This window comes from Pelobates fuscus, chromosome 12 (assembly GCF_036172605.1).
Source record: "Pelobates fuscus isolate aPelFus1 chromosome 12, aPelFus1.pri, whole genome shotgun sequence".
Lineage (NCBI taxonomy): Eukaryota > Metazoa > Chordata > Amphibia > Anura > Pelobatidae > Pelobates > Pelobates fuscus.
In genome coordinates this window covers 9,292,283-9,364,371 of record NC_086328.1, presented here as the reverse complement: position 1 = coordinate 9,364,371, position 72,089 = coordinate 9,292,283, and the positions used below count along the sequence as shown (strand labels likewise).

The window sequence follows — 72,089 nt, the reverse complement described above, 5'->3', positions numbered from 1 at the left end:
ATTACAGTCTGCCCCAAAAGCACAGCTGTGGGGGTTTCAGGAAGAGTGGCACAAAGACCTAGGGAGGGACCTGACACCTCAAGAATGGAGTAAAGCCTTCGCAGTGCACAGAGGCTTATCGTATTGTGCCTCACATTTTGAGATCTCGAGGAAGCTACTATACAGGTGGTACCTGTCACCCGATAAAATATCCAAAATGCACAAAACAACAGATATTAAATGCTGGAGATGCCAGGGGTCCTCCGGAGTCACACTCCATATCTGGTGGACATGCCCGCTGATAAAGCCATTCTGGTCGGGGGTGGGAGAGCAAGTCACTAAAAGTACAAGGATGCGGGTGCTACTGTCTGTAGAAACATACCTCCTGCACATCATGCCACATAACCTTTCGAAGCCTATTTGCAAACTGACGTTTCTCATAATGGTAGCGGCAGCAACACTGCTCGCTAGAAACTGGAGATCGGTACTGATCCCATCCGCAGAGGAGCTGACAGATCTGGTTTCCACGAATGTAGACTATGAGAGATTGGCAGCAGTACACGGGCGTATGGAGCACACAAATATTGAGATGCATAACATGTGGCAAACATAAAGAGACAGCATCCCAGCAGCACTGATCTGAAACAAACCACGATCCCACACGCTAAATCATACCAAGAGTCAGCATAGGGACAGGCAGTAGCTAGGAGGGCTGAGCCAAGTGACCAAGTAATAGAGAACCAGAATGGCTTGCGGACACACAGAAGGGCCTGGAGGAACGCTCACTAATAGACAAGAGCGAGACAAACAGGTAGAAAGTAAGACAATATAGGCATACAATGCAACACAGAACGGCCCATACGTTGTAAATATGTTTCTTTATGTGTAAATATGTTAATTCTTCTGTATAAACATTGCTACTGGATCCGAACTGTGCAACACAATTGCCAATCACAGGCGCACATATCGAACATAGTGTAATGAGAGTGGCGAGATGTGAGAGATTTACTAATATGCAATGTTACCCTCCTCCTTTCTTTTATTCTGTACCCTTACAAAATATTTGCAGCTCAGAAAAAATGAAAAAATTAAAAATTAAAAATGGTCAACTTAAAAAAAAAAAAAATTACAGTCTGCCAATAGAGTAAGCAAAATCAAGGTGCCAAATGAGTGGATGCTAAGTACACATTGTCAGCATCCAGAATCATTCTGAATAACAAAAAACTTGTAATCTCTTAGGGGCGCTTTGTATACAGATACTAACACGATGGCCATTCTACACAATCATCGCAGGGAAGATGCGCTGCTATAGGATATGTTGTAATATTAACCCCAAACTTCTGAAATAAAAGGGAATCATGACATCTCACACATGTCATGTGTCCTTAAGGGGTTAAAGGCTGATGTTACAAACTGAAATTAATAAGCATAGGAAATAGAGATACCGTTCGTTCTGAGAGGGAGCAAGACAGATATACTGAAAGACATACAGTGGTAATCAAAATTATTCAACCCACATGGAATATCAGATTTATTGTCAAAATGTACAGACTTTCAGCTGTTTCGCAATGAACAAATCAAACAAAGCAATTGAAATAGCTCAACACAATGAATGCTTCAAGCGGTTTCCCCAAATGTAACTAAAAATCCAACTTATAATGACTCCTCCAGTCTCAATATTATTCAACCCCTTCATGGCAAGCATCTTTAGTACTTAGTAGCACCCTTTTGCTGTTATGATCTGCTGCAAACAGGCCAGACAACAGCTTCTGGCAGCGTTCCGGAATATTCAGTAATATTATTGGGTTTGCGTGGTGCACCTGCCTTCTTCAAATCCCACCAGAGACTTTCTATGGGGGTTTAAGTCAGGTGACTGTGATGGCCACAGTAGAATTTCCCAGGACTTCTTAATTATAATGGCACCCTTTTTTTGTATTTAGGGATCAGTGAACCAAATCCATAAGACACTGAGCATTAAGTCACCGTGCCACTTGAGAAATTAATGGCTTGCGAACGGGCAGTCAAGAGAGTGTATAGAATGAAAATAGTCAGTGCAGATCCATAACCTACAAACATAATAGGTACGCCTAGGGTCAATGAACTGTACACACCAATGACAGCCTAAATAACACTTAGATGCTGTGAGCTCAACTATATTTCACTCTTTTATCCTTATCACAATAATTAATGTATTCTCTGCTATTAATGACATTCACAACAAGAAGAAACACATTTTTTACTTCAAACAATAAAATCCTCATTGTTTTTGCATCCGTCACAGTCCACAGGAAGGAATCTGGGGAGAATATCCAGCAGTATAAATGTGAGTATGGGGATGTCTGCAGCGTTAATGATACTGGGTAATGGTGCATTGTTGCCACGGTGGCACGTTAAACTGCATATTATGGCCCTTTAGCCCATGAATGAGGAATGCTAGTGTAATATATTTGGAATAAATCAGGGGTTTCCACGCACAGGGATGGTTGATTTATGACAACTGCTGTACCATATCCTTTTATTGTCCATATCCTTTTAAATAACTCATTAACCCTTCCAGTTTGAGGCCAGGAGTATTTATAATGTTACGGTTTTCCCTCCTTACTGTGATAGGGTTAATCCCGATGAAGAACAAGATGCTAAGATTTAAATGCCATTATTTAATACAATCTAGATGCAGTAACAGGGAGACTTGTTACACTGTAACACAGAATCACAGCGTCCCAGTGAAACTGGGAAACGATCCAGATAAAAAGGATATAAAAACCTTGTATGATGAGTTAGCAGCAGAAGTTACTGCTAATAGATCAACACTCAGCATTCAGAACAGTATAAAATAAATGATCTATAAAACCACAGCTCACTCCATGAGCGGTCCATATAAAATATATTAATATAATACCCGCTCTCGTTACTTTATTGATTCCCCTGGGGGTAGAATTGGGGATCGATGTAATAAAACATGAAGGAGCAGGGCCCATAACGCAGCAGAATGGGATTTCCGTATTAAGCCGACGACCCTCAAGGCATTTTCCTCACCCAGAATGCAGTGGAGATAGGAGAGGGAATAAACTAAGCGAGCGTGTGAATGTTCTACCTATATCTCACAGAGCACTGTAGGTAACGCACAAACGCCGATTGTAATCTGTGCAAGGTTGTATGGAGTTAAAGCAGGGCTTATAAAATCCAAAGCGCCAACCTAGAAATGATACCCAATGCATAACTTGTAGCAATGACATGTAATCTGCAATAGGATTCAAAACCACCAAATATCTAGCACCTTCGCAAAGACCGTGGATCTGTCAATGGTATTGAATAATGCAAGTTCCACATATAGATTTCATGATTTAACCATCTATAACTAATAGAATGTTACAACACACTAAAATTGGAGAGGGTTGCCTTTGAAAACATCAGATTTGGATGCTGATCTGTTTCCTTTGTTGAAAGATGGCAAATTAACACTGGCTAAGAATCATGGGTAATGTAGCTCTATGGATAGCCACAGCTTACTGGTTTGAAGGAACATTATAGTGTTAGGAGCACAAAGCTGTATCCGTAATGCTACAGTGTCCCTATCAGAGGCGTAACTAGAAACCACGGGGCCCCGGTGCGAAAACAAACCCTGCCCCCCCCCCCCCATACGTCTGCCCTCCCCTTCCCATATGTTGCCCCCCTTAAACATGCAGACAAACAGATACACATGCAGACACACACATATACATACAAACACACACACACACAGAAAGAAACATTCATACAGACACACATACACAAACACACACATATACAAAATGTTTTAGTCACCCTCCTGTTTCCTACCTTTTAGGTGCAGGAAGGTGACTTCCCTAGGGTCCAGTGGCTCAACCTGATGGCTGAGCCTGATGGCTCTCTTTCCTCCCATGCGGCTGCCTGTGAAAGCTGGGAGGAAATGACTGGGGCACTCACTTCCTCCCAGCCTCTGACCTCATCACAGGGGGCCTGGTCGGGCTGTCAAAGCGCAACAGCGCTGACCGGGCCCCCTGAAAATGAATTTCCATCGGGTGGCCCTAAGAGCATGGGCCACCCGATAGGCCCCGTAATGTGCGGCCCCAGCGGTTCTACTGCATGGAGTGGCAGGTCCGGTCGCAACAGCAACCGTGGTAGCTCTGCCACAGGTCCCTATATGCGCCCCCCCCCCGGCATTGAAAAACACTTTAATCATTGACTTGATTCTAGCGCCAAAATCGCTCAGTGCTGGCACCGTCTCTGTCTCCTCAAACAGCATTATGAGGATAAACTTATTGCGCAAGCGATGTGAGCGCTTAAGGCCTTCTCCATAAGAAAGCATTAAATCAGTGCTTTACTATGGGGTTTTGCAAAACACTGGGTGGCGGCAGTTTACGGAGTTAAACTTCATGAAACAGCAGGAATCGCCAATAGTGGCTGTCTGGCAGCCTTAACCCTGCAATATAAACACTGAAGTTTCTCTGAAATGTATTACACTGCAGGGTAAAGAGAATAGGGAGACTGCACCCAGACCATTTCAATAAAATTAAATTGTCTGGGTACCTATAGTGTCCCTTTAGGAAGTACTATTTTAGATAAAGTTAATTAAATGCTGGTTCCTGCTGGTCACAGGATATCACATTGATTTCTGGATAACACTTGCCCAATGATCTATAACAGGAATAGGTAACCTTCGGCCAGTATTACGGCTGTAACCACATTATGGAAGATGTAGTCCACAACAATGGTAGTGTTTTGGCCTCTCTCACAGGATTGGAAATGGAAGGGACATGTATTTCCCTCCTGTACATTTCCTTGTTTACCCAACTACAACCTATACAGTTTAACCTTCTGAATGTTCATTATTTGTCAATTGATAGGTCAAAAAGTAATAACATTAAAAAGTCACAAACATATATAGCAAAGTATTTGATTCCTATCATAGAACATATATTCAATTCCAGTTATGAACAGAACACAAGTGGTGTGAAGTCCAGAGGAGGGGGGAACGTTTATTGCACACAGAATACCGCTGGGCACGTACAGAATGCGAGCGTATATCTGGCTTTTGGTGAAACGTCTCCGTCAGGTGTTGGAAGAGAAATAATTGGATCACCTAGAGAGATGATCAATTCCCTTCGGATTCTGGATATGTATGCTTGCTGTGTCGTGGATTGCACATATGGATAAATCAACTGGAAAAATAATACACAAAGCAAAAACCTAAGCTCTCCTGACTGACTATGTACACACTGCTCAGAATGGAAGAAAGTGATTGAGAAAAAAGTGCTCTGCTGAATATTTCAAGATGATGAACTGCTGTTGTTCTCCCCATCAATCAGAGAATATATAGGATACAGAACAATATAAAAGTACTGAGAGCACTAATAAAGCTCTATAAACTCCAAACATTTAATAGAATATAGGCATCAGTGAGCACATCACGCCCTGGAAAAGATTAGGACCTGTAGTGAAATTGTGTCTGGCAGACCTCCTGCTGTGTCTCCGGTCTCAGAATTCTGTTTCCAACTATCTCCTACTTAGCTGGACTGCTACAATGGATTTCGAAATGTATCTAGATTTCTCTGACTTTGCTAAAAGAAGCATTGATCTAGTGGCCTTGTTAGTGCCCTCTATAAATTCCACAGAAAGGGCACTGTATTGAAAGGAATTATTTAAATTAATTGGAGTCCCTTAAAGCAAAGAGCCAGTTAGTCCTCTTTCGCGAACGTTTGTAGACCTTTTGAGCTTCCATTGCCTGCAGTCAGGCTTTTATTCTCCTGAACTCTGCTGAGGCTGCAAGCAGACTATACATTCACTCTTGTCTGAAGCAGATTGTGTGCAGCCACTGGCACTTGCAATAAACGATAAGGCTTGGAGGAAAACAAACTACTTTGATAGAATTAAGCAGCAATTTTCCAATTGACAGAGGTAGCCAATTAGGCAGTCAACTGGGATTTAAAATAATCAGCCCCAGAGTGGTTTGAATGTAGCGAGGTGTGATACACAGTGCTTTATATATGCATGAGTTTATACCTGTGCCTATCTAAGAACATGTTTACACAACTTGGTGGTTATTTACAAAACAGTTTTAGGACAATGATCTTAGCCGATTCATTTTCTGACTTTGCTATCTCTCCCTTTTGTTCCATGATCACGAGAATTCAATAATTCAGTGTGACGGACCGCCTGCACCCTGACCAGGTACCTCCGCCAATCGATGCTCCTAGTGCTTTCTGAAGGCTCCAAGCACTCCACCAGACACCATAAGCACTGTAGATCCCATGTACCGCCGCAGCTTGGTTGGGGTCTCGCCGTCCTCCACCCACCCTGGACCCAAGACCAGGATCCAGCTCCCAGTGGGTAGACCTCTCCTCCTCCAGAGAGTGTAGCAGGAACAGCTCTTAGAAAAGCTAGTGATGATACTCAGGGGAGTATAGTGATTATAGCAATCCAAATGAGTGTAGTTCTCAGATCCCCCAAAACATGAGCCAAGACTTCAGGAAGGGGTAAGCAGGTCTGTTTAATGGGAGCCACAGTTGGCCTTATATGCAAGTCCCCGTACAAGGGAACACCCAAGTGGACCTTGTGGGGAACAGGATGACAATTGTTACAAGCCAATAATAATTCAATACAGTAGGTGACACTCCCACACATTACACACAATCCCTCCCCTCATCCCTGGAGATAATTGAGTCAAGTCCTGTATGTAACTCAATTATCTCCAGGCAGAAAAACCCAAATTTTTACAAAGTATGAAAAAATACCCCAAAACAATATATCCCAATAAATGTCACATCCCCGATAGCCCGGAACTGGGTGAACAACATATCCAAGAATCACCCAGATCAGAGCAGGGGTTCAGGAAATTCCTGGAAGTCTCTCTTGACCGACCGCACGCATGGTTTCATGCCCAAAATAGTTCCCGAAAATTAGGCTGTGCTGCCGGTCTATTTAAAACAGTCAAAGTACAGTTCAAATTGTCGAACGGAGCCATTCGTGCACAGTCAGTGGGTGTATCTGGTTCAGTAGATTATTTCTACTGAACGGTGCTCCACTCGTGCAGTTCTAGTCAAACCTAGCTGGAACTGGAAGTCCCAGCTGTGTTCGTGTCGTCGAGTGTCCAATTTGAGTTCCATGAGCTCAACGACAAAACACAGCTGAACACGTTCGACTAAACAAGACGACCGCCGCTACGTGTTCAACTATATGAACGGCGACCACCCAGCCGTTTGTCAATTTGGCTGAGGTTAACTACCAGCCTGGGAGGTAAATGGGCTGCACACTCCACTTGGTCAGACTGTTCTGTTGTTCGTTCGGTAAACGAACACCATAGGCACAATTCATTCGGTAGTCCCATGTACTGAACTGTGGAAGGGGTAAGGCACAAACAAAAGCCTCCTGAACCAGTCCTGAACCAAGAGGCTGACAAGCAGGCCCCTCCAAGTGCCAGTGGCGAGGTTACTTTCGCCACATTCAGGAATATCAGTATTATTTTTACTTTTGCGTGATAATATGCCTCACTGGCAATACAAAAGTAATTGTCAAAGCGATTTTCCCCCCTTATTTTGTTGGAGATATTGCTTGCTGTATAATATACACCTGGAGGCTTGACAGTTGTCTTCTTCGTATGGCTGGCACATGACACTTCCCACACAGATCACATCAAGGCTGGAATAGATAGCACATGTATGATCTATCGGAGACCCAAAATACAATACCTGCTGGTGTAGTACTATATGCGGGGTTCTGAAAGGCTGGGTTTCTCCATATTGAACTCTTACAACGAAAATGTGACAGTAGAAAGAATAGACCAGTCTATTATGTCAGTCCGTAATGAAACTGCAGACCATTTAATTGATTTTGTCAGGATAGCCTAACACACACCAAGTATAATGAATGAAATGGCCCATATGAGCTCAGAAATCTCCAACAAAGGGACTAAGGGTTTGGGACGTATGGGATACATGGTTGTAAAAGCACGCTAGCTTGCGACATTAGCAGCAAGAGGTTTAAGGGCCCCACACCCAGACATAAGCCGCTGCCCCGAGACCAAGGGGCCATAGACACCAGCCCGTTGGTACTCTTATAAAAACCCATTAAAACTACCAAAAAGGAAACCTACGGAACCTCGCACCGTAGCTCCCTCCCATCCACTCACTCAACCAGCGTACCCCTTGGGGACATACTTATCTCATGGAAAGCGTCCGCTAATCTGTACTTGTCTGAACTCCTCATACTTTCCCCTACTCTCTCTCTACCTCCTGTTTCTCCTCTTTTATGCCTATCACCCTCTACCCAGCTGAACTGTTAACACCCCAGCTGGGTGTTATCACAAAACCCGGTGACCTCAAACATAGGGCAGCACCCGACGGGCACACAACCCAGTGTCGGCCCAAGATTAACCCCTAGCCTCACCCAAGTGTATAATGAAAAGTAGTCACTTGATATTGGAACTAGGGGAACATAATAATGGAATAATGGAACAGATTAATGGAACAGATTGCTCCGCTTCCCCACGTCACAAGGAGGATACCGATATCCTATATAAAGCACATGTGTGTGGGGTCATTTAGATTAACCCTTTTCACTGATTGAAATATAGCGCAGTGATCCGATTTCATGCCACGGCAGAGATATAGCGCAGACTGCATGAGTGTGTATGTACTTAATACCACTCGCCAAGTAATCACCGTCCTTGTGGGATGGTCTGAAAGCTGTCCGTATGGAAGATTCAATGGAACTGGGAGAGGAATAAACAGGGGTATTTAGTAAAGTGATCATTGTTGGGCATTCAATGTGAATTTCAAATTTAAGGTCACAGTAGCCAAACTGTAACATTTTTCCAAGTTAGCCATGCTTCCAGTTCAACTATTTTAAATTTAAATTATAATTTCACCATGAATTCCCAACAATTGTCTCTTTAGTAAATATATCTGTAAGAGTAGTGAGATTCTATACCAGGTGTAGTGGGTGCACAATGTCGCACCGTAGCTCCCTCCCATCCACTCACTCAAACAGCGCACCCCTTGGGGACATACCTATTTCATGGAAAGCGTCCGCTACTCTGTACTTGTCTTTACTCCTTATACTTTTCCCTACTCTCTCTCTATCTCCTGTTTCTCCTCTTTTATGCCTTTCACCCTCTACCCAGCTGAACGCTGGGTGTTATCACAAAACCCAGTGACCTCAAAAATAGGGCAGCACCCGACGGGCACACAACCCAGTTCCGGCCCAAGATTAACCCCTAGCCTCACCCAAAGTAGTCACTTGATATTGGAACCAGGGGAATAAGTAACGTATCAGGACAGATCTCTATAGATTCACGCTGGGTCTTGACCAATGTGCCAAGTGGACACTCACCACGTCAGGGCGTATGTTAACAGATGAGTCCGACCCAAGTCTAAGGACATGTTCACATCAAGCACCTGCCTTTTCCGTATGTATGCATATAAGTTTGCATATGTCTTTGTATATGTGTAAGTTTAGATATACGTTTATGTATTATCTCCATGTCTTTATGCATACATGATGTGTTAATGTACTTGAAACACCGGAATAAAGAGAAAAAAAAAAAGCTGTAGCTCACTGTATAGCTAATTTCGTCTTTGTTGGGGTTTTCTTACTAGTGGGAAATAGTGGAGATTCCAGTTTGTAGAAAGGTGACTCTGCAACATTTTAATGTCCTGACAAAGCTGGACTTCTATGATTTATTTTTCACATAAGAACCCTGATTTATTTTATTCTTTATTTTTGCAGGTGGTACAAATCACACAATAGAAAACAATGCGACATATACAGTAGTATAAGACAAATGCCAGAATATAAACTATTTCACAATTAAGCACCCATTTATATAATAATGACTAGCTGTGTGCTAGCATGGAATCATGATGATAAAATAACTAGACTAGAAGAAAATCCTAAAACTGATAATAAAACTGAGAACAGATATTCATCTCTCCTGATCGATGGAAGGCACCCCTGACCTATGGGGTAACAGCGGGTAAGATCATCATTAACGTGTACATCACACGGATTATAGCCAGTAAAGGTGACTACATAGAGCCAACATCCTCTTTTACAAGGCTTCCATCAGGTGTCAGGACTACAAAGAAAAGGACGAAGAAAAATCTAAACAAAACTATATCTCACGCTTGCTATAATAGGAAAGAACTGTATGAGCAAAAAAGGCTTGACTAAAATTAACAGAAAAACAAAACAAAAAAAATCAAGCGGGGAATTTCCGTGTGAAAGCTCTCGTGATCAGATCATTAGAAAGAATCCCAGGAACAGTCGCTTGAAGACATGTAACAATGGCTTAAAGCTAAAGATGGTATTGAGCTAAACTAGTTAAGCAAAAAGTAAAAAAGATTAATATAAAGCATCGGTTGCTTCTAATACTTGATGCTGGAGCCACTTACCTGTCTGGGGATGGCGACAGGTTGCTGATAGTCACTTGGTAATTGCAGGGATGATGTTTCAAGGGCTCTTACATCACTGTCAAGCGGTAACTGGTTTCATGAAGAGAAAAAAAAAAAGCTTAAACTCAGAAAATGGTAACACTAAATCCAAATCAATATGAAGAAACTCATATCACAATAGAATGGAATTCTGGATAAGATGTGAAGGACATGCTTAGTATCCACTCGATTTATGTGTCAAGCATTTATGGGCACCAACATTTCAACGTGGGGAATCCATTGTAATCTGGGAGGTTCTGTTTAACACATAGCTGGCAGATAACACGTTAACTAGAAGGATATAGGATGGAGAATACCTTTCCTGTTAATAAAAATATACCATTCTGGTGCTATCCCTTAAATCCCATGTTGTTACAATTAATAGCATTATTTTTTAAAATCCTCATGGCTTACTTTAAAGAATCCACTGTTAATATAGAGAGACTGACAGCGTTATTTACTTAAGTGTGAATTGTTTACATAGTTACATAGCTGAAAAGAGACTTGCGTCCATCAAGTTCAGCCTTCCTCACATTTGTTTTTGCTGTTGATCCAAAAAAGGCAAAAACCCTAGTCTGAAGCGCTTCCAGTTTCGCAACAAACTAGGAAAAAAATCCTTCTTGACCCCAAAATAGCAGTCAGATGTCTCCTTGGATCAAGCAACGATTACCCCACTAATTAGAATTTATATCCCTGTATGTTATGTTTTTGAAAGTATTTATCCAATTGCTGTTTAACCCCTTAAGGACCAAACTTCTGGAATAAAAGGGAATCATGACATGTCACATATGTCATGTGTCCCTAAGGGGTTAAACATCTGGATGGACTCTTATAAAACCACCTCTTCAGGCAGAGAATTTTCTTTGCCTTAGATGAAATCTCCTTTCTTCCAGCCTAAATGTGTGACCTCGTGTCCTATGTAGAGCCCTGTCTATGAATAGATTTCCAGATAATGGTTTATACTGGCCCCAAATATATTTGTATAAAGTTATCATATCCCCTCTGAGGCGCCGTTTTTCCAAACTAAAGAGATTTACATTTTTTAACCTTTCTTCGTAACTAAAATGCTCCATTCCTTTTATCAATTTTGTAGCTCGTCTCTGCACTTTTTCTAGTGCCATGATATCCTTCATTAGAACAGGTGCCCAAAATTGCACCGCATATTCAAGGTGTGGTCTTACCAGCGACTTATAAAGAGGCAAAATTATATTTTCATCCCGAGGATTTATGCCCCTATTTATGACAAAACCTTACTGGCCTTAGCAACTGCAGATTGACATTGCATATTGCTGCCTAATTGTCTATAACAATTCCCAAATCCTTCTCGTGTGTGGTTATCCCTAATTCACTACCATTTAGGGTGTTCGTTGCTTGTGCATTCTTAACCCTGAAGTGCAAAACTTTGCATTTCTCTACATTAAATTTAATCTGCCATTTTAGTGCCCAGTCCCCCAATCTATCTAAATCCCTCTGCAGCAAAGCAATATCCTGCTCACATTGTATTACTTTACAAAGTTTTGTGTCATCTGCAAACACTGAAACATGGCTTTCAATGCCTATTTCAAGATAATTGATAAATATGTTAAATAGAAGCGGTCCCAAAACAGAAACCTGAGGGACACCACTTACCACTTTTGTCCAGTCTGAAAATTTACCATTAATGACAACTCGTTGCACTCTATCCTTAAGCCAATGTTCTACCCAAGATCAAGAATATTCATCTAGACCAATTTCTTTTAGTTTGAAGAAGCTTAGCGATCAACATGAATTTCAAACTGACAAATCTGAGAAATTCTCCAAGTCATGTTTTTCCTTTGATTTAGTTTGCTAAATGTTGCTATAATATTATAATACTAAAATAAGTAATACTATGAGCATCAAGCAAATGTGCAGACAAATAGTGTTTTTATTTTGTGTGTTAACGGTCCATTTCTGAGATCGAGTGTATTGAACTTTTTAGCTTGGTACAATTGACAAATATACTCTCCAACTTAGAGAAGCTATTTGCATAGCTATACTTGTAAATGTTGGTTGCAAATGTATTAATTACATTATATACTTACATAAAGATTGTGCATGCCTCTTCCAAGATGGCGGCCCGAAATGGAGTGCCACTGCCCACCATACTGTGCCACACATGGAAGGAGAGGTATCCTAATTTGGGGGCTGGAAGTTGCACTTCCATTTCAGAGGGGGCAAATGCAATCTTTACATACATGTATTTAACCTGTAACTCTGCCAACATGAATCTAGATTCCTATTTAAGTCAGAATGTTGCCAGCTGAATATGTAAGAATTCGACATTTGTGACAGATGGATGCCAAACATTTAAAACTATAACCTTGAATATAGATAAAAAAAAAAAATTAAAAAAAAAAACAATTTTTTCCTTCACATAATATATTTACAGATGAGAGAATTCTCAACATTCTTCCCGTGAATTACATTTTAAATGAACATAATAATGGAACAGATTGCTCTACGTCACAAGGAGGATACTAATATCCTATATAAAGCACATGTGTGTGGGGTCATTTAGATTAACCCTTGTCACTGATTGAAATATAGCGCAGTGATCCGATTTCATGCCACGGCAGAGATATAGCGCAGACTGCATGAGTGTGTATGTACATAATACCACTCGCCAAGTAATCACCGTCCTTGTGGGATGGTCTGAAAGCTGTCCGTATGGAAGATTCAATGGAACTGGGAGAGGAATAAACAGGGGTATTTATTAAAGTGATAATTGTTGGGGATTCAATGTGAATTTCAAATTTAAGGTCACAGTAGCCAAACTGTAAAACTTTTTCCAAGTTAGCCATGCTTCCAGTTCAACTATTTTAAATTTAAATTATAATTTCACCATGAATTCCCAACAATTGTCTCTTTAGTAAATATCTCTGTAAGAGTAGTGAGATTCTATACCAGGTGTAGTGGGTGCACAATGTCCATTGTTTCTTTGTGTGGCTATTTCTTTCTTCTATTTAGGATTTAACGGCTAATGTTATAACGGTCCAGAGAAGATACTGTTGATGGTCCTACAGCATTGTGTGATCATGGAAACCTTATAAACAATCCTCACATTCTGTAAAAGAAAACAAAATAATTAGACACAACACATCAACATATATTTTTAATGATCAGAGGTCAATAAAACTGTAGCATTGACATGGGTAATAATTTCACCGATACCTCAAGATATAGTTAAAAATGAGGGAAATCTCCACGCATTGTTCCAGGTAGAACATTCAATAAAGACCTCTTGGTAAGATTTCATGTTATTACATGATGTGCATCTCTGCTAAATGTGATTGTATTGCAAACAGCATACAGTTATCTCCAGCAAGGATTGTACGTTTTCTTTTTAACGGTACATAGATGTGTTTGCCTTGGGACCTTTGCAAATCATTTGATCTTAAGAGATGACAAAAAAAAATTGACTTTTGACTTTAAACATGGATCGCCAGCAGCGCGTCTTATTACAAAGCATGTGAGAGGCTGCATCTATTTAATGTATAAATAATAATGAATTTGATAGATTTATCTAATAGATTCCCTTGGCACATTCATTATTAATGGTTTTCTCATTTGCAGAATTTGGAAGCAGCTCAATATTTCTTGAAGCTGAAAAACAAATCTCTTACAGTGTCTGGAACCTGCTGGAAAATCCAGAAGATTTCAATAAAGCTCGTATTATTCTGTATATACTAAAATACATCGATCAATCAATACAGCGGTTCTATCACTCTAACTCTGACTATCTACTGTACTATAGTCTTACCTTTGGGTTATTTGAAATAAAAACTAAACATTGCGATTTTTTCTTTTGTAAATTTAGATTTGCAATTATTATATATTGTAACTAGTTTTATATCCTTTGAGGGAGCTCTATTTACGTTTACCCTGATATCAGGCACCCGAGACACCGTGAGACTCCTCCACCCTCACTCCACAGATGGTCCAAGAGATCTTATGATAGAATGAGATATTGAGCCGTGAGGCAGGATTCCCTGCAGTTCCATTCAATATAAACATTACTAAAGGATAAAACAGCTGAATAAATCAGTGGTTATCCCTCACTAATATAACCAGCTTTTCTTATGAGACGACACATGTGTACTTTTGGTGGGAGGATAGGAAATAAGGATAAAAATTGTTTGGATCACAATTGTGCTGGTCGAGAGAAAAAAAGATGCCAACAAAATATTAACATACGTAACAAACGTGTAATAAAAGGTGTAATAATTTAAAAACTATTTGGGACACTTACTGATGGAGCAAGGTTGTAAGATAAACCTAAATCAAAATGACCAATCCAGAAGACACACTTACTGATGAAGTGGGGAAAACAATCACAATATTTACGGTTGGAATGAAAATATGAAAAACTTTATACTAAAATGCCAGCAGAGAATGGAAATATAAATGACACACATACACACAAACAGAGGGCAAGAGTCCTAGTCTGATATATAAATAATTGGTTACAACCATCAGAACTAAAAGAGAATAAAATCAGGTTGTTCTAATACAAGAAATCGCACCTGTCAGCAACTTATTGCACGCAGGGTGCCTTTGCATGATATGTCAGTCTGCCAGACCCATATGGGCCGTTTTGGGAGATCTCCCTAGCCGGCCAGGAGCACCACTAAGCTCACAAACACACACAATATTGTGAACAACCCACACTTAACCCCACAAACAGCTGTCGACACACACTCATGTGCACAATACCACAAACAGCACACATTCACACAAAAAGTTCCTACAAAGCCCACTACACATAAAATACCCCAAACAACACATATACAACACTACACAAAGCCCATATATACCACTCACGTAAAAGCACTGATATCCCAAACACATGCATAACGCACACAATACATGCAGTCCACACACATACACAATCTCACAAAGCATCTTCCGCCCTACCTATGGAGTTTATTCACTTACCGGCAAATGTCAATGAACTGAAAAGTGATTTTCATAAATTTAATTTAAAATAACCAAGTTAAAAAAATGTGTCCAATTAAGCTTGTTTGCCAACCTGCCTATTCCAGCTGAGTTTTTAAAGTGTAATTGTGAATTCCCATAATTCCCTGTTTGGGGAATTATTATTATTATTATTATTATTCATTTATTATTTATATAGCGCCAACAAATTCCTAGCGCTGTACAATGGATGAACTCAAAACGTGTCAGTGACAAGCTGTAAGGATGTATTCATTACGTATGTAAGCCAGTGCGGTGTGGCAGCAGTGTGGGTGTTCGGGAGATACTACGAGCCCTGATAAGAAGTGACACAAGCACAATCTGACATCTGTTTCCCACTAACCAGGCCCAGCTATCCCTATGGATATAACACGTCCTTCATATTCCAAGAAACCAATTTCTAAGGACACAACTCTACCAGTAACTACAACCCGTCTGATCGATTGTCTCTGCTCCATCTGTGTCCAACTGCTTGCACAAAATTATAATTAAAACAAAAAACAGACATGCAGATAGAACATGGAACCCCACATGTTTGTAAGATACATTTCCCATGATTCTCAGCTGTCCTTTGAACTGAGGCAAGAATATAATTTCCCAATTTTTGATTGATAGCTGTCATATCTGGATTGAAGGGTACGATTTCTACAAAGCTAACAGGAGAGCGGTGCACAGACAATGGTAGCTCTAAACACGTACCCAGCTGTGCATATACATCTTGAATCATTAACATTTGAGGGGGGTGGTGGGGTTTGTAAGCATTTTTAAACAATTTAGTAGATATACCGCCAAATGTATTTTTTTCTGCATGTTCTCCTTCGGTTATATGAGTAGACAGTTTGCAAAAGCTGCAGACCTTGTGTGATAAAAGTGCCAATTTCTATTTAAATCATTCAGCACTCTCAAATACATATAGCACACTATAGATTCAGCAGCATGGTCTGACCCGTGCCGGTAATACTTAATATCAAGGACTGGTTTTAGGATCAGGGCTCCATGGAGAACAAATCAATCTCTAGTTGCAGACCCCATCTTTATTGAGACATTAGAATCTAATCTGAATTCCTACTTTCAAACATTCCCAGAACATGACGCCTCGACTGTGTGGTTAACTCCTAAGCTGTACATCCGAGACCTTCTCATTCAACTAGCATCTTCACTCAAACAAAAGTATTAGTCACAATTGATAGACTGGAAGAGACAACTTCAGGATTAAACAAGACGCAATCAGGTAACACTGCATCCCAAGCTAGCAGGTAATATTGAACATCTCTCAGCTAACATTAATGCCATCAGTCTCTAGCAGGTAGGCTATCAACCCAAAAAACTTAAAGCTGCACACTACGAACACGGAAAAACAGCAGGGAAGATTTTAGCAGCTCAATAAAATTCACGTCTGCCCAATTTAAAATACCCTACATAATTCATTCTTTAAATCAAAAACTAATTAAACCAAGAGAAATTAACAATGTGTTTGCTAACTATGATTACAAACTGTATAATTTGATACGACACATCACCACACTAAGAAGGGGATATCTCAATATTTAGACTCCATATCCCTACCAAACATATCAAGTCATCAACTTCACTGCCTAATTGCACCCATCAAAGCGACTGCAGCACCCATAAATACCACGAGAAAAACACAGCAACATTCACACCTCAATTTAAAAAAACTGGACCAGCACACCAAGGGACTTCAAGATATTGTTTTGGCACAGTACTCCTAGAAGGTTGCCTACCCCCGGTCTATAAGATAAACTTGTTAATAATTACTAACATTACTGTTACTGCCAAACGTAAAGGCTGAGATATTGAAATATAGTCAGCAAACCTATTATAAAATGAACGGCACCAAAACCCGAGCTATTGGGCTTAACAAGATCCAAGAAACAACTGAACGACTGACGGCAGTGTTTCAATTCGATTGGAGGACTGACTAACTTTTTGGGGCATTAAGTTGACAACAGACCTGACAAAACTGTTTAAGCAAAATTACTTAACTGAGCACATAAATTTCCCAGACACCGGAATCATGGGAATACAAATGTAAGTATTGGATGGGTCGCATGGGAGCCATCAAAATGATAATACTTCCCAAACTGCAATACTTTTTAGGAACTTACTGGTGCGAATGGCTTCTAGTATGATGTATCACATCTGCTGGCAATGCGAGTTGGTAAAACCCTTTAAAGCAATGTGTTTGGTTAGGCTGGTAATGGGGGGGAAATACTGAACCATCTGTAGAACTATGCCTTTCCTGATAATCACACTCTTCGCAGGAACCTGGAAACAAACACTTGTCGTACCACTTGAAACCGACATCATGGATCAAGCTACACTCACAGGAGAATATGAATGCGTGATGGTATCCCAGATAGACATTCTCCAAACAATAAAACGTTCCTGCAACATATAGAGACATAAAATGAAACAGAACAAAGCTTATTTAATATCAATTTATCCAGAGATTAGGAAATGTAGTATCAGGTTAGGTAGCAGGTAACACGTGGCGAATTTAAACCGGCAATGAAGGGTTTCCTTCCCATGTAACCACAAAAATTTTCACAAAACGTTTATGTATACTTAGTGTTGCATTATTCTTGCGTTATGCAAAACAACTGGAAACAGTTGGGTTTAAGATACAAAATTAAATTGTTCTAAACTGATGCTTGTATGCATTGAACATAATATTCTGTATGTTCCTCCTGGAAATGATAAAATGCTGTTTTCCAACAATACATGGGTCTATGAGTGAAAATACAATTTCTCAAACCTCTACAAGGCTGAGTATCACATGGGAACGTACCAAATACCCTGGGTTGTGGTTATATTTTGTACTGTTACCTGTACAAAACTACCTGTTACTTCCTGGTTTGGTTAGCTCAGGGGAGATAAACTCAAGAGGCAGCAATTGCCCAGAGCACCTGCCTTGCAAATACTTCTAATTGAGCTTCATTGGGAAGTCTGTCATTGGACAGACACAGAAAGTCTGGGCGGGGTTAGAAGGGGAGGGTTTGCAAAGGCTGCAGACAAGAGTTTTTAGATACATCCCACATTTAAAAATGCAAACTTTAATGCATGCATGTTTTCATTGGGGGGCTATATCTACTAAACTGTGACTTTTGTCCCCTTAAAGCAATGTACCAAACCTCATCCCAAATTAAAGTTCTCCAATGGTCTCCATCCAACCGGATGATGAGTGAGCTATAAGGAAAAAAATATTTAAAACATTTGCAAATCTGGTAGAAACTTATCTCCAAACGTAAGTTCTACTTTGTGTTGACTGGGGGCAGCTAATATAATGCAATCAACACATGCTTGTATTAGTTTAAATTAAACAGATTTTGCACCTTCCACTATGACACTACACTAGTGGGTGAGGTGTATATGAAAGCAGGGCTCTGTGGCGGTTAGACTTTTAGTTTCGGTATTTACTGTAATTGCAATGCTATACTTCTCCGTTATATGATATAGCCAGTCTGAGCTTTATAAAAAGATTTGAAGCTCTGGGATTCTTTTCAGATCATGGCATACAATCAGCCTTCCAAGAATAGCAGATGGGTGTTCGGAAAGCTGGCTGGATAATAAGTATCTTGACATGGAGCTATCATATCAGCCCGTGCTGTCAGGCGGACCCAGATAGAAAAAATATATCTGCAGGTCCACAGGCTGATCCTTTAATCTGGCTGTCTCAAGAGATAATTAATTACTAATTCACTTACTAATTGTAATGAAGCATCACTTTCTACTTAAAGGGAAAGTATCATGAATACAAAATAAACAACAACAGTCATTTCTACACCATTTGAGAAATAAGGGACAACATGTTTGGTATTTTGTCACTGATTATTTTTAACGTCCACACCTTACATAGGATGAATCTTTTATGACATTTGTTTTTGTAAAAAATTTTTTTACAAAAGTAACACTTGAGCATCAGTTCTGATGACCAGAAAATGTGTGGGACAAATACAGAATGTATAATTTAGTTAACCTACCTGCTGTAAGTGAATGTAAGATGCACCTGCCCTAATTAAAGTGCACCTGTCTGGGTTAAGATGACTTAGTATAACTTTAAATTTCATCACATTGTGTTAGCCACATTGCTATAGGTTCTTAAGTCACTTCCCACCCGTCAATCATGTTTTTACATAGCCTCAGATTGCTTTGTTGTTTTTTTTCCCGGGCTGTTTCATTGAAAGAATCATGGGAGTTGTAGTTCAGCAACATCTGGGGGGCCGCAGGTTGGACAGGCCTGTTGTAAAGGCTGCAGCTCTCCCTTTCTGTGGCTGCCCAATTACAGACTTCCCAATGCAGCTCAATGAGAGGTCTTTGCAAGGCAGGTGCTTTGAGCAATTGCTACCTCTTGAGTTTATCTCCACTGAGCTAAACAAACCAGGAAGGAACAGGACCGGTGTTTGACAGCCAGGTGGTGTAAAATGGTTAATTGATAAAAGTGCCAATTTCAGCGAGATAAAGTGATTTAGGTGTTTTGAGAGTCCCTTGAACATGAAGCAAAGTGTGTAGCATAAATTTCCCAAAGCTCTATTACAAAGCCAGCTGGAAGTCATTGATATGCTATTACATTAATGAGCAAAATAGATCACAATATTGGTTTCCTTTATACACAGCATTTACCATAAGTAATTTTTATGTTTTTTAGTTCGGTAATACACGAGGGAGGTCTATTAAAAAATACAGCACGTGGTTTTACAATAGCCAGTCATATGATGGATGTACCCCTATTGTGCCTGTCTCGCATACAAGAAAATAATAGGTTATGTTTGAGAAAAGGCCAGCCAGAATGATATGATCAGTTTCATTGAACTAGTCACCAGCTCACTCACCGGCTGTGCGTCTTGTTTGTACTGGGAAACAAAGAAATCAAAATTGATCGACAACATCAGCAAAAAACATACACGAGGACAGCCTTCCAACATTCAATTGCAAATGACATGCTTTCTGCGGATTAAAATTCCCGTCTTCCCATGGCAAAACATGTCCTCAGTTTACATGTTTTTTGAATGAGAAGTCATTTATTTATACATTAAAGAGATCTACTTTTTATATGAAGTATAACAGGGTGGGAATTCTTGCAATCAATATATATAGCATGAATGCCTAGAAAGATATTGTATACTTTAACTCCCATCACTCCCAGGCAAGGTTCGGTCTAAATAAATGTGGATAATTCCCTAACTCCAAGCAGCTATATTACAATGGTGCCATTGTGAATGTGTTGTAAATGTCGTTTTATGTTGTGTAATGATGCTTTTTGAAATGTGTACCATTATGGTATTATACTAATGATGCTCTGTTTTGGAATGTCAATTTAATGGCACCACTTTTTAACCAGGATTTGGCCGGAGGGACATTTTAGGAAGTAGATGCCTGTGTATTGCTTCTGTGTTTCAATGCATTTCCTGCAGCGAGTACCCGTTAATTGCTACACCCGAGCAAACAGCAGGATTATGGACGCACATATTCCCACAATGCCTAGCACCTGGCTTCCACACTCAGCGCTGTGCGATCACGCGGATGAGCACACTGATCAGGAAACAATGTTCAGGTAAATTTAACATTTAATCTGTACATCTGCTGGTGAATTTCAGGAGCACGGTGCCTAGATTAAATGTTATCCTTTCATATGAATCTCTCATCCACATAATGTGAGACTGACAAGGTCTTGTTCCAGGTAAATTGCAGTGTTAACGACTACTGTCACACCACTTAAATAAGATTACTGAATCATGATTACTCAGGTCAGATCAATACACAGTTTCCTCTAAAACCAAAACATGTACGCGGCGAATGAGCTCTCCGGAGAAGGCTATTGTTGCAGCGCCTCGGGGTTGTAGGTTTGATTCCTATTAGGTCAGTATTTCATGACTATCATTAACCCCTTAAGGACACATTACATGTGTGACATGTCATGATTCCCTTTTATTCCAGAAGTTTGGTCCTTAAGGGGTTAAAGTGCATCCGTCATGACTACCATGACTTGGTGTATACGATATAATCCACAAATTAAAAGCAAACTTATGAACGCAAAAGTTATGCAACTGTAAATTTACTTGACATTCTTGGGCTTTATCAGTAAAGACTACACTCTTGGAGGTCTCGATAGCTACACATTCAGCTAAATCCACTTCAAACAAAGAGCAGGTACCCCATAACGCCTTTAATTATTCTGATCTTCTCAACTTTTAGTATAATTGCACATCTGCTGTGTATATTTGGGTGAGGAGGAAAGTGAGCTTTAGGTTAAGTAAATCTGCTGGAACAGGTTTCAGGTTAGAGATAAGATCTCTGGGACGAATTCCTATTAGCAGAGATAATCGGATCTCTTAATAAAATCTAGCACATAATTAGGTAACAATTAACTCTAGACTGCATGACGCAACTGAACTTTAGCAGGCAAATGTCCTAGTTAAATACGTAGATAAGATTATTATTATTATTATTATTATTATGTAGATGTCATCATTAAATTACAATGTATATAAATATTGTATTTTCAGGGTTCGTCTTATTTATTCTGATACTATTCTGTTCTATTTATGTTCTGGATTGTGTCTAAAACCATTCAACTGTAGAATAAAAAGGAAAGTATTCTTTGTGAATTAAATATTTACCAACTTTGTTCTGTACGTAAGGAATACAAATGAAATCCACAAGGGGAAAAACTAGAGAAGGGGAAAAACTAAAAAGGATTGCTGTAATGTAAAAGAAAACGTGTTCATTTATTTTGTAGCGACTCCTACTCTTTCTACAATCCCTCCCTCCCCTGAAGACAATATATCTCCAGAACCAGTATTTTTTTTTGTTTTTTTTAAAGGGAGCCATAAATACGGTTTGCCTGCTGTTATGTGAAAACGCCAGGTTGTTCAGCAATACATGTATTGATTTTTAAAACTGCACAAATAGCACTTCTAATTGAAGCTCAAACTTTCAATATCACATAGAAAATGCTTTATAATCGCACACATACAGCAGCCATTTCTGACATGGAATTAGAACTTATTCACAGTCCCTCCTTCTCCTATGATACAGAGCTATTTAATCTAATCTGCACCATTTCATTAATACCTTAAAGGGACACTCCAGTGTAATGTGTTGGGCACATCTCTGGCACTCAAAGGGTTAACATTACAAGCCAAGATCAACTTTAACCCCAAATCACAGCTTACACCTTGTTTCCCCAATTCACATGAGCTGTAGTAATTTTTATCAACAACATTTGTGTAATGATTGTTAACTTATCAGCCGAAACACAGTTACTACATGTCGGGGTATTTACTGTGCTCAGTGATCCATCGGTAATCACACCTAACGAACGAGCATTAACCCTTTAATCATCTCTTGTTTTAGCAAGGAACAAAGAATCGGCATGAATTACTGTTCATAAACATATACTGAAACCATTCATGGTACCTACAGTAAATATAAATTTGGTAAATATATATTTCCCATGATCCGAAAAGCTGCGTGTGTTTTTAAACCATTTCACTAGGAAACTGAAATTATTTAAAATGACCTTTTATTTATATATATATATATATATATATATATATATATATATATATATATATATATATATATATTTGTGTACGGCACATTACGAGGACGTTAGGCTATGATAATAAAAGAAGCAGTATTAGTAATAGCAAGTCAGTTGAGGTGTGCCGAAACTGACGTGAGGTTAGGCCTGTAAAAGAGGGCCCACCTAGGAGAAATGATAAATTGAGGGTGCGGTGGGAGGGGCACTTCCGGGTTCGTCGCTGAGAGGTAGCTGGATTGAAGTACGTTATATAGGGCAAGTTTGTGCCTCCCACAATTACAGGCCAAGCCTTCTATATATAAATCAATGATTTGTTCTCATTAGCGAAGATCATTTTGGGATCAGCGCTTCTGTTAATAAAGCAAAATGAGTCTTAAAATGCAGTCTCCATTCGCAGAGCTCTGTCCATTAAAGCAGTCATACATGTTAAATTGCTGCAGTCAGCGTTTCTCCTAACGAGCAGTTTTTTTGTTTTTTTACAGCCCGTACAGCTATTAGAGAATCACAATGTGTTAATGTCTATGCAGTTATTGGTTTATAAAGCTTCACGTTTAAAAAGAAAGTGTCTGAGCCACGAACGTACTGCGTGAAGTAGGTAATACACCCTTCCCAAACATCAAGTGACCATAACTCCAAATATTCCGTAGTCCTTGGGGAATCCAGCATGCGGCCAATTAATGCTTCAGATTCAGGCAGCTTCCCAATTCTGTTTTAGTGGGGGAACTAATAAAAGCTGGTCCACTACGCATATCACAGCTGGCCTCAGAGTCCCTAGCTAGGTCATGATGAGGACTGCCATGCCCATTGTCTTACCACTATTGCACTGATGAATAAATATGGCGTGCTAGATGTTTCTCAACTACATTTCCCATGAGACTCAGCTTCTCCATTTTGATATGATGTCCATAACATCATACTTCAATATGACCCTTTCACATAATTTGGGACTTTTCCTATCATCCTCTCATAACATGGAAACTGCACTTCCTCGTGATAAATAGGTGTGACTCTGTCAAGCCTTGCGTGGCAATACATGGCTGAGAGATTGGGGAAGCTGGGAACTTGTTTGTCCAACACTCGCAGCTTATGATTGCTGGTTAGGTCTTACTTATAATGAACAAATAGTTTCCACAACACCAGTATGTCTGCAGGGGGGCTACAGGTGTCTGGGAGAGAAAAAAAATTTTGTAGAACCACCGCAAACCAATATAAGAGTGCTCTTTAAATTTATAGGTTTTATAAATGTTATATGTGCTCAATATTTTGTATTGTTGATAACAAAAAACATAACTGAAACACACCAAATTAATGCCAGGACTAGTAGCTGGACATCGGGGTAATAAATGGAAAGTCACTTGGCTTGCTCTGGTTACTGCAGATCAGATATTGGGAACACCAGACCGCTATTACGAACCAGACTGAGAAAGGAATTGTCTGGGAATATCTGAACGAAATGTCCAAAGCTGTGCCCCCACTCATCAGCAAAGATGTTCCTCAAGGCGATTAAAATCAGTGAACCAATGAGGAGAAAGAGCAAGGAAAGCACCTTTACAATGTTTAATGCAGGAATGTTTAGGCTGGGGCTCTCCAACTGTAGAGGACCACACTATCCATAATGCCATTGAGCCAAAAGAGAGCATCGTAAGTGCAGAATATTACATATTCTACATGTTCCTATTCAAATACACATTAAGGTGTGTCTGTCTAATGGGTTAAAAAGAACAGATGGTGTTTGCTATTCTGTACCATGAGGACTCTGGAATGTGATGTATAGGGATATTGGGGGTAGGGTCCTTATATGGCGAGAGTCTAAATTAAAAGTTATGACGTAATTTTGCCTATAAAGAACTGAGGACAAAGGGCCACGCTCTCTCTTCCTCCAACGATTTGCTCTCCTCTCCAGGTGTGTCCCTGACGTGCTGATACAAACACGACTACCTAAGATCTCTCACACTCTGTAACGTCTTTAAGATATACCATCTGGTAAGGATATTATTGATTGCTTTTGAAGTAGAATAATGCATATTTTTTATAAAGAACGTCAGATTGCGTATTAATACTTTTTGGTTAATATAGATGTATATTAACCTGGCGGGCCTTTGACCAAAGAAGATATATATAAATAAAAGATTTATTCAATGGAGAAAACACCGCGCAGTTTTTACAGTTAGCAAAGAAGTTTAATCCCCAGAGCACCAACCACTTTCTAACCTGCTTTGATCATTTCTTCCTTACACTCGATTTACGGAGAATTGTAGGCAGAGCAACCTGTAACAGCTGGAATGGTTAACAGTAAGCCATCACTGAGCTGCGACTGAGCAGAAGAACTAGGATTGGTGATAAAGTACGGTAGATGTCGGGAAGTAAAACAACCACAGGAAGTGTTTGTCGGCTGAAATTCTATAAGGATCTCTTCCGAGGATTCACTACCATTCTAAAACAGGTTTTTGTCATTTGCCATCAGTCTCGCAGGTGTGTGAGGTTAACGAGCTTCTGGCAGGGAGAGGAACGCTGCACCGTCACAGCACCCCTCTACTTCTGCTAATATGATGCCTAGTGTCATTACCGGTTCCAGGAGTGCCACGTCGTCACTGCGACCCTGTTCCTGCTTTTTGAGGTTGCAGAGGTGACTCCAAAATCTGAGTCCACCATAATATTTAAATTACATTTCCAGCCCCATGGTCTTTGCCTTGTAGTGGTTTCCTCTTGGTTCCTTGCATAGTGCGTTATATATTCTCTGGTTATGTGATTTCAGCTGGTTTGTTTGACCTTCCTGACCTCTGTACTCCTGATCTGGCTAGTTCTATTCCCTTATTTCTGATATCCTGATCTTCTATTACGTTTACGCTATTTACCTTTCTGTATGTTAAATCCGACAGGATCCCTTGTCAATTTGGCAGGTACTACAATTTGGCAGTTTTCAGGCCTCTTGTTGCATGGTGATGACCTTAGGGTGCATGAGAATATCCATTTTTTTTTGTTGCCAAAAAGCTTGAAAATAAAAGTGAACTGACTTCTCTCAAATAATATTCCACTTAATGGTGAAATTCCCCTGACTTCTGAACAAACTGCTGAGGATGTCATCAAGACGAATTTCACTTCTTCATCATCCGTATGAAATATTTCTTAAGTGTGAGCGTACTCTGTTCTTTGCTAAAATGGGTTAACCCTTACGGTGGTGCCAAACAGAACCCAGATGGATTGAACCAAAAGCCTAAAAACTGCTCCATAATAACAAGCTGCAGTTGTTATGGTAGTGATGTGTTCGATATTGGTTTATTGATACGATGTTCTTTCCAAGCCCTGTCATTATTATATTTATAACGTACACAACACATTAGTATAAATGAACATATCAATCCAAGAAGCGATGATAAAGACTACTCATCATATATAAGTAATTAAGCCTCAATTAACTTTTATATGCATAATTTCCCTCTAACAAATGCTTAATCTTCACTATCCAAGAAGAAATAAAAAATCTTCTCACTAAGTGAAGATGCTTTCTGTCCCCTTCCCACCCAGTAAGAAAAAAAGTGGTGTTTATTCGTAAACTTTAAATTTTGGGGGAAAAAATGAAGAGAGACAATGGCAAATTTTAGGCTAAACCAGTCACTGTAACTATCCCCCATCATGCCTAATTTTTCAGTTCAACTATTTGGACCTCAGAGTGTGCATTTCCCTGTTTAGTAAATAAGCCCCAGAGATTGGTGGTGTGCATAATTCCCCTAAACAGAGGAGGATGCCAGCTGCTCGTTCGGAAAACCTAGGGATGAACTATGGCAGAGCTTTTGTGTGTTTTCACTAATCCGAGCTGTAATTTGTGCCTGTGTTGATGACCTGGGGAAAGTAATCCTGCGACCGTGGCTTTATTTATGAAAGTCTGAATACAGCACACGATTTGCAATGCAGCAGCTGTTTGCGGACAGCAGTGCTATATGTTAGCTGTAGCAAAGCAGGTGGATAGAGCATCGTAAATATAAAAACTGAACTTTACTGCCAGTCCTGAACATCCTGAGGAAGAGGTGAGCAGCACAGAGAACCATGATTTCATCACTGAGCAGCCTCGGGAGACCACCTTACAGCTCCACGTTCATTCACATAAATGATGTCTCTTGGTGAGTGATTCCTTCTAAGTCATGGCACAGGGAGAGGAGACGTTTATGGTGAATATATACCTGTATATATGGGGCTACAGATGATACCACATGGCAAGTGTTCCAGGGCTCTGAGGAGTGGCTGCTGTAACAGGTGGGGATGTCACTGTGTAAAACTACAGATAGAAAAAAGGAGGAAACAAGGACCAGAGTGAAGAGACACAGAGAGGCAGGTGGCATACTGGTTATAGTGATATTATGTATCTACAGATACTGAGCTGATAGGGAGGGCAGAGAGGCGGGTGGCATACTGGTTATAGTGATATTATGTATCTACAGATACTGAGCTGATAGGGAGGGCAGAGAGGCGGGTGGCATACTGGTTATAGTGATATTATGTATCTACAGATACTGAGCTGATAGGGAGGGCAGAGAGGCGGGTGGCATACTGGTTATAGTTATATTATGTATCTACAGATACTGAGCTGATAGGGAGGGCAGAGAGGCGGGTGGCATGCTGGTTATAGTGATATTATGTATCTACAGATACTGAGCTGATAGGGAGGGCAGAGAGGCGGGTGGCATACTGGTTATAGTGATATTATGTATCTACAGATACTGAGCTGATAGGGAGGGCAGAGAGGCGGGTGGCATGCTGGTTATAGTGATATTATGTATCTACAGATACTGAGCTGATAGGGAGGGCAGAGAGGCGGGTGGCATACTGGTTATAGTGATATTATGTATCTACAGATACTGAGCTAATAGGGAGGGCAGAGAGGCGGGTGGCATACTGGTTATAGTGATATTATGTATCTACAGATACTGAGCTGATAGGGAGGGCAGAGAGGCGGGTGGCATACTGGTTATAGTGATATTATGTATCTACAGATACTGAGCTAATAGGGAGGGCAGAGAGGCGGGTGGCATACTGGTTATAGTGATATTATGTATCTACAGATACTGAGCTGATAGGGAGGGCAGAGAGGCGGGTGGCATACTGGTTATAGTGATATTATGTATCTACACATACAGAGCTGATAGGGAGGGCAGAGAGGCGGGTGGCATACTGGTTATAGTGATATTATGTATCTACAGATACAGAGCTGATAGGGAGGGCAGAGAGGCGGGTGGCATACTGGTTATAGTGATATTATGTATCTACAGATACTGAGCTGATAGGGAGGGCAGAGAGGCAGGTGGCATACTGGTTATAGTGATATTATGTATCTACAGATACAGAGCTGATAGGGAGGGCAGAGAGGCGGGTGGCATACTGGTTATAGTGATATTATGTATCTACAGATACAGAGCTGATAGGGAGGGCAGAGAGGCGGGTGGCATACTGGTTATAGTGATATTATGTATCTACAGATACTGAGCTGATAGGGAGGGCAGAGAGGCGGGTGGCATACTGGTTATAGTGATATTATGTATCTACAGATACTGAGCTAATAGGGAGGGCAGAGAGGCGGGTGGCATACTGGTTATAGTGATATTATGTATCTACAGATACTGAGCTGATAGGGAGGGCAGAGAGGCGGGTGGCATACTGGTTATAGTGATATTATGTATCTACAGATACTGAGCTAATAGGGAGGGCAGAGAGGCGGGTGGCATACTGGTTATAGTGATATTATGTATCTACAGATACTGAGCTGATAGGGAGGGCAGAGAGGCGGGTGGCATACTGGTTATAGTGATATTATGTATCTACACATACAGAGCTGATAGGGAGGGCAGAGAGGCGGGTGGCATACTGGTTATAGTGATATTATGTATCTACAGATACAGAGCTGATAGGGAGGGCAGAGAGGCGGGTGGCATACTGGTTATAGTGATATTATGTATCTACAGATACTGAGCTGATAGGGAGGGCAGAGAGGCAGGTGGCATACTGGTTATAGTGATATTATGTATCTACAGATACAGAGCTGATAGGGAGGGCAGAGAGGCGGGTGGCATACTGGTTATAGTGATATTATGTATCTACAGATACAGAGCTGATAGGGAGGGCAGAGAGGCGGGTGGCATACTGGTTATAGTGATATTATGTATCTACAGATACTGAGCTGATAGGGAGGGCAGAGTGACATAGGATCCACAGTCACAGGTGAACTCATCGGATGAGCTAAGCTATCTCTTGGGACTCGATGCTGTGATTAAAGATTGATCTCTGCTAAAGCAAGTCTGTGGGACCATTGCCAGTCACAGGATGTCACCCTTTATATATCTGACTATACTACCTGGGAGGCTTCACATGGCATTTTACTATTCCAGCTGTGGGCATTTCTAAACAGTGGATGGGATTTTGGCAAAGGTTATGGTTAAATTATATTAAATACATACAAACCAAAAAAAGGTACCTCAACAAATACACACAGACAGAGAGACAGACACAGAGACCGAAGAGAGGGAGAGAGAGACACAAACATCATGTCAAGAGACAGAATGAGAGGAAGACAGACACAGAGAGAACCTGACCTGACATACCGTGAAGTGGAAACAAAGAAAGACAAAACAGGAATAGACTGACAGAAAGTGAGAGAGAAAGAGACTGACAGAAAGTGGGAGAGAGAGAGAAAGAGACTGACAGAAAGTGGGAGAGAGAGAGAAAGAGACTGACAAAGTGGGAGAGAGAGAGAAAGAGACTGACAGAAAGTGGGAGAGGGACTGACAGAAAGTGGGAGAGAGAGAGAAAGAGACTGACAGAAAGTGGGAGAGGGACTGACAGAAAGTAGGAGAGAGAGAGAGAGAGAGAGAGAGAGAGAGAGAGAGACAGAAAGTGGGAGAGGGAAAGAGACTGACAGAAAGTGGGAGAGGGAAAGGGACTGACAGAAAGTGGGAGAGGGAAAGAGACTGACAGAAAGTGGGAGAGGGAAAGGGACTGACAGAAAGTGGGAGAGAGAGAGAAAGAGACTGACAGAAAGTGGGAGAGAGAGAGAGAGAGTGTGAGAGAGAGAAAGAGACTGACAGAAAGTGGGAGAGAGAGAGAGAGAGAAACTGACAGAAAGTGGGAGAGAAAGAGACTGACAGGAAGTGAGACCGGGAAAGAGACTGACAGAAAGTGACAGAGAAAGAGACTGACATTATATACACACAATATATATAAATAAACAAACACAAACACATGAAACGTGTTTCTCTCTGCTCACACACAAGCAGGAGCGCAGTGAAGGTGCCGGACTGTTTGTAGAGTGTGAGCGATCAGAGAGTGTCGAGGAGGAGGAGATTACAGAGAGATGTGAGGTGTGGGATTTGCTTGGAGCTGTGACTGGATACGGAGAATGAGATGGGATAGAAGGATTAATGCTGCATCTCGTCCCATGGTCATGGTAAGTAAACTTCCCACCTGACACTGACATCATGTGGACAGTCACAAACAGCTAGCTTTCATACACCTACCCAACTTATACACAACACCATCCTTACAGCATCTTACAGCTGCAGAACACACAGACTGGTTCAACAGAATTTTAAGCACATAACCCCCTTATAGCAGATGACTTGCCGAATCTGTCTGGATATAAAAAAGATGTATCTAACCCATTTCTTATTAACAAATTAAATACGCTGAGACAAAATGTGTCCGAAGAAAGGGATTTTATTATTTAGGAAAATCATTTCTCTTTTCTTCATGTACCGGTGAATATTTGAGTGAAAATTATTTCAGCCAAAGCGTAAAATGTGAGAATGTATCTCTGAATGCAGTATGTGTATGCCTTTGTATCGTTTCATCCATTTCTCACTTGCTCTGTAAAATCCTTAATTGACAGTTTGCTGCTCTGAAGTGACAGATTTTAACCAGCAATGCCTATAATCTCCGGAGGTAGCGAACAAGACTACAGCAACCTGAGCTACACCTCCAGCAGTACCCTTACCCAGCTCTTCCCAATAACTGTCCAATCACAGACACTAAAGGGAGTTAGGTACAAACGGGCTCAGAGGATTTATGACCCGAACGAGCTCTGCACGGTTGACCTGAAACGAGAGGTGATTATTAATGTTGGAGGAATTAAATACCTTATGCCTTGGAGTACTTTGGATGAATTTCCCATGACCAGACTTGGAAAGTTAAGGTTTTGCAATAGCTATGAGGAGATCATCCAGATCTGCGATGACTTTGATGAAGACACCAATGAGTTCTTTTTCGACAGGAATCCGTGTGCTTTTGGCATGATTGTCAGCTTCCTGGCCGCTGGAAAACTCAGGCTCCTGAGAGAGATGTGTGCCTTGTCTTTCCAGGATGAGTTGACGTACTGGGGCATCGAGGAGTCCAATTTAGAGAGATGCTGCTTGAGAAGGCTCATCCAAAAATTGGAAGAACTGGCAGAGATACGAAAAGAAGAGGAAACTCAGAGAAACAGGGAGACAATATGTGTCCTAGAGGACAATACCAAGGTTGGCCATTGTATGAGCAAACTGAGGGATATGGTGGAGAACCCACAGTCAGGGATTCCGGGAAAAGTATTTGCCTGTCTCTCTATTTTATTTGTAGCTACTACTGCTATAAACCTATGTGTTAGCACCATGCCGGACCTCCGGGCAGAAGAAGACAGGGTAAGTCTGATGGTGATACTTACATAATGGTACCATAGCTGTTGTAGTTTACTGGTTGGGCATCACGAGAAACATAGTTCTCAACAGCTATTTGTCAATGTTCAAGCTGTCCCTTGCCTATATCAGTTACATAATAAATTAAAGGGTTTACAAAATGGTCACTGAGGGAGATATATGGCTATTATGTCAAATTTACCTTTTCGTTTGTTAAACATAATTGGAAAAACTTTGAATACTTCAAAGAGAATCAATTTGGCTAAATACCATGTTCCTTTTCTAACCATTTAAAACATCCAATACCTAATTTATATCTTAGTTTTAATTCAGCCTGAACGTATCCCTCTGCAAAATAGGTTTTCAGTCTTCTGTTTAATACCATCTACACAGGAAGGCAATTCAATCAATCTAACACTCTGTAAACCCAATCTACTCAGCTCCTTCCACGCAGCCTTTTGTCTTAACATAGTTTTGAGATGGTTTTAATATACTTGTAATTAACATTATCTGTCAATCAAGTGCCACTTGTGTTCTTAAAATATTTATTTTTTGATTTCCCTCGTGCCAGTCTGATCTCTTATTGGAATAGTAGAGTGGAGACGTCATTTATGATGGAATGAAATTAGAGTATCATCTTACAAGACCACTTCGCTCTCCTTCCGATCTCTTATTATACTTCCCCTAATTTAATTGATACTACAGGTTCCAATCTCTCCATTGTATCTGCAAACATTTTTATCATACCCCCATACATACCAGGAAACTATGTACATATGAAAGAATGATATCATGATATGTATTTCAGGGTGTACACCATATCCACTGCATGCATCCTGTGCAGCACAGAAAAATGAATTGGTTACTTTCTAAACAGTGAATTTGTAGTGAAATTTAAAAATTCAGCCTAAAACAGACAAACGTGTGAGTACAGCCAAGTTACATACTTTTTTGTACTTTTTAATTCAGCAAAATGTATTGTTTTGGAAATAAATCATAGAATCTCAAAAATGCTCTGTACATTCTATGAAAAGACACGTGGGACCTATTTCAAGCCACTAATATGCATAGAAGGGTTTCTACTAATTGTGTATAACAAATACAAAACGCAGATTATACAGTAAAGCGCTATGGGGTGGGGGGTGGGGGGAGTCACAGAAGTGATAAACAGAGCATTTAGACAATCTGAATGATAGTCACTAGTTAGTGAAACATTATACAGATCACATTAACTTCATATAGACATGTTCATTTCTGGTCTTTGAATGTCAAGGAGTGTTAAAAGATTGTTACTGAAAAAATTGTTCTGTCTCTTTACCTCCTCCAATTTATAGATAAACAGCTGATTGTAAGCTCTTTAGCACAGACTCTAAATGATTATCTTAACAGTGAAGGGGGAAGCGGATCTCTTGTGATATTTACAATTATTATTCTGCTAAGTAGAACTGATATAATCATTTATACGTCAATAAGTGTAGTTTGGAAACGATGGGCTATGGGATATGGTGGGATTAACCCTTGCAATGTGGCAATGTTTATCCCGAGCTTCTGAATTAAATTAGAGGTCCTATGAGGAAGGTCAGAGGTCACGCATTTGGCATTTCCAGTGTACTCAGTCCTGGTGTGCCCTTACAATAATGAGCGCATAGGAAAGCAGGTAATAAATAAAATATAAATGAGATCTGAGACTCGCTAGAGGGAAAACAGATGAAGACAGAGTAACTAACTAGAGAGCAGAGAAGTTCATTAACGAGAAGATCTTAGGAGTGCTCCTCCATAATTTGTACTTTGTGAATTAACAATGACCCTGGAACAGAGCCTGCCCCACCTGCACATCCGCGCTCTCTGATAGTGAATAAGGGGTATATTGCACTCCTTCACAGAGCAAACAATACAAATTCCTACCATGGGTGTGGGATGGCTACGGATTAAGCAGTTCTCAATGAAGAGGTATTTGTTGTATAATGTCGCTTGATAGATCTAATACTGCTCTGTATAAACGTCTAGCCAGTGTTATCATGGACCCATAGATCAGATAGCATTCTATACATTAAACTATGGTACTTAATCTACATCATAAACATATATTTATTTTATTGTAAAGTTATTTCTTTAATAGAACACTCCAAGCACCATAAACACTACAACGAGTGCCAGGAGTGTCTTGGCACCTCTCTGGAAAAGTGGTCAAACTGTTTGCAAGCCACCTGACAATCTGGAGTGGTGCTCCATGGATGAGATTCTGGCTCTCCTGAAGATTGTGTCCAGTGACCGACAGACCAGGTAACATTCGCAAACTGTTTGACTACTTAGCCAGGGAGGGGGCTTCTACCACCAAAAACATTAGGGTGCGCTGTAGTGCTTATGGTGCTTGGCATGTTGCTTAAGCCAACATTTGGAGTGATTTGCAGTGTTCTCACTGTCAAAATCCGTTAGTGTAAAAGATAGTTGGGTTTTTAATGCCCTCCAGCCTTGCTGTTGTCAGAGAACAAGGATCAATGTCCTCCTCTTAGCAGTGCTGTATTTACAGTGAGGCTAACAAGGCATTTGACTGGGGTGGCACTTTTAGTGGGGGGGAGGGGAGGGAGTCGCCCCCTAAGCACCCAGGCAGATGCCTTGTTAGCCTTGATTCATGGGGGCCCAAGAGATGGACAGCCAGCTTAGGGCCGCACCGAGGCGGGCAGCGAGGGATCATTGCCCTCTGAGCTCTTCCTGTTCAGCTCCCGCCCAGGAGTAATGCCAAAGACGGAATATGATGTCACTCCGGCTCCCAGCATCACTAAACGGTGCACAAGAGATTTGAGCAGGATGATTACAGCTCCCTCACCACCTCCATTTGCCGCCTGTCCACCCACCCAGCAGCACAGGAGCCAGCCCAGCAGCAGCCAGCCCAGCCAACAACAACAGATCGCGCAAAACAGCCCCACTGGACCCCAAGGAAAGACTTCACTCCAGCACCCCCAAAAGAGGCTGGGTGGATTTAAATTAAAATAAAAAAATAACACCGTGCATCTAACGTGAGCATGGAGTGTCCCTTTAATAATATAAACCCACCCAGTATAACTAACTGTAACCTAACCTACACAGTGCACCTAACGTGTGTGGGAGCCTGGAGTGTCCCTTTAATAATATAAACCCACCCAGTATAACTAACTGTAACCTAACCTACACAGTGCACCTAACATGTGTGGGAGCCTGGAGTGTCCCTTTAATAATATAAACCCACCCAGTATAGCTAACTGTAACCTAACCTACACAGTGCATCTAACGTGTGTGGGAGCCTGGAGTGTCCCTTTAATAATATAAACCCACCCAGTATAACTAACTGTAACCTAACCTACACAGTGCATCTAACGTGTGTGGGAGGCTGGAGTGTCCCTTTAATAATATAAATCCACCCAGTATAACTAACTGTAACCTAACCTACACAGTGCACCTAACGTGTGTGGGAGCCTGGAGTGTCCCTTTAATAATATAAACCCACCCAGTATAACTAACTGTAACCTAACCTACACAGTGCCTCTAACGTGTGTGGGAGCCTGGGGTGTCCCTTTAATAATATAAACCCACCCAGTATAACTAACTGTAACCTAACCTACACAGTGCACCTAACGTGTGTGGGAGCCTGGAGTGTCCCTTTAATAATATAAACCCACCCAGTATAACTAACTGTAACCTAACCTACACAGTGCATCTAACGTGTGTGGGAGCCTGGAGTAACCCTTTAATAATATAAACCCACTTAGTATAACTAACTGTAACCTAACCTACACAGTGCACCTAATGTGCGTGGGAGCCTGGAGTGTCCCTTTAATAATATAAACCCACCCAGTATAACTAACTGTAACCTAACCTACACAGTGCATCTAACGTGTGTGGGAGCCTGGAGTGTCCCTTTAATAATATAAACCCACCCAGTATAACTAACTGTAACCTAACTTACACAGTGGACCTAACGTGTGTGGGAGCCTGGGGTGTCCCTTTAATAATATAAACCCACCCAGTATAACTAACTGTAACCTAACCTACACAGTGCATCTAACGTGTGTGGGAGCCTGGAGTGTCCCTTTATTAATATAAACCCACCCAGTATAACTAACTGTAACCTAACCTACACAGTGCATCTAACGTGTGTGGGAGCCTGGAGTGTCCCTTTATTAATATAAACCCAGACAGTATAACTAACTGTAACCTAACCTACACAGTGCACCTAACGTGTGTGGCAGTCCCTGCACTCCTCCAATTAAATGACAGGATCACGTTTGGGTAAAAATTAAATGATCACGGCGGGATTAAAAGGACAGGATCACGGCGGGGTTAGAAGGACAGGATCACGGCGGGGTTAGAAGGACAGGATCACGGCGGGGTTAGAAGGACAGGATCACGGCGGGGTTAAAAGGACAGGATCACGTCGGGGTTAAAAGGTCATGATCACGGCGGGGTTAAAAGGTCATGATCACGGCGGGGTTAAAAGGTCATGATCATGGCGGGGTTAAAAGGTCATGATCACGGCGGGGTTAAAAGGTCATGATCATGGCGGGGTTAAAAGGTCATGATCACGGCGGGGTTAAAATGGCAGGATCACGTCGGGGTTAAAGTGGCAGGATCACGTCGGGCTTAAAATGGCAGGATCACGGCGCGGTTAAAATGGCAGGATCACGGCGGGGTTAAAATGGCAGGATCACAGCCGGGTTAAAAGTACAGGATCACAGTGGGGTTAAAAGTACAGGATCACTGCAGGGTTAAAATGACAGGATCTCAGCGGGGTTAAAATGACAGGATCACAGTGGGGTTAAAATGGCAGGATCACGGCGGGGTTAAAATGGCAGGATCACGTCGGGGTTAAAAGGTCATGATCACGGCGGGGTTAAAAGGTCATGATCATGGCGGGGTTAAAAGGTCATGATCACGGCGGGGTTAAAATGGCAGGATCACGTCGGGGTTAAAGTGGCAGGATCACGTCGGGCTTAAAATGGCAGGATCACGGCGCGGTTAAAATGGCAGGATCACGGCGGGGTTAAAATGGCAGGATCACAGCCGGGTTAAAAGTACAGGATCACAGTGGGGTTAAAAGTACAGGATCACTGCAGGGTTAAAATGACAGGATCTCAGCGGGGTTAAAATGACAGGATCACAGTGGGGTTAAAATGGCAGGATCACGGCGGGGTTAAAATGGCAGGATCACGGCGGGGTTAAAAGGTCATGATCATGGCGGGGTTAAAAGGTCATGATCACGGCGGGGTTAAAATGGCAGGATCACGTCGGGGTTAAAGTGGCAGGATCACGTCGGGCTTAAAATGGCAGGATCACGGCGCGATTAAAATAGCAGGATCACGGCGGGGTTAAAATGGCAGGATCACGGCGGAGTTAAAATGGCAGGATCACGGCGCGGTTAAAATGGCAGGATCACAGCCGGGTTAAAAGTACAGGATCACAGTGGGGTTAAAAGTACAGGATCACTGCAGGGTTAAAATGACAGGATCTCAGCGGGGTTAAAATGACAGGATCACAGTGGGGTTAAAATGGCAGGATCACGGCGGGGTTAAAATGGCAGGATCACGTCGGGGTTAAAGTGGCAGGATCACGTCGGGCTTAAAATGGCAGGATCACGGCGCGGTTAAAATGGCAGGATCACGGCGGGGTTAAAATGGCAGGATCACAGCCGGGTTAAAAGTACAGGATCACAGTGGGGTTAAAAGTACAGGATCACTGCAGGGTTAAAATGACAGGATCTCAGCGGGGTTAAAATGGCAGGATCACGGCGGGGTTAAAATGGCAGGATCACGGCGGGGTTAAAAGGTCATGATCATGGCGGGGTTAAAAGGTCATGATCACGGCGGGGTTAAAATGGCAGGATCACGTCGGGGTTAAAGTGGCAGGATCACGTCGGGCTTAAAATGGCAGGATCACGGCGCGGTTAAAATGGCAGGATCATGGCGGGGTTAAAATGGCAGGATCACGGCGGGGTTAAAATGGCAGGATCACGGCGCGGTTAAAATGGCAGGATCACAGCCGGGTTAAAAGTACAGGATCACAGTGGGGTTAAAAGTACAGGATCACTGCAGGGTTAAAATGACAGGATCTCAGCGGGGTTAAAATGACAGGATCACAGTGGGGTTAAAATGGCAGGATCACGGCGGGGTTAAAATGGCAGGATCACGGCGGGGTTAAAATGGCAGGATCACAGCGGGGTTAAAATGGCAGGATCACAGCGGGGTTAAAATGAAAGGATCACAGCGGGGTTAAAATGAAAGGATCACAGCGGGGTTAAAAGTACAGGATCACTGCAGGGTTAAAAGTACAGGATCACTGCAGGGTTAAAATGACAGGATCACAGCGGGGTTAAAATGACAGGATCACAGCGGGGTTAAAATGACAGGATCACAGCGGGGTTAAAATGAAAGGATCACAGTGGGGTTAAAATGGCAGAATCACAGCGGGGTTAAAATGGCAGGATCACAGCGGGGTTAAAATGGCAGGATCACAGCGACAGCGGGGTTAAAATGAAAGGATCACAGCGGGGTTAAAATGGCAGGATCACAGCGGGGTTAAAATGAAAGGATCACAGCGGGGTTAAAATGGCAGGATCACAGCGGGGTTAAAAGTACAGGATCACAGTGGGGTTAAAAGTACAGGATCACTGCAGGGTTAAAATGACAGGATCACAGTGGGGTTAAAATGACAGGATCACAGCGGGGTTAAAATGAAAGGATCATAGTGGGGTTAAAATGGCAGGATCACAGCGGGGTTAAAATGAAAGGATCACAGCGGGGTTAAAATGACAGGATCACAGCGGGGTTAAAATGACAGGATCACAGCGGGGTTAAAATGGCAGGATCACAGTGGGGTTAAAATGAAAGGATCACAGCGGGGTTAAAATGTCAGGATCACAACGGGGTTAAAATAAAAGGATCACAGCGGGGTTAAAATGACAGGATCACAGCGGGGTTAAAATGGCAGGATCACAGCGGCGTTAAAATGACAGGATCACAGGGGGCGTGGCTTGACCGCCGAAAGTGATGGCCGCTTAGGCAGAGAGCTCTGCACCCCGACCGGTCCAAAAACCACGCCAGACGCGAAACACCCGCTCACCAACACCTGAAACTGACAGCAGAACAACGCAGAAGGTTAAGGAGATGGCCCAATACAAAAAATCGGGAAACAAACGGAGAGACGGTACTCCATCCGTAGCCGACCTCCTCACAACGCCTAGGCCGCAAGCGCACAAAGATGGCGGCGGCCACGCGAGCGCGGACTCCCCAAGCTCACCGAGCACCAGGGACCTGAATGCCCCGACACAGCAAGCCACAATATCAGATATAATGCGGTCACTGGCAGAAGTGAAAAACTTTTTAGCCGGGGAGATCGAAAGATCGGCAAGAGAAGTCAAGGCCGAAATACAGACTGTGGGGCAACGTACTGAAGCCCTGGAATGGCGGATGGACCAGGTAATAACGGCCCATAACGAGACTGCCACTACCACCAACGCCCTCCTGTCCAGAGTAGCTGAATTAGAGGCAGAAGTTGAAGATGCTTCCAACAGATCGAGAAGGAACAACCTGAGGATAAAAGGCCTGTCTGAAGGTATTAAAGATACAGACATCCAGAAGGTACTTACAGACATGTTTAAAACACAGCTGCCAGCTATCCCTGACCACATGTGGGTGATAGACAGGGCGCACCGGGCACTTAGGGCCAGAGGACCCCCCAATGGCCCACCCAGGGACGTGATTATGAGGTGGCACTTCTTTTCCACCAAAGAGGCCATCATCAAAAGCACCAGACGTCATACGTATACCCTAGACGGCACCACACTCCACTTATACCAAGATATAGCACCAGCAACGCTTGCCAGGCGCAGAGAGTGGAAACCTATAGCTGACCTAGTCAGAGCCAAGGGGCTGAATTTCGCCTGGGGACACCCCTTCAAAATGCTTGTGTTTAACGGGCCTCGCCCTACCGTGCTCCTGCCCTCGGCGGACCCCAGAGCCTTCTTGAGGGACCTAGGAATTGAGATCCCGGCAGACTTTCATCTCCCCCAGAGGGGTATCCAGGCGCTAGGACTGTTACCCAGGGAAGGCGAAGCACTAGACGGCATCGCACCTTAACGCATACTAACGGATACTAACAGACCCCCTTACACCACATCGCCTCCATTGCATATTCAAACGATCGAAACCCCCCCATATGGCTCCCCAACTCAGCACCACAAGTAAAGTTGCTTCACACAGAGTAAATCACCAGAGACTCCCTGAAGACCAACTGCTACCCAAGCAGCCCCACCACGACCTGCAAAGCAAATTTATCACACAGGCCGGAGCCGGATTTTCACATGCTCCACCATTGCTGGTTTATATTGACTTTATCTAAACAAGCAGGGACATAAGAGCAGCAACAGAGATGCCCCCCACCGGTTTTTTTTCTTCCTTATTTCTATTTTTGCTGTAAATACGTGTTTGGAAACCTGAAGAAACGACAACTCGGCCGAAGAAAGTAGTAAGGGAACAATTACAAGAAAGGAAAGAGACAATTTCTTAAGAGCGCCTTTCATCGGTTCTCTCCGACTACCGCCCAAGAAAGAACCATCTAAAGAAGAAGCCGACCGCCATGGGTTGATAACACAGGGCGAAAAGACTTTGCCTATGCCTTCCATGAACTCAGGCAATCAAGGGTGATGTATTGATCGTAAAGCAACACGAGCCTATACCGGCAGTTTCGATAGACGGACTGAGAGCACCACCCGACCATACCCTCCCTGATGAATATGGCCCCTGTCGGAGTGAATTACGGACTATTATATCCACCTCATATACAACGAGACACGCAAGTTTCACCCTGTGTTGTGTATTTATGCATATTTATGTTTACTTCCTTATTAACGGGGAGGGAGCAGCTCAAGCGGTAGGGGCAATAGACCCAGGGAAAAGATTGCCAACCACACACCCCCTCATCCCCACCCCACCCATATTGGAAGCGGTATACCATCAAGACTTAGTGGATAGGGCCACCCAACTTAAGGGAACATAGGAACCGGCAGGGCCGGAGAGTAATCAACACACCACTATGTGGAAGAATCATCCCCTCATTATCTCGGGACACACCAGTACACTTGGGTTAGGGGGTAGCTTGGGTAGTCACAGGGGGGAATCCCATATATACTATACCTTTATGTAAAACACTCAGTGGGGGCGAACAGAGACAGGAAGATTAGGCAGCCCCATAGGATTGATAAGGGGTGGATGCCCTAAATTATGTATTTTCCTTATTTTTCTCGCTCTCGCTCTAAACCTGATTACGTTAAAACTTCTTAAGTTAATATTTGTTGTATATATTGTTGTTTATACATGCTACACGTGACGGGACACATAGACGACCCGACTTTCGTACACAGGTATGACCAGGGAACGGGTGACAAATAACAGCACTATAAGGACCGACACCGGGGTGCTCGGCGACTGATTACCCCCTCCGCGCTAACACTTGGTACCGCGGGGCGGGTAGTCACCCCCCGAGACACCCGGCACTAGTTGATAAGACCGGGGCACTTTCCCGGAGTTTTCTCCGACTACCTCCCCCCCCCCCCCTCCTCAAACTACCTTCCCCTACTCCCCCCCCCCCCCCCCCATCCTTCCACCTATCCACCCCCCATCCCCCTTCCAGCCCGACCCCCGTCCGGGCTCGAGTCTGGTGGGCCCATCGGGCGATTCCCGGGGAACAGCAGGGCTCGAGAGGGGCGCTCGACGGCGGGGCATAGTCTTGCTGCACTAGCGACTCAAGGTAACCTCAAAGGCTCCACAACATGGCGACGTTAAAATTTACCTCCCTTAATGTAAACGGGTTAAACACACCGACCAAAAGACGCTTGCTAATGAGGGAACTGAAAAGACAAAAGACGGACATAGCTTTCGTACAAGAATCCCACCTCCTGCGCTCAGCCCGGATCCAGTTGAAAGACCATATATACACCAGGGTGTATTCCTCCAGGGCCCTAGTAAAAAAGAATGGTGTAGAAATCCTCCTACACAAAAATTGCCCCTTCATAGTACAATCGACAAAAGCGGACACGTCGGGAAGATATCTAATCGTCTCAGGGACGATCCATGCTACCACATACCACCTCATCAACATTTATGCACCCAATCAGCCGGACCCAGGTTTCTGGGAACAAATACAGGCTTTAACCCAGGCCCTGTCATACGGCATCGTAATCCTAGGGGGCGACATGAACGCCACTCACTGCCCAACAGTGGACCGCAGCACCCCTACTGGGGGACAGAGGGCGCAAAGCACGAGGGGACAGGACAAACTCCTAACACAATTCATACAGCAGGCAACACTATTTGACCCCTGGAGGCTGCGGAACCCAGGAGTGAAAGATTACACGTTCTTCTCGGCCGCACACTCCACATACTCTCGCATTGACATGTTCCTGGTGAACCAAACCGGGATCCCGTGGGTGCAAACTGCACATATTAACCTCATCACTTGGTCGGATCATGCCGACGTAGAACTCACCCTCAGGATCCCGGGACCCAAACCGCCATGGAAATGGCGACTTAACAGCACACTCTTAAAAGACCCAGAGACAGAGACGCACCTTAGGGAGGAAATTCTGACTTACTTTAGAGAGAACGATCACCCTGAGCTGACCCAATCCACGATATGGGCCGCACATAAGGCGGTACTGAGAGGCACCCTAATAAAAATAGCTACCCGCAGAAAGAAACAGAGAGCTGAAACCCTCTTCGGGCTCCAAAAGGCGCTGAGGGGGGCAGAGGCCAAACATAAACAAGACCCCACACCTCAGGGACTACATGACCTCAGGGAGCTTCGACATAAAATCAGGTCAATAGCAGTAGAGGATCTGGGGAAAGACTTAGTTCGCAAAAAACGCTTCTACTACGAACGCTCTAATAAGATGGACACCTTGCTAGCTAGGGCGCTGAACCCCAAGCCCACCTACCATACCATTTCGGCCATTAAAAATAAACAGGGTCAAATAACCCAACACCCAGAGGAGATTAATCAGATATTCACAGATTTCTTTGCAAACATCTACAACCACTCACCAACACTCAACAACGACAACGCGGACCATATAAAAGAAGTAGCAGACTACGTAGCTAAGACTAACATACCGAGACTAGCCCCGGAAGCTCTACACACCTTAGGGACCCCAATAGATGAGGAGGAAATTAATAAGGCGATCACAGACCTTAAGGGCAACAAGGCCCCAGGACCAGATGGCTTTGATGGCTCCTACTATAAGATCTTTAGAGACGCATTGACACCCAACCTAGTGAAAATGTATGCAGAATGGATGGAGGGTGGGTGCCCCAATCCAGACATGCTCACGGCTGACATAGCGCTTATACCTAAACCAGGGAGAGACCCAATCGAACCCTCCAACTACAGGCCCATTTCCCTGATTAACTTTGACGTTAAGATCTTCGCGAAGATTTTGGCCACAAGACTTAACCAACTCCTAGGCACGCTAGTCCACCCGGACCAGGTTGGTTTTGTGCCAACAAGACAATTGTATGAAAACACCAGGAGGGGGGCAGACATCATATGGTGGGCGACGAGATCTCGAACGCCTTCTCTGATCCTTTCCCTGGACGCGGAGAAGGCGTTCGATAGAGTGCAATGGCACTACCTATTTGCGCTTCTCGAACAATTACGGATGCCAGAAACCTTCATACAGGGCATTAAAGCCCTCTATGCCCAACCGAGGGCGCAAACCAAGGTACCGGGAGCGACCCCGACCCCGTTCACGACAACCAACGGCACGAGACAGGGCTGCCCCCTCTCCCCCCTACTCTTTGTCCTCTCGCTGGAACCTCTCCTGCAGAGGATAAGAGAGGATGAGAACATCTCGGGCATACAGGTGGGAGGGGAGGAGTTCAAAGTGTCTGCATATGCGGATGACGTCCTGGTCACACTAACCGAACCCGCTCAATCCCTGCCTCGACTGGTGACGATACTGGAAGAGTATGGAAGCGTCTCGGGCTACAAAATTAATCTAGATAAAACGGTAGCCATGCCTATAGAAATGGACAAGGCAGGGACGGACAACATAAAAAACACCTACCCCTTCAAACTCACACGATCAGACTTCAAATACCTTGGTGTAAAACTCACGGCAGACCCTGAGAGGCTATTCAGCGCCAATTACACGCCCACCATCCAGGCGCTCTGTAGGGACCTAGAAAAATGGCACGAAAGGCCCATATCGTGGATTGGTAGGATGCATGCAGTCAAAATGACGCTGCTCCCACGTATTTTGTTCCTATTTCAAGCCCTTCCAACTAAAGTCACCAAACAAAATCTACAAGTACTACAAACACACATAGACAATTTCATATGGGCACAAAAAAGACACAGGATAGCTCGACAGACTCTATATCGACCTAAAGCGAAAGGTGGACTGGGACTCCCGAACCTCTATCACTACTACCTCGCAGCCCAACTGGCCCAGATAGTAGCATGGCATACACCGGAGGGCACACATAGATGGGTCGACCTCGAGACTAAACTAATGCACACTGACCTCCCTCAATTTTGGATATGGGTACCAAAACAGGACCGACCTTCACTGCAAACATCTTGCCCAGCGATCCTCAACTCCGTAAGGATCTGGGACTTAACTGCCACCAAATTCGCCCTGACACACACACCCTCACCGCTGACTCCGTACTTACGGAACAAAGCGTTTGGGCCCGGGCTGAGCGCACGAGACTTCAGGGGGTTAGAAAGCACAGGAATGCAAAGATATAAACATATGTACATAGGGGATTCCTTCAAATCCTTTGAAACCCTGCAAACTACAGCACCCCTAACGACCAAGGACGTCTTCCGCCACATGCAGTTACGTGACTTTGCCAGACTCCCAAACATAAAGAAAGCAGCCCAGACCCCTATGACATTTTACGAACGACTATGCGACGCCGAAACAATCCAAAAAGGGATGATCACCACAATTTATGCTCAGCTCAGTGCCCCAGACAGAGGAACCGCAGACCCAAATTACATACACCAGTGGGAAACTGATTTAGGGGGAACAATAGAAGGAGAGGACTGGGTAGACATATGGGAGGCAACAGCAAAGACGTCCATCTGTGTGCTTCAACAGGAGCAAGCATATAAGATGCTCATGAGGTGGTACACCACACCTGCTCAACTCTATAGAATGGGAAAAACAACGACAGACACATGTTGGAAAGGATGCGGGGGCAAAGGCACCTTCATCCACATGTGGTGGGAATGCCCAGAGGTGACTAAATTCTGGAAAAGTACCCAAACACTACTTCAAGAGGTCCTAGCACGACACATAGATCTAGATCCCTGGGCGATCCTCCTATCCAGACCCTATGACTGCCTTTCTAAACAAGAACAACGACTACTAAATAAACTTACGCTGGCGGCTAGAAGGGCACTGGCACAAAAATGGCTACAGCCCACGGTCCCTACTGACACCGACGTAATAGTCAAAATTAAAGACACTTATCTGATGGACAAACTGACTGCTCAAGTCAGACATACAGAAAAATCATTCCAAAAAATCTGGCAACCATGGGAAATTTACGCCAATGAATAAGTCCAAAACAACCGAGAGCCGCGGGTTGCGGCCCGGCGTGCTTCCGCCTACCGGGCGCCCCAACGGGCACAGTACCTCCACCTCCCATTTCCTCCCCCCCCCCCCCCCCCCCCTCTCACCCGTAACTCCCAACCTACCCTATCCTACCCCCTTCCAGAATGACTGATCAGTACCTCAGAGGGCTTGACATACCAGACAAGTAAGACTACCTCCAATAGGTAGAATAATGCACTACGACGCAAAAGGCGAAAAGTAACTGTGTTAGTATACAAAGCACTACCTAGCAAACACAGAAACTCCACGCCCACCAACAGATTGCCAGACCCAAATATAAATAACTGGTAAACATGTTACGAAATGTAGTACTGAACTTTATTAACCATGTTAATAGACACTTAGTTTTATTTTTTCCTTGTTTCATTTTGATACTTGGGCTTCCAACGCCCGGATTCTGGAAAACCAGCGCCGAGCGGCATAACCCTTTACACTCATGTATAATGACACGATATACATCTTGTTAAAACACTGTATTACATGTACATGAAAGACCCCTGCGAGGGTCATCTACTGTATTTTTTGATGCCGTTGCGGATGCTGGAACAAAAATAAAGAATTTAAAAAAAAAAAATGACAGGATCACAGCGGGGTTAAAATGACAGGATCACAGCGGGGTTAAAATGGCAGGATCACAGTGGGGTTAAAATGAAAGGATCACAGCGGGGTTAAAATAAAAGGATCACAGCGGGGTTAAAATGGCAGGATCACAGCGGCGTTAAAATGACAGGAATACAGCGGGGTTAAAATGGCAGGATCACAGCGGCGTTAAAATGACAGGAACACAGCGGGGTTAAAATGGCAGGATCATAGCGGCGTTAAAATGACAGGAATACAGCGGGGTTAAAATGGCAGGATCATAGCGGCGTTAAAATGACAGGAATACAGCTGGGTTAAAATGGCAGGATCACAGCATCTGCTCATTGATAGGAAGTGGTCTGGGTTACTTGAGTGGTCTTATTAAATCATATATTATTGGTGATTTTCAGTGTTTTATTCATTAGTTCTAATTTAAGAAAAGTGATGGTTCCAATTCAGAATATATAGAAAAATTATATTAAAACCATATGGAGGATATGAGATTCAAAAGAATAAAGTATAATCAGCAATGTAGGAAATCACAAGCCCGAAGTGTCACTAATAGGTCTCTTTACTAAACACAGAATTTTGTCTGGATGGACAAAATTTTGAGGAAGAAAAAAATAATTTGCAACAAACATGGCAATTCTAAGATGTATTAAAGCCAAATCCATTTGATGCCTCGTTTAACATTGATGCTGGCCCTGGGGGTGGGGCCACTAAATTACCTGGGTGAAGGGACCTGGTCACGGGTCCTCCCATTGCCCCCACAGGCATCGGGTAGGGGCTTAACTTATACATTTTTCTTTTGTCAATTCTCTACAATGCACAGTTTGGTGAAGACACAAGATAAACACTGCCAGATCACCTACTCATGGCTTCCAATAAATATCTATAAATGACTGCAGCATAGTACCCGGAATTACTTTTTTAACCTTTTCATTGAGAAATCATTTTAGTGACAGTGCCACTTGATCTAGAGGTAGCAGACCCAGTATTGAAGTTGCAGTCCACCGATTGATACCGATTGTGTCCCACCCACCCCGATGTGGTTCAACCAGCGAGAAAGCCCTCACGTCATTATTCATGAAGATCTATTACCACGGTCACTAAAAGCAATTCTAACCATAATAATGTGATCAATCTTTATAATGAAGTGCATTTAAGGGATACTTTATTACCAATATATATCACTTAGATTCTACACAGGAGTGCTGTATGCAATCTACCCAGCTGCATATTGGCAGTCCTTTCTTAATGAGTGTAATATAGCTCACTATATCGCTGTGGTGTTACCTTGTGAAAGGTCATTGTTCCAGTTTCATTGCAGTAACCATTGTGTAGCCTTGGGAGATCAACCTCGGCTCTCCAGCCGTCACTGGACCTCCATCTATTAATTTATGGCCAGAAGAGAATTAAGGGTAAATATTATGAACCCAATATCAGATGGAAAGTTAAGGACTGGACATAAATAGACTAGACCAGGGGTAGCCATTAAGTAGATCTGCTGAAATTGACCTACAACATATCTGACACTCCCTCACCTTTATGTAAGGGAGTTCTTGATCTAACACCACCAGGGGAATCTCCTTGATATGTCTGCTAATTCCTACAACTTGCAGGTGTATTTCGTTGTATTTGTGGGTTATCTGCTAAACGATGTGATGCTATGATCTTTTTTTCTTTTAATTTAGAGGCATATTCCCATATTTATGTTGTATATATGTTGTTGCGTTAAAGACCTTTCAGGAGGGTCTCAGGGAAGGCTGCCATATCGATCTCCAGCTATAAAACCAAAGTATTGATATTAAAACTATTGACTTACGGTACTTACAAGTGCTGATGGAATTAAATATATACGCATAGGGATACAAGTGTGTGGTCCATATATATGTGTATATATTACTTGTTAAAGATGCACCACAATTATGCCAAATTAATAAAAGAATTCTTGGCTACACTCAAAGCAAGGGTGGGATGCATTGCAGTCATCAAAACAGCATTGTTGCCAAAACTTCAGAACACTTCGAATACAACTGCCAAAAGAGTTTCTACATAGCTTGCAAAAAAACCCCCAAAAAACAGACTTTATATTTTGGCTACATCATTGCTATCTGACGCTCTGGGCGTACCTTCGTTTAATCATAGTGCCTGGGAGACACATGGGATCCACTACCTATACCAGGGGTAGGCAACCTTCGGCTCTACAGATGTTTTGGACTACATCTCCCATAATGCTTTTACAGCCATATTGCTGGCAAAGCATCAAGGGAGATGTAGTCCACAACATCTGTAGAGCCGAAGGTTGCCTACCCCTGACCTATACCAATAACATGACAAGAGCTAATTGAGGACACACCAAGATAGTCTATCCCACTTCCAATTACAGAGTAATATAATATTCCCCTACTTACAACTCAAATCACTCCTGTCTATGACAAAAGCTAGTGACCAACACCAAGTGCCGGGTCTACTCCTCTCAAGCTTTAAACAAATATGTGTACAATTATTACCAAATTAAACTCTCCCTATGCTATACTCTACTGAGCGGAGACACACCCGGGGAGACAAGAGATTCAAGGAAGCTTGGCACAAGGAATTGGAGCAGATCATTGACAAAGCACATTGGGTGTAAACATTTACAGCTCATAGAGGGATAACCTCCTGTGCATCCCACCTAGAGTAATGTACAGATGGCATATGGTCCCAGTCAGTCTACCACATCCGGGGCCAGGTTACCCTAGTAATTGCTGTCAATCAGGGATAGGGACAATTCTCCACATTTGGTGGAAGTGCCCACGCATTCGACAATACTGGAATATGGTAATTGGTGTTATAACGTCAGTGATAAATTCTCCCTGGACTATACTCCAGAGGTGTGCTTGCTGTTTAGGTTTCCAGACAAACGGCCTCAAAATCTCTGCATGGTAGGCTTCGAGGTCCTAACTGAAGCTAACACACTAATAGCCCAATCATGGATATCTACATCCACTCCATCTTATAAGGATCTGATCGATCTGATCTCCTTAAACTGGTCTTATGAGAATATGATGGCATAGCAATCTGGCCCAAGAAAGAGAACTCTGGGTGCGCTGACTCTGAGGGATACATTTGTAACTAACAGTGAGCCAGGTGGTGTTGGAGTTTGGTCTGATAGAGGTTGTATTAACAGGCATCATAACCTAGATGTGGACGTTACTAAGTAGCAACCTGTATGGGTACACATTGAAATCTATAGAGAAGATGTAATATTAATTACTGCTTTGTAAAACTGTTGCTACCTCTCAACCCTCCACCTGTGCCCCTTTTGGCTTGTTGGTTATCCCCACCCCCTGTTCTTTTCTTAAATCCCCCTCTTTTTTTTTCTTCTTTCTTTCAATGTTTACATATTTACAATGTTCACACTTTCCAGAACTACACTAAGCTTGTATTAAAAGGATGTGATGTAACTACAACTGCAATGTACTAATCAAAACTATAGCATGTGATGTAACTTTACCAGGACACGATTGTTAATGCATAACTGACCATGTTTCCCCCCCTTTATATATGCAAAAAAAAAAGCAATAAAAATTGTCAAATTTAAAAAAATTAAATAAAAGGCACGTGGTTTCCAAAGACTATGAGGATAACATGATCACCATATTTTCGGCCATGGTGCTTGGAATGTCCCTTTAAAAGTGAAGATGGCTAAACTGCTGGTAACTCAAGGTGCCTTTCATCTGATGCAGGTCAGACCCCTCTGCAGGCTCTGAAAGATGGGCTTTTGCACCGCAAATCTGCCCATGTTAAAAAACCATATTGTTTCATAATGATGCAACGTCCACATGCCTGGCACCTACTGAAATAGCAATTATGGCACACCCTCGGCAGCTCCTTAGTCGCAGGTTATTATATAAAGTTCTGTTAACAGGCTCTCTATCTCCGCCAAGTACGCTTCTAAAGATAGAAAGGCCATTTTGTGTAGTCTTAGAACAGATCTGTCTCTGATGTAATTATTCATGTATGAGGTTGTAATTCTGCTTCCCCCAGACGTAGCAGTGTGCTAGACGTAGTGGATGTCCTTTTTATATGACATTATTCCCTGTTTAACAGTAGCAATGTCAGATGCCAGCGGTATAAAATTAAATCATTTTTACTACACTATGGTGAGATAAGGACGGCTTCAACAACTTATTTTTTACAACTTGCGAAAAATATGTAAGGGTTTAGAACAGTGCAGAATATATGTCACTGATCGCGTGAACAACATCCTAAGGCTACAGTGGCAATCACCAAACGGAGAAGTTTAAGGATTTGTCATCCCTGACAGATCTGCATGTTCTACATGAGGGAATCCGCACGTTACCAGTGCAGGATGGATTTAATCATTTAAAGAGCTGTAAGACTGACTAGCATGAGGGAATGCACTTGAAAATGTTTGCACTAGATGTGCGACGGTTGTGAATTTTAGGGGCAGACGTGGGTGCGAGCCAGTCCGAGCTCACCTTTGCTCTTAGAGGTGGAATGCCATAGGAATCCACTACTGATATGATATGTATCAGGTAGAAGCTGCTGTAATCTCCTCCCTTTACCAACTTTTGCCAGCAGTTGGTGTATCCTAGATTGTAAGCTTGTTTGAGCAGGACTATCTTCACCTCTTGCATCTGTCGGCACTATTTTGTCTGTCAAATATTTGCTGTAAAGTACTGGAGAAATGGTTAGCGCTATAAAACTGATGATAATAACAAATACGTTGTCTACTATGGCATTCAAATTTCAATTAAACAGTATAAATGAGTTTTCCATACAGGTTCTTCCTATAGGAATGAATGTATAGTGACAGTGCCGTTTTGACATCCCCTGTTTGCCAATGTCTGTGCAGATGGGGTTTGTAATTGCAATCTAAGTATGCAAGCAGACACAGAATATCTAGCCCTGAAGCAGGAATCCAAATATGCTGATAACACTAATACATAAAAGTAATTGAGGGAATATTTTATTATTTTTAAAAGCAAAGTAAAACCATGCAATGTTTTCCTGCAGTGGCAGATGGAATACTGCAAGTCTTCTTATTCCGACCAAGCAGGTGGCAGCTAAATTGTTACCCCTCCCCCCCCCCCCCCCCCCCCCCCCCCACACAAAATGCAAATGTCTCAGGATTATGCATCCCATCCCCAACTCTACAGGGACCAAAATGCTTCTGATTCTCCCAGGGTGAAGGTTCCAGTCTCAGCAGAGAGCGAAGGTGATCCAGTCAGTAAATCCAGTAATCCATCAAAAAAAAAATATTTCTCAAATTAGGATTATAAAAAGCGAACGTGGGCATGTTCTAAGGCTCTCTATTGCAGCGGAGACACACGGAGCAGCAATACAGATGTGGAGCCAGAGGTTCCCTGCACTGATTAACAGCCCTGTGTTTTCAATCTGTGTAAAACAAGTGAACCAGAAGCCTTGCATTAGTTCCCCGTCCTCGCCTAGTGTATTGCATTAGGGTTACATCAGAAAGAGCCAGCCATAATAAACAGCGAGGAGTGTTATCACAGCATGCTCACTGAAGCCTTACTAAGGACTTCCTGTAAGTTCTATCCATTCTTGTGACGGATGCTCTCTTATTCCTGCTAAGTATATTACCACCCAGAGGTGTACTGTCTACAAGATGAAAATAGACAAGGAATGTATATCATGATTCGCGTGGTACACCGTGCCCACAAACATTAATATTAACTGAGGAGTAAGCTGTGATCCTCGGTGCATTCCACTAAAAGCTATGACTGGCACACAGGGATCAGCATATTTTAAAGGGAACTCGTCAGATTTCGAATGCTGCTTTTGTCAAAGTATTCACTGAAAACGGGTTTGGTTTTATCCAATAATGTACAAATAAAATGAAATGTAGAAACCCACACAACTGTATTTACCTTTATCATGGAGCAGAAACCGATACTATCCGGGTTATTTACTAAACTGAGAATTCAGAGGAAATTATAAATTTAAGGCTAAAAACGCGGAATTGGAAAAAGTCATATGTTTCTAGTTCGGCTTTGGTTGAGTTTGAAATTCGCTCTGAATTCCCAAGACTTTCCATATTAGTGAATAGCACTCTAAGCTTCTATTTGCAATGGAATGTGTGCCAGGACTGAACTGGATTTTGAGGTCAACTGATAAATCTTTAACGGACATTTAAAAGGAAACACAGCATCACACGAAAGCAAAAGTTAACACAGGTTATAGGAGATTTTCAAGGTTTTATTCAATGGTGGGTTTTCCAGAGAATCAATTTTGCTTGACCCAGCGCCGAGGTCAAGTTGCCACCGCAGTCCGAGGCTCCTCAGGTGACATCACTTCTTCTTGCCAGAGTAGGAGGGAGGTCAGTGAAGGCAGGCTGAGGGAGGACATGGGCAGTATGTGTGCGTAGGGTTTTATTATATATTTGTTTTTTTGTTTTTGTTTTTTTTACGGAGGGGGGGGGGTTATCAGGCCCTCTACCAGCTGTTCTTAGAACTGCACTCCTTTGGACAGAGACCTCAGATATCCCACCTGCTATCTACTGAATTTCACATACATATTGTGATTTTAAAGCACAAGCAGGTCTATTTACTGAAAGACGATGATTTATAAACCAGAGTTTAGCTTCATAGAGAAGTCAAAATATACCGGACAGTGAATGTATCGATGTTTTTCTATCACGGGCTTCTCCAGGACAATGTTACGTGGCTCACCCTGAGGAATAAGGAGAGCGTCAACCAACAAACAAGAACAATGTACGTAGTAAGTTGTGAGAAGCACTGGGAATGAACAGCATTCTAACTGAGCCCTACCTTTCAGAAACAGACTCCATAAGGTTAAGTTAATTCCAATTACATCTGCTAGTTCTCAAATTGCTTATTCATAAACACAAAACAGTCTCCTTTTACTTTATCTCCCACTCAAAGTTTCCTGCCATCCGCTATTTCTATCTGTACAATAGAGTTCTTCTAATTCCCCTGCATAATTATGGCGAGGGAAGGGGAAATTTAAATGGTCCTGTCACTAAACAGAAGAAGCACGATGATGGGCACAGGGTGAATTTTATTCTAGGTATGTTCTCCTATTGTAGAGAACATACTATTCTGCTTAGACTTTGTTGGCCTTGCCAGGAAGCAATTTTCAGCATGTGTTATATGACGATGTATTTTAAAAGCCAATTTGAAAATACCATTTATAACGGAGTCCGGGGAATAGAGTGCCATGGGCAGTAACAAACACCCTGCTACATTACATCGAGTGGGCAGCTGCAATTGAAGCCACGGAATCATTTGTCACTTTCAGCTTACACAAGCTCAGTCAATGCCAATTTATTTCAGAGAAAATAGTTTTAATGGCACAAAGTTATACGTAACTTGAATTAAAGTTTGCACTGAGCCAGTCTGAAAAAAATGAAGACTCGTGGCAGAATAGTTCTTGTAGGGTACTGCCATAGTGAATATTGAGCTCAAAGAAATGAATGAAATAGGCCTACTTGGCAGTGAGGTGGATAAGAAACACTCAATAATATGGAAAGATTTAGTTGTAGAGGTTAGGCATAAACAGATGATGAAACATTGTAGACAACCTCTATATTCTGTAAACTGCCTAAGCCAGGCTGATTGCAGATACACTGAATATTCAAGCTTATAGTTCTACGCCATTAGCATTATATATAAACTATAGCTCTACAGCTATACAGAGAGAACCAGAGTCTCTGTACGTATCCCGGTACATCCAAATCAGTTTCTATTGACAGATCAGCTGAATCCAGGCAACAGCAGGGATCGTATTAGATACTCTCTAACTGTTAAAATTAATAATATTAATAGACAGTTAACCCAGAAGACAGCATTAGCTTTTAACTAGTTTTCAAATGCATCCTTAGACTCAATGTTATGATTACCTCCCTTAATTAATACGACTTCCTATTGCTCAGGATGAGTTTATGCCAAGGGAACAATTACAAGTCCTATTTCCTCTGGCATAAATTCCAATCATGTCTGATCAGTTTACGTCTAAACAAACTGTTGACATTTCATTTGTTAATTAGAATTATTTCTATTACCATAAATGAATGCCATGACAACTGAACCTTCTTAAAATGTTACTGGAATGATATAAACTCATTAGAGGATCTGGCAGTAACATCTTCCCAACTACGTCCGCACCAGCTTGAATCTTTCTTATACCGCATGCCAAGACAATGGGTCAGGTTGGTGCATTATACATAATAATGTTACTATTATCCACTAAAAGAGCTTTGACATGGATCGGTTGATCTCCTAATACAATCAGCCAGGTACACCTTAAAGGTTTACTTCCTGCACCATGAGCACTTGAGTGATCTGAAGTGGGTATAGTGCATGGAGTCTGTATGTGCAGCTTTCCACTATGGGATGTAGCACATACCGAGTTTAACCCCTTTGCTGCCAGATGTGTAACAGCATCTTCGGCAGCATGACGTTGTATCATCAGCCAGCCTTGAAGAAGAGTTCTAGGGTAGCTAATGTCAATTCTGTGCAAATCTAAATACACATATCCTCATTCATTGGCTGAGAACAGTCATCTGAAACTCTCGGCCAATTAATGAGCGGCAGGATCTACACCCAACATCTGTAGGTCTGAAGAAGTCAAATGTTATAAAACCTGCATCACAGAAGGACCAGGTAAGAGGGCAAAATGTAAAACTGTTTGCCCAATTACTGGTATCCGGCACCTGGGTACATTTACCATCATAACCACCTCAACTGTCTGTAACGTTTTAATTCTTTATTTACACATTATTCAGCATCGCCACTCAACAGCGGTCTTGTCTCTAAATTAGGATGCTGCGTAAATAACTAATAAACCGAATGAAGTATTAAAAACAACCTATTATATGTAAAACATTGATGTAGTCCACAAACATTTGCAATGGCCAAGGTTAGCAATGATTGCACGAGAAGTTATCTTACACTTACTCAGTAATGTATAAAATAGGTAGAACAAACAATAGAAACAAGCAATATAGTGCAATATGTTTTAGAAATTAATCTGTTTCTTTTTTTTTCTTTTTCTTTTTTTATATTTGGCATTGCATAATGAATAGACCATGCTGATACATGTATGTATATGTATGTATTTGATGTTTGATTCCAATTAAGGGTTAAACTCCTCTAGGCTCAGTTACCTACTGTTTGTTCGACCTATTTTGTACTTTCACATGGTTGGGGAACTATAAGTATAGAGTGAGCACTTATATTTGTACCTTTTCTTCACACTTAGCAATGTGTACTACTGGGATCAATACAAATGTTTACACAATATGTTTACTATATCATTACAATGACAGAGAACCAGGAGACAAGGCTTATAGGACATCAAATAACACAGGGCAAATGCGGTAAAGGTTTTAATGAGCATTGCGTATCACTGTTTGCGTTAAGTTAATTAGTGCTGTCAGTTGTGACACAGCAATGTGCCTCAGTCTCGTGTTCTTGTCATTAGAAATTAATACGTATGTATCGCCTTTCTCTCTGGAGCTGTAGATCGCGACTGTGTTTGTGATTTTAGATTTTTTTCTATTCTGTTCTTTGATGTTTGCTTATACGCTAGACCTTATTCCAAAGAAATATCTGAACAATTTCAACTTGTTTTATATTAATTTACATTAAAGACTAAAACAAAGAAACAAAAGACAATGCACTGGGGGCAGATTAGACCAGCACACTCAGACTATTGTTGCCTTAATATTGTGTAGAAGTGTACTATCAGAGCGGCTGCGGGGAGTTTGAGTTGTGGATGACAGGTAAATAGCTATTTTTTTTCTTCTCTCTGTCCTAAAAATAGTTTGACAGAAAAATGGACTTGACATACCCTCACAGCACCATAACCACTAAAAAGACCTGTTGTGGTTATGGTGCCTAGAGTGCCCCTTTACAATACAGCCAAACATACTATACATCCTTGTTCGCAGGACGGGTGGAGTGTTTAACACCCTGTGCATATACACACACATTATTATTTAGTATGAATAAAACCTAAAGAAAATTAAAAAAATGTAAATCATTTTGCACACCAAAAAAAACAACAACAACAACAACAACAAAAAAACGAATATACATTTGTCAGTTTTAGGCCAAATATTACAAGATGTCAATATTGATGTAAAGTTAAAAACTGTGCCTCTAATTTCGGAGATCCCTTCCTTTCTTCTCCCTAAAGAAATTACACAGATGTATTGTTCATATATTGAATTAAAAAAAATACACAATACAGCAGCAGAGCAGGATGTATACCCCTTGAAATGATTCGGAGCAGATAGTCAACTCCCAGCTCATAGGCCACAATTGTTTTTCTTGTATATAGTGCAATATGGTATATATATATTTTATTTTAATTTTTGTTATGCACAATAAAGACCTTCAATGTCTTCATGTATGTTTGAATAGTGTTTTTATTTTTCTAGCTTTGAATTTATGGTGAGGAGACAGCTTCTAGTTAACACTTCCTGCATCCTAGCTTGTTATATCTAACAGGGTTTATTTACTACAGTGAAAACTCACAGGAAGTCAACGTGAATTTCAAATTTAAGGCTAAACTAGTTGAGCTGGAAAAAGTCAGCTATGCTTCCAGTTCAGCTACTTTGGTCTAAAAAGCGAAATTCCAGACAATTTTAGTAAATATCTCTACCAGTGAGATTTGCTAATCAAAGGAAAACTAGGGGGGGGGGAAATCAGCATCACGGTGGAACATCAGCCAAACATGTTACCATTTCATCATTTAATTCCAACTCACCTAAAGCGTGTTCCGATGCTGGAGTTCAATCTCCATTTCATGGGATCAGATAAATATATGTGGCACCGACTCCACGGCTGGATCCTGTTTGATAATTACAATGATATTAACAAATAAATACATGGGGATTTAATAATAAATTAATTGCAGCCTAAAATTACGTATCTTCAGACCCACTTTGTGCACGTTATGCCGTCATTTACTAATTCATTGCTAAAACCTGGAAGATGTACAACTTGTGAGCAGTTGTTTTATGTTTTATGTTTAAAGCTTGCCGTTATTTAACCCCTTAGCTGCCAGGCCATTTCAAACAATTCTTGGAATTGTTTTCCATGAATTTATACAATGATAACAGTGATTTTTGTTAGTTACCTTCACAAATAACGTTGTTTTTCAGCAAATCATGCACTTTAAAAGCAAATAGCTTTAGTTCGCACGATTTATATTTGTTTGTTACGCCCTCACTATAACAAATATCTGGGCACACGTAGATCCAATTGCAGACGTTTAATGAACAGTTGACCAGTGATGCTGTTTTGTATTTGCCATTCCTATGGCCACCGAACTCCAGCTTCCTTCTTTTTATTTTCTTTATGTGGGCAATTTGAGAGTGTGGTTTTATTGCTACCCGGTGCCTAGAATCTCCATGGGATTTCTTTGTTTACACTGTGTACTTACATTTAAGATGGCGGTGATGTCACTGACATTATTTGGGATCTGGTCCATGATGGCTGCCACACACTGGTGGAGGTGTCTTGTTTACGTGAGTACAAAGGATATGCATTTTCCAATTACCGTATATTCATTGTTTTAATGTATTTGCAATGTTTTATTTCATTTATGCTGTCATTCAATATTGGATTAATTGGGTTTTTTTGAGGCTTGAAAAAGGCTCCTGTTTGAGCCAAAACATTAAATCCTCATTTCTATTAAAAGTCTGTAATTGGATCTGTGTGTGCCCAGATATTTGTTATTTCTATTAACTATTGGGGTCTTGTCGTCACCCTAGTTTATGTGGCTTAAAAATCCTCTTATTTTGACGAGTGCTAGTTCTGTTTATTGAGATACCCCCTCACTCTGTGAGTCTGTTACCCCCTCACTCAGACAGTAACCCCCTCACTCAGTTATCCTCTCACTCTGTGAGTCTGTTACCCCCTCACTCAGACAGTAACCCCCTCACTCAGTTATCCTCTCACTCTGTGGGTCTGTTACCCACTCACTCAGACAGTAACCCCCTCACTCAGTTGTCCTCTCACTCTGTGGGTCTGTTACCCCCTCACTCAGACAGTAACCCCCTCACTCAGTTATCCTCTCACTCTGTGGGTCTGTTACCCCCTTACTCAGACAGTAACCCCCTCACTCAGTTATCCTCTCACTCTGTGGGTCTGTTACCCCCTCACCCAGACAGTAACCCCCTCACTCAGTTACCCTCTCACTCTGTGGGTCTGTTACCCCCTCACTCAGACAGTAACCCCCTCACTCAGTTATCCTCTCACTCTGTGGGTCTGTTACCCCCTTACTCAGACAGTAACCCCCTCACTCAGTTACCCTCTCACTCTGTGGGTCTGTTACCCCCTCACTCAGACAGTAACCCCCTCGTTACCCACTCACTCTGTGGGTCTGTTACCCCCTCACTCAGACAGTAACCCCCTCACTCGGTTATCCTCTCACTCTGTGGGTCTGTTACCCCCTCACTCAGACAGTAACCCCTCACTCAGTTATCCTCTCACTCTGTGGGTCTGTTACCCCCTCACTCAGACAGTAAACCCCTCACTCAGTTATCCTCTCACTCTGTGGGTCTGTCACCCCCTTACTCAGACAGTAACCCCCTCACTCAGTTACCCTCTCACTCTGTGGGTCTGTTACCCCCTCACCCAGACAGTAACCCCCTCACTCAGTTACCCTCTCACTCTGTGGGTCTGTCACCCCCTCACTCAGACAGTAACCCCCTCACTCAGTTACCCTCTCACTCTGTGGGTCTGTTACCCCCTCACCCAGACAGTAACACCCTCACTCAGTTATCCTCTCACTCTGTGGGTCTGTTACCCCCTCACCCAGACAGTAACCCCCTCACTCAGTTATCCTCTCACTCTGTGGGTCTGTTACCCCCTCACTCAGACAGTAACCCCCTCACTCAGTTACCCTCTCACTCTGTGGGTCTGTTACCCCCTCAACCAGACAGTAACACCCTCACTCAGTTATCCTCTCACTCTGTGGGTCTGTTACCCCCTCACCCAGACAGTAACCCCCTCACTCAGTTACCCTCTCACTCTGTGGGTCTGTCACCCCCCCACTCAGACAGTAACCCCCTCACTCAGTTATCCTCTCACTCTGTGGGTCTGTTACCCCCTCACCCAGACAGTAACACCCTCACTCAGTTATCCTCTCACTCTGTGGGTCTGTTACCCCCTCACCCAGACAGTAACCCCCTCACTCAGTTATCCTCTCACTCTGTGGGTCTGTTACCCCCTCACTCAGACAGTAACCCCCTCACTCAGTTACCCTCTCACTCTGTGGGTCTGTTACCCCCTCACCCAGACAGTAACCCCCTCACTCAGTTATCCTCTCACTCTGTGGGTCTGTTACCCCCTCACTCAGACAGTAACCCCCTCACTCAGTTACCCTCTCACTCTGTGGGTCTGTTACCCCCTCACCCAGACAGTAACCCCCTCACTCAGTTATCCTCTCACTCTGTGGGTCTGTTACCCCCTCACTCAGACAGTAACCCCCTCGTTACCCTCTCACTCTGTGGGTCTGTTACCCCCTCACTCAGACAGTAACACCCTCACTCTGTGAGTCTGTTACCCCCTCACCCAGACAGTAACCCCCTCACTCAGTTACCCTCTCACTCTGTGGGTCTGTTACCCCCTCACTCAGTTACCCTCTCACTCTGTGGGTCTGTTACCCCCTCACTCAGTTACCCTCTCACTCGGTGGGTCTGTTACCCCATCACCCAGACAGTAACCCCCTCACTCAGTTACCCCCAACCTCACTCAGTTATCCTCTCACTCTGTGGGTCTGTTACCCCCTCACCCAGACAGTAACACCCTCACTCTGTGAGTCTGTTACCCCCTCACCCAGACAGTAACCCCCTCACTCAGTTACCCTCTCACTCTGTGGGTCTGTTACCCCCTCACTCAGTTATCCTCTCACTCTGTGGGTCTGTTACCCCCTCACCCAGACAGTAACCCCCTCACTCAGTTACCCTCTCACTCTGTGGGTCTGCTATCCCCTCACTCAGACAGTAACCCCCTCACTCAGTTACCCCCAACCTCACTCAGTTATCCTCTCACTCTGTGAGTCTGTTACCCCCTCACCCAGACAGTAACCCCCTCACTCAGTTACCCTCTCACTCTGTGGGTCTGTTACCCCCTCACCCAGACAGTAACCCCCTCACTCAGTTACCCTCTCACTCTGTGGGTCTGTTACCCCCTCACTCAGACAGTAACCCCCTCACTCTGTGGGTCTGTTACCCCCTCACCCAGACAGTAACCCCCTCACTCAGTTACCCTCTCACTCTGTGGGTCTGTTACCCCCTCACTCAGACAGTAACCCCCTCACTCTGTGGGTCTGTTACCCCTCACTCACTCACTCACATGTTAGATTCCGCCATCTCCTGTCAGCCTCTCATAATGAAAACAGTCAATATATAACAGAGAGACAAGGCCGCCAGCAACCCTTGCCATGCTCATCTATTAGCCACGCCCATTCCGGTCAGATGACACAGACTCCGCCCAGGTCCACCTCCAAGGAGCTGACTGACTGGGAAAGGGGGCGGGGAGTGATGCTGATTGGCAGGGAGGGAGCAGGAAGAAGGTGCATGGTAAGAATACTGTATGGTGCAGACAGAAGATGGTTGGTAGGGACATGGTGCAGACAGAAGATGGTTGGTAGGGACATGGTGCAGACAGAAGATGGTTGGTGGGGACATGGTGCAGACAGAAGATGGTTGGTGGGGACATGGTGCAGACAGAAGATGGTTGGTGGGGACATGGTGCAGACAGAAGATGGTTGGTGGGGACATGGTGCAGACAGAAGATGGTTGGTAGGGACATGGTGCAGACAGAATATGGTTGGTGGGGACATGGTGCAGACAGAAGATGGTTGGTGGGGACATGGTGCAGACAGAAGATGGTTGGTAGGGACATGGTGCAGACAGAAGATGGTTGGTGGGGACATGGTGCAGACAGAAGATGGTTGGTAGGGACATGGTGCAGACAGAATATGGTTGGTGGGGACATGGTGCAGACAGAAGATGGTTGGTGGGGACATGGTGCAGACAGAAGATGGTTGGTAGGGGCGTGGTGCAGACAGAAGATGGTTGGTGGGGACATGGTGCAGACAGAAGATGGTTGGTAGGGACATGGTGCAGACAGAATATGGTTGGTGGGGACATGGTGCAGACAGAAGATGGTTGGTGGGGACATGGTGCAGACAGAAGATGGTTGGTAGGGACATGGTGCAGACAGAAGATGGTTGGTGGGGACATGGTGCAGACAGAAGATGGTTGGTAGGGACATGGTGCAGACAGAATATGGTTGGTGGGGACATGGTGCAGACAGAAGATGGTTGGTGGGGACATGGTGCAGACAGAAGATGGTTGGTGGGGACATGGTGCAGACAGAAGATGGTTGGTAGGGACATGTTGCAGACAGAAGATGGTTGGTAGGGACATGGTGCAGACAGAAGATGGTTGGTGGGGACATGGTGCAGACAGAAGATGGTTGGTAGGGACATGGTGCAGACAGAAGATGGTTGGTAGGGACATGGTGCAGACAGAATATGGTTGGTGGGGACATGGTGCAGACAGAATATGGTTGGTGGGGACATGGTGCAGACAGAAGATGGTTGGTGGGGACATGGTGCAGACAGAAGATGGTTGGTAGGGACATGGTGCAGACAGAAGATGGTTGGTAGGGACATGGTGCAGACAGAAGATGGTTGGTGGGGACATGGTGCAGACAGAAGATGGCTGGTAGGGACATGGTGCAGACAGAAGATGGTTGGCAGGGACATGGTGCAGATCGAAGATGGTTGGCAGGGACATGGTGCAGACAGAAGATGGCTGGTAGGGGCATGGTGCAGACAGAAGATGGCTGGTGGGGACATGGTGCAGACAGAAGATGGCTGGTAGGGACATGGTGCAGACAGAAGATGGTTCGCAGGGACATGGTGCAGACAGAAGATGGTTGGTAGGGACATGGTGCAGACAGAAGATGGTTGGTAGGGACATGGTGCAGACAGAAGATGGTTGGTGGGGACATGGTGCAGACAGAAGATGGTTGGTAGGGACATGGTGCAGACAGAAGATGGTTGGTAGGGACATGGTGCAGACAGAAGATGGTTGGTGGGGACATGGTGCAGACAGAAGATGGTTGGTGGGGACATGGTGCAGACAGAAGATGGTTGGTGGGGACATGGTGCAGACAGAAGATGGTTGGTAGGGACATGGTGCAGACAGAAGATGGTTGGTAGGGACATGGTGCAGACAGAAGATGGCTGGTAGGGACATGGTGCAGACAGAAGATGGTTGGCAGGGACATGGTGCAGATAGAAGATGGTTGGCAGGGACATGGTGCAGACAGAAGATGGCTGGTAGGGGCATGGTGCAGACAGAAGATGGCTGGTGGGGACATGGTGCAGACAGAAGATGGCTGGTAGGGACATGGTGCAGACAGAAGATGGTTCGCAGGGACATGGTGCAGACAGAAGATGGTTGGCAGGGACATGGTGCAGACAGAAGATGGTTGGTAGGGACATGGTGCAGACAGAAGAGGGTTGGCAGGGACATGGTGCAGACAGAAGATGGTTGGCAGGGGCATGGTGCAGACAGAAGATGGTTGGCAGGGACATGGTGCAGACAGAAGATGGTTGGTAGGGACATGGTGCAGACAGAAGATGGTTGGTAGGGACATGGTGCAGACAGAAGATGGTTGGTAGGTACATGGTGGAGATAGAAGATGGTTGGTAGGGACATGGTGCAGACAGAAGATGGTTGGTAGGGGCATGGTGCAGATAGAAGATGGTTGGTAGGGACATGGTGCAGACAGAAGATGGTTGGTAGGGACATGGTGCAGATAGAAGATGGTTGGTAGGGACATGGTGCAGATAGAAGATGGTTGGTAGGGACATTGTGCAGATAGAAGATGGTTGGTAGGGACATTGTGCAGACAGAAGATGGTTGGTGGGGACATGGTGCAGACAGAAGATGGGTGGTAGGGACATGGTGCAGATAGAGGATGGCTGGTAGGGACATGGTGTAGATAGAAGATGGGTGGTAGCGACATGGTGCAGATAGAGGATGGCTGGTAGGGACATGGTGTAGATAGAAGATGGTGGTTGGCTGGGAGGGGCAGCAATAGTTTGAAAGAAGCTAAACACCTGTAAAGTCATTTAACACAATACACACCCTGTGATAACACCTAAATATCCAACACAGGGAGTGTGGCACCTGACCAAAGCATTACTAGGGGGAGGGAGTCAGAGATGGCACCATGCTTTGTTTACATGATTAACAAACTAGGTACTTAATATAATTATATGTCTCTGTATATGGCAATGAATGTGTGACTGCTCCACTTTAAAGGGACACTATAGTCACCTAAACAACGTTAGCATAAAAGGGACACTATAGGCACACAGACCACCTAATTTCACTGAAGTGGTCTGAGAGCAGTATCCCTGTCCCTCTTAGTCCTGCAATGTAAATCATTGCCGTTTTTAGAGAAACTGCAATGATTACATTGCAGGACTAACACTACAATCCCTCTAGTGGCTGTCAATCAGACATCCAGCGTCCGATAAATCCCTATAGAAAACCATTGTAGCAATGCTTTCCTACGGGGAGGGCCTAATGCGCTCACTGTACATGCACATTAACCCCTGTCGGAGGAGGCTTAGCATTTTTGAGTGTCTCTTCCCCCGAGCCCCTTTTTTGCATCTCTTCCCCAGTCCCTATGTCTCTTTCTCCCTGTCCCCAGGCCCTTTTTGTTTCTCTTTACTCCCCTCCTTAATCCCTTTGTAGTCTCTTTTCCCTGCCCACACTTCTATGTGAGGTCTCACCCCTCGTGTGCTTCCATATCTCCCTCCTTGTAGCATGGCAGCGCGGACCACAGTAGGGAATCTTCAGTAATCTCCCAGAGAAGCTTCCTGTCAGACCTAGTTGGAGATACAGAAGATCCCCTACTGCAGTCCACACAGCCATTCTGCAAGGAGGGGTTGGCAGGGTGGGGAGTGCTGTGCGGTGCGCTTCCCTCCTGAGAGTCATGCGGTCATTGCGACCCCCAGGAGCTGCCTTATAGTTGCGCCAGCCCTTTTGATGCATCCTGTCTTAAGTTTATGGAAGAAAAAAAGTAATAGAAAAAAAGTATGGGGTCGCACTCAGTCACAACAATTAAACACAGGGTGCTACTGAGCATAGGTCAGCAAAGAATCCAAGGAATATATGCAAATAGAATAAATCCCAGGCACTCACTGTGATTGTTCTCCAGGTAGATTTATTGCAACGTTTCGACCTATTCAGGTCTTTATCAAACTATGGAAGATCAGAATCTGTATGGAAATCCATTCTCTGAAAATACAGGTGGGCTCAAGCAGAGATATTGTAGCCCTAATTCTATAGCTTTTACTGGTATCGTCAATAATTTGTTCCAGGAACCCTTATATTGTATTTGCTTAGTAAGTTCCGCTAACATTAAAGGACATTCCAAACACCTTAAAGCACTTTATTCTGCTGAAGTGCTTTATGTGTGAAGAGTGTCTGCTTTTTTATTTTACAAAAAGTGAAGATTTCTATAGAAATTGTCACTTTTATAAATGAACCTTGTTACACCCCCCTGGCTGTCAATCAGACAACAGGTCCTGTTACTTCCTGGTTTGGTTAGCTTATTTGCACTGAACTCAAGAGGCAGCAATTGCCCAGAGCACCTGCCTTGCAAAGACTTCTCATTGGGCAGCCTGTGATTGGACAGCCACAGGAAATCTGGATGGGGTTAGTAGGGGAGTGCTTGCAAAGGCTACAAACAAGAGTTTTTACGAGCTGTTTTTAGATAAATCCCAATGAAGAATTGCATAATTAAACAAATGCATGTTTTCATTGGGGGTATATCTACTAAATAGTGATTTATAAACAGCTATCTATATATATGTGCTTGAGTAGTGGAGTGTCCCTTTAAGCAGCAATAGACAAACCATGTAATTGTAACCCCTTAAGGACCAAACTTCTGGACCAAAAGGGAATCATGACATGTCACACATGCCATGTGTCCTTAAGGGGTTAAGGATTGTTAGCCTAATTTCCATTCTACCTTTGTGGGATGTTCCAATTTTAATGGAGCCACAGGGTCCTAACACTTTTGATTCTTTAATAAGTGTTCAATCAATTTCCTTTGTATTTCATCTTCATGATTTGAATTGGTTACTCTAAGGACCATAACCACAACAGCGTATTGTATGATTTCAGTGTATTGTAGTGGTTATCGTGCTAGGAGTCAAACCTGGTCTCCCCTTGGCACTCAAGCCCAGGTTTGCATCTCCATTATCTCTGTGGGAGCAGGGAAACCAGGCTGGGGTGCCGATACTGGAAGGACTGCACCCAAAGGTTTCTTGCACCATAACCACTACAGTAGCAACAATAAGGGATCTCTGTGTTATTAAACTATGCAATTTTTAGAGCTTTTAGCTTATTTTTACATTCATGCTGATTCTTATTATTTTTCTACTAAACTAAGGTTATTTTATCACAATAAGTACAATGATCTACATCCAATGCACACTGTGCACAATGTTGCTAGTATTGTAATATTTCCTACACAACACAGACAATTTGTGTTTTGTTGTTTTCTGTTAAAGCTTGTTTCTTTTCTTATAGCTGTCTGTTGGGTTGGCAAATCTATTGTGGTTTTCTGATGAAGGTATCCCATACACGTGTGACATTGTTATGATAAAGTATTTTACATTTTGCCCTTCTTATTCAGCACTTCCAAAAATAGAACCTCGGAATCATCATTATTTTTCTTGTCTCCGACTCCGAGACAAGTGACATTTTACCTAATCTGTTCCATAGAGGCTGCATTCAGATTTTACCTTTAACAGTAGCAGATACTTGCATTCCATTCTCCATGCTCACTTGATCGGAATGAAAGTGGCATGTCACTTATCTTTGATTGAGAATCACAGAGCTCCCTAATGGGTCTCGTGTTTTCATTTTTTCATGTCCAGCATTAGAATAAAAATCGAGTGGATGTTGATAAAATGTATGAGATGGAGTGCTTCTAAAACCTCACCTGTTAAAATACATAACTAAAACGGCACATTCATTAGCTATGGTTAGCTGGTTAAACCACCCCAGTTAGTGAGGGGCAGTGCTTAATCATTCATTCTATCTATCAAGTTACATTACCCTAATCAGTCAGAGTTATTAATAGGGCATAGTTTTAATTAATAAGGTTGGAGCCTTCTCTACTTTGATTTGTCCGAGATATTGACCATGATTTAGGAGATTTGTGGTTTGAAGCTAAATCACTTAGAAGTTCAGTTTTGTACTTTGAAAATAAATACTTAAATGTATTTTTCCCACGTAACAGTGTATAAACCAATATATATAAAAAATACATTTTGGGTACCTTATTGCAACGCACCTGGCAACTTAATTTGGCAGTCTTTTCACTACACATACGGTAAGTTGTCTTAAGTTGAAATAACCTTGTTACGATCTCTGTACTCTACTATGATTTTGGTTTCATTGTGAAACAGTGTAACTAAAAAAAAAAAGTTCCATGCTACTAGCCAGGCCTTAAAATGACTTGCCACTGCTAACCCAGAGAGTTCATGGCAGACTCACTAGGGGTGAGTGTAACGGATCACCTGGCACCCCGACTTGGTACCTCCGTTAATGGATGCTCCTAGTGCTTCCTGAGGACTCCAAGCACTCTGGCAGACACCACAATCACCGAATCCGAGAAACCTTTTAAATTCTCCCAAGCATATGAATGCTGTAGACCATTGAATAGGAACCATACGAATAGGCTTGTACTCCTAGCAGTCAACTGGAACAGCATGCAATAAATCCTTCCCCCAATAATGAGACGACACATCACTTTGAGGGTTAAACAGGAACTCTGGACTGGCTCATCCAGCCTGGCTTTTATTTCCAACTCACACATACAGGCCACACCCAGGGGGAGGCATAAAAGAACCAATGACATAGATGTTACCTCCCACACATCCCCTCCCCTTAGTGTGACACATAATCCCATTATGCATACAGTGTAAAATATACTTTTACACAACTTTCATAACTTTAAAACCATACATCACATTCACATAAAAATACATATCCACAATCAATCCATTCAGGGGAACAACATATTAAAAAATGGCATGAATCCGACCAGGGGTTCAAACGTTACTAAAAGTATCTTTTGTTCCTTTCTGGCTGGCAGAAAAACATCCCCACAATGCACCCTGGTTTCCTCCCTTCTGCCCTGGAGTTAATTGGAGAAGTAATCCAATTACCCAGGACTAAAGGCAGACTCCATTAACCACATGGTTGCAAAACAACATAAAACACTTTAAAATACATAAAGTCACATTTACACATAACACACAGACATTTCACCTATCCCCAGATAGCTGGGATCTGCACGCACAAAACTACCGAATAGCGCGCAGATCCTACTCACACAGTACAATTGCCATGGAGCTAAAGTCTTTCCCATAGTCTTTCATTATATGAATAGGCTCCATGGTATGGCTATCTGGGGTATCACATTCCCATAAAGTCTGGTCCATAGTCCAAAGGCAAGAGGCGGGCAATCAGCCCCCTCCAAGGACACGTGGCGAGGTCGGTTTCGCCACACTTCTCCCCTTTACCCCCCAGACTAACAGGGTACTTGACCTCCTGCCGGTCAGTGCCCTTGTTAGTCCAGCAGCCCACCCACAAGACAGAAACAGCAGAGCAGCCCACCCACAATAAACAGTTACTACACCTGGGTGAGGGAGAATCTTGTCCAGGTTCAGGTGCCTCACCATGGCTGTGTGGGGGACTGGTAGGCTGCCTTGGTAGGTTGCTGAGGGGGCAGAGACCAGCGGTACTCTGTCCTGTTGCCAGCACTACCACGGGAGTAGTCTGGTTGGAGCCTGGTTGCTGGAGACCGACTGTCTCCCCTTTAAATACACCGCTCTGCTGCTGGAGACCGACTGTCTCCCCTTGAGTTACACCGCTCTGCTGCTGGAGACCGACTGTCTCCCCTTGAGTTACACCGCTCTGCTGCTGGAGACCGACTGTCTCCCCTTGAGTTACACAACTCTGCTGCTGGAGACCGACTGTCTCCCCTTTAGTTACACAGCTCTGCTGCTGGAGACAGACTGTCTCCCCTTTGGCTAAACAGCCCTGTTGTGGGGGGGGCAGGACCGACCGTCCCTACCCCCTGTGCTGGAAGTGCAGAGACCACGGTCCCATCTGCACAGGTGTGGGGCTTACAGTCTCCCCCTGGTACATTAAGCTGCCGCTGGGGAGAGGTGGTAACCAGCTCCTCTCCCATTAGAACACTCTGCCGCTGGGGAATGGAGACTGGGCTCTCTATTCCCTGTACATTAATGATCCGCCGCTGGGGAGAGGTGGTAACAATCTCCTCTCCCATGCATACTTCCCGTCTCTGCGGAGGGAGACCGACTGTCTCTCCTCCCAGCACAGAGTCCTGCTGTGGGGGAAAGGGGGCTGGGCTCTCTATTCCCTGCTGGATACTCTGCCGCTGGGGAATGAAGACCGGGCTCCCAATTCCCTGTACATTAATAATCTGCCGCTGGGGAGAGGTGGTAACAATCTCCTCTCCCATACATACTTCCAGTCTCTGCGGAGGGAGACCGACTGTCTCTCCTCCCAGCACAGAGTCCTGCTGTTGGGGAAAGGGGGCTGGGCTCCCAATTCCCAACAAATCACACTGCCGCTGGGGAGCGAGGATGGCCCCTTCAGCTCCCTGTAACTTGGGCACAGAGACCACGGTCCCATCTGCGCTGGTGTGGGGCTTACGGTCTCCCCTTGGTGGGTTAGGCTGCCGCTGGAGAGAGGGTGTAACAAGCTCCTCTCTCTGAACTGTAACCTGCCGCTGGGGAGCAAGGATGGCCCCTTCAGCTCCCTGTAACTTGGGCACAGAGACCACGGTCCCATCTGCGCTGGTGTGGGGCTTACTGTCTCCCCTTGGTATGCTAAGCTGCCGCTGGGGAGAGGGGATAACAGGCTCCTCTCCCTGAACCGTAGACTGCCGCTGGGGAGCAAGGACGGCCCCTTCAGCTCCTTGTAGCTTGGCCGCAGAGACCACGGTCCCATCTGCGCTGGTGAGGGGCTTACTATCTCCCCTTGGTGTGCTAAGCTGCCGCTGGGGAGGAAGGACGACACCTTCAGCTGCTTTTTTGTCTGCTAGACCCTGCAGATACGCTGCCGCTACTTTCCTTGTGCTCTGTATGTATTTCTCCTCCGGGGGTTCTGGTCCAAAGAAAGCCAGCAGCATTTTCATCATAGCGTCAAACTCCTGTTGACTGTAACTGGGCGCCATGCTTGCCCTGCCGACGTTGCTTCTTTTGTAGATAGGGGCGCTGTACGGGTACTAGCGTTGCCCTCCCTTTGTAATCCAAACGAACTGTGTCTCCGAGCTGCTTTACCTCACACTAGGACGCCATCCCACCGCTGCCACCAATGTAACGGATCACCTGGCACCCCGACTTGGTACCTCCGTTAATGGATGCTCCTAGTGCTTCCTGAGGACTCCAAGCACTCTGGCAGACACCACAATCACCGAATCCGAGAAACCTTTTAAATTCTCCCAAGCATATGAATGCTGTAGACCATTGAATAGGAACCATACGAATAGGCTTGTACTCCTAGCAGTCAACTGGAACAGCATGCAATAAATCCTTCCCCCAATAATGAGACGACACATCACTTTGAGGGTTAAACAGGAACTCTGGACTGGCTCATCCAGCCTGGCTTTTATTTCCAACTCACACATACAGGCCACACCCAGGGGGAGGCATAAAAGAACCAATGACATAGATGTTACCTCCCACACATCCCCTCCCCTTAGTGTGACACATAATCCCATTATGCATACAGTGTAAAATATACTTTTACACAACTTTCATAACTTTAAAACCATACATCACATTCACATAAAAATACATATCCACAATCAATCCATTCAGGGGAACAACATATTAAAAAATGGCATGAATCCGACCAGGGGTTCAAACGTTACTAAAAGTATCTTTTGTTCCTTTCTGGCTGGCAGAAAAACATCCCCACAATGCACCCTGGTTTCCTCCCTTCTGCCCTGGAGTTAATTGGAGAAGTAATCCAATTACCCAGGACTAAAGGCAGACTCCATTAACCACATGGTTGCAAAACAACATAAAACACTTTAAAATACATAAAGTCACATTTACACATAACACACAGACATTTCACCTATCCCCAGATAGCTGGGATCTGCACGCACAAAACTACCGAATAGCGCGCAGATCCTACTCACACAGTACAATTGCCATGGAGCTAAAGTCTTTCCCATAGTCTTTCATTATATGAATAGGCTCCATGGTATGGCTATCTGGGGTATCACATTCCCATAAAGTCTGGTCCATAGTCCAAAGGCAAGAGGCGGGCAATCAGCCCCCTCCAAGGACACGTGGCGAGGTCGGTTTCGCCACAGTGAGTTTCTGTTGACCAGAGATACATTTTCACTCACCAATGGCTAGTGTTGTGTGGAAATTGTAAGCCTAAATCTAGGTCATTTGCTTTAATGTAGATAATAACAGCCATACATCACCGACAAAATCCATAACAAATGTCTGGAGTTGCTGGATCTCTTTTGCAGAGAGAACCTGTCTGGATTTTCACTTCTAAATCTTTGTGATAGGTGGGGCGCCCTCTGAAATGGCAAAAGTGAGCTGACACATTTTGAGACTTTAACAGGGAATAACCATATGTCAAGCAATAAGGCTTTTATTATTTTAACGTTCCCTTGTATTCTGTTTGGGTTTATTTGCAGTAATTGTAAAATCATTTCCATGTATTCTCAAAATATATATACAAAATATTGTAGATATTTATTGCTTTATCCTTATTTGTCTCATCAGGGCGAATGTTCCCAGAAGTGTTACAACATCTTCATCATCGAAACCGTGTGTGTAGCATGGTTCTCCTTGGAGTTTTGTTTACGTTTTGTCCAGGCAAAAAGCAAATGCCAGTTCTTCAGGGGGCCATTGAATATTATCGATGTGTTGGCCATCTTGCCATACTACGTTTCACTCGTAGTGGAGGATGAACAAAAGACTCTTGACAAGCCTGGCAGCAACTCGTACCTGGAGAAGGTTGGACTGATTCTCCGAGTTTTACGTGCCTTGAGAATATTGTATGTGATGCGTCTTGCCAGGCACTCACTTGGTCTACAAACCTTGGGTCTCACAGTCCGAAGGTGTACAAGAGAGTTCGGGCTTCTCTTACTCTTCTTGTGTGTCGCTGTCACTCTTTTTGCTCCGCTGGTCCACCTAGCAGAAAATGAAATGGGGAGATGCCAAGAATTTACTAGTGTGCCTGCTTCCTATTGGTGGGCTATAATCTCGATGACCACGGTAGGCTATGGTGATATGGTTCCAAGAAGTGTTCCAGGACAAGTAGTGGCTCTCAGCAGCATTCTTAGTGGAATTTTAATCATGGCTTTTCCAGCAACCTCAATTTTCCACACTTTCTCTCGATGTTACGCAGAACTGAAGAGGGAGCAGGAAAGATTACAAAGCAGACTATTGAGGTTAAAAGATGCAAATCAGTCAGGTGAAAGCGATACCTTTAATGATACAGACAGTTTGGTCTCAGAAGATACATATAAGTATTTTTACTCCGCAAAATAAATGCTAATGTAACGGTAGGGCCATTACTTGAACAATAATCTGCCATTTTACAATAATCTGTCATTGAAGAATTACACAGAAATATTGCATCAGCCTGTGCATTAAAGGGTTAGCTGGTCTTACGTTATTAAACCAAATTTTGTTTGATCCAAAAGAGAACAAAAGGGTTGTTGGACCTTGCGCACAATTATCAGTGAGTATTAGCAAAGAGGGAATATGTACACTGTTTAAAGACTGTCAAATATCTACCAGTTGGATTTATTAAGATGAAAAATTATATTAAAATAATCTGGAATAAATATTCACTTTTTTTTTCAACTGTCAGGAATATGTCTCTATTCAACATCGTTGGGTTTTCATTAACATTTATGCAAATTATTAATATGTCAAAAATTAGTGTCCATGCATTTAAAGGGACAGTAAAGCCTGGGACAGCTAATTTACGGACAAACTTTGACCCGCACATCATTCAGGCTGTCAGTGTCCCAAACAGTTTGGCCGTCTGCTGTTTAGATGCCTTCAGACCTAGGGCAAGCAGACTGACATACATATTG

General features: G+C 43.2%; 1 protein-coding gene across 2 annotated transcripts; it reads left to right on the top strand.

Annotated features, from left to right (window-relative positions):
* The first annotated feature begins 27,032 nt into the window (after nucleotides 1-27,032).
* Nucleotides 27,033-71,777, top strand: KCNG4 (potassium voltage-gated channel modifier subfamily G member 4). 2 transcript variants are annotated; one of them, XM_063437273.1, is made up of 3 exons: nucleotides 27,033-27,107; nucleotides 30,863-31,646; nucleotides 70,765-71,777. In XM_063437273.1, the coding sequence occupies exons 2-3, from the start codon at nucleotides 30,897-30,899 to the stop codon at nucleotides 71,533-71,535; spliced, it is 1,521 nt and encodes a 506-aa protein (XP_063293343.1). In that variant the 5' UTR covers nucleotides 27,033-27,107; nucleotides 30,863-30,896; the 3' UTR covers nucleotides 71,536-71,777. The 2 variants fall into 2 exon arrangements, with proteins under 2 accessions (XP_063293343.1, XP_063293342.1); XM_063437272.1 differs by lacking the exon at nucleotides 27,033-27,107 and adding an exon at nucleotides 30,371-30,421.
* Nucleotides 71,778-72,089: the final 312 nt, after the last annotated feature.

What these genes read in the sequence shown, in the direction of transcription:
- KCNG4 (XM_063437273.1), top strand. Translation starts at nt 30,897, where the DNA reads ATGCCTATAATCTCCGGAGGTAGCGAACAAGACTACAGCAACCTGAGC. An exon ending in TCCGGGCAGAAGAAGACAGG is followed by an intron (nt 31,647 to 70,764) that starts GTAAGTCTGATG and finishes TTGTCTCATCAG; the next exon opens with GGCGAATGTTCCCAGAAGTG.